This window comes from Prunus avium, chromosome 1 (genome assembly GCF_965620075.1).
Source record: "Prunus avium chromosome 1, drPruAviu1.hap1.1, whole genome shotgun sequence".
In the NCBI taxonomy this organism is placed as follows: Eukaryota; Viridiplantae; Streptophyta; class Magnoliopsida; order Rosales; family Rosaceae; genus Prunus; species Prunus avium.
Genome location: NC_142284.1, coordinates 36,460,691 through 36,529,686, shown reverse-complemented (window position 1 = coordinate 36,529,686; position 68,996 = coordinate 36,460,691). Strand labels below are relative to the sequence as shown.

The window sequence follows — 68,996 nt, the reverse complement described above, 5'->3', positions numbered from 1 at the left end:
AATTAAATAATACTAAAAAGATTTTTATTTTTAGATTTTTAGCTTGCTGGAGAGAAAGGCCTTAAAGAAAGGTTTCATAACAGAAAAAGCTCATGAAGTCTATTTTTTTGTTTGCGTTTAGTGGCCGTCAACTGGATAGAAACGCAATATCGTCCATGAAGTCAATGGGTCGGGTTGGTTTGGCTCTAATTTGCAATCCAAGCCCAACCTCTAATACGGCCCATGAGCTTTAATTATAAAGTTATAAATTGTTAGGCTGGTTTGTTACGCAGGATTTTCTTGGCATGGATTAGGCTTAGGAATTGTCTTAAATTGACTTGGCTTAGTCTAAACTAGATAACACTTGTCCTGTATTTGGTGTATGTTTGGACGAGACTGAGACTAGGTTATTATAATTTTAAAAAACAAGGCATATGGATTTATTTTTTCTTTTTCTCTTATCTGCATCTTCTTCCTTCTCTCTATGCAGGACTCTTTCCTTCTCTTCTTCCTCCAAGCCAACTTCTTTCTCTTCGCTTGGCTTGCTCAATCATTCAACCTCCTCAAGACCCGTGATTCAAAAGTTTCCAATTTTACCCTTCAATGGCAATACCTCGAGGAACATTTCCTCTCCATCGACAATTCCATCCAATACAAACTCCACCAACTCCAAACAAAAAAACTAAACAAATATTCAAATAGACCCGTCTCACTCCCACTCTGCAATCACAACCAAGTTTCAAAGAAACTGAATTGAATTTCTACGATAATTCTAAAGAAACCCAATTCAATCCCACTGACCCCCAAGATCTGTAGATCCATCAAACCAAAAACTATGGGTAAAAGGGTTTTTAGATAAGAGTCACTTTTGTTTATCTTGGGATTAAATTGCTCAAATTTTGTTTTGTTTTTTCAGAGTTTGAGTGTGGATGGTGCAAAAGGTTGAAGAAGATACAATGGTTGGGTGGTCGATGGTTGTGGCTAGTTGTAGGCGATTGGGTGGGCAGGTGAAAAGAAAAGGCACGCTCACCGCATACTTAGTACACTCTACTCTCAAACTATTTATTGAATTACTAATTTACCCTTGTTGAGGCCCAAAAAATCTAAGGTTGGGCCCGAATAAATTCATGGTCCAATACGACACCTTATTAAGAAAAGACCCGATTTGGAGCACACGCAAAGTTCGTCATGCACACTTGCACGAACCATAACCACGTGTCATGCCAAATAAATATGTCATCCAGTACACTAAGAATTAAAAGGGGCCTATAAAAGGCACCGGCTTTACAAGCCCATGCTAATTATCATGTCAAGCATCATATCCCTTTTTAAAGACGAGAAAATTCAAGCACACCAAGCGACATGCAATGCCTAGCAAAAATCATTATTATTACACCTAGCCACGCTACAAGCTTAAGTGGGCCCAAGCCACGCAAATGCCCGGGGCTTACTGTGTGGGTTGTGGTATGGATGGTAACGAGTTTTCATGAGGCCCATTGATGAGCCGAGAAATGGAAGTTTTGGGCTGCTTGGGAGCCCCAAAACTCAAGCCTATTTATTGAGCCCAAATATGTGGGTAAGCATAAAAAAGAGAAGAATTAGCCCAATACTCTAGAAAAATTGGCCCATCACCTTGATAAAATAGCCTATCACCTTAATAAGATAGCCCACAACTTTAGGAAATTAGCCCATTCTCTTAATGGGCTAACCCATCACCTTAGGAAAGCCCAAGCAACCAAGAGGAAAATATCTGCAATCTCCAACACATGACAAGAGACAAAAGCCTCGACAAAAGCCAAAGCTGCATATGTATGTAAGCTACTGGGAGGCTCCAGCACGTGGGCAAAAAACAAACCTCAAAGCAGATCGTTCAAAAAGCTAGAGGATATTGGCGCGCGCAGGAGAAAAGGCAGCCTTCAGACCAGCCAAAGTTACTTATCTCTTTCCTTTACCCGATCTTGCCATGAAATAGGGGAGGAAAAAAGGAAAGAAGATGGCTGAAAATGAGAGTCCACTACTGCAGCAGCTGCGAGAAAAGCCTAGAGCTCCCAAAAACCATGTTTTGTGCGATTGGGCAGAGAGATTTTACCAAAATAGGATGAGTCCAAGGGAGATAAGAGAAAGGCAATGGGAGACTTGGCAAAATTGGAGAAAAGCCATTGGGGTTTTTTGGGAAGGAGGAGCTTCCAGCGGCTATAAAAGGGGGTATCTCTTACCCATTGAAAAACAACTCAATCGAAGGCAAGCAAACTAGACCCAGAGAGCAAGCATCATCTCTCACCCCTGGAACCCTTCAATTCCGAGCCATATTCCTCCATCTCCTCCAATTTTCTCTTCTGGCAAGCTATTCCAGATCTTGACAGAGTTTTCGTCAAGCTGCCGGAAACTACTCAACACACCCATTATACCCTCCATCTCTCTCTCTCTCTCTCTCTTCAACAAACCTTCTTAGAATCCCTTCCCATTTTCCTTAGAACCCCTATTTCTCATAGGAATTCACAGCCCTCTCTCTCTTTAATGCTAAACTCATGATTGCTTTGCTCCCATGCCATAAGCTTCTCATGCCAAGCTAATTATTTATCTGTAAGCAATTATCATTTTTGTTAGTGAAGACAACCAGGGTGTTTCCTAAGGTTCCACTACCCTTTCGAAACATTCTTGGGGCCTGGTTCTTGAACTCAGACACAATGGGTACTTTCACACATTATGTTCTTTGCAACAGCCCAGCCTAATCTGCAGCTGCCGGGATGAAAAAGCCCCCACAACCCTAATATAAAATGATCAAAAAGGATATATTGAATTGTGAAACAAATGTAATTTTAATAAGTACACCCTGCTCACCATATTCAATCCTAATCAAACGTAAGGGTATTAGAGCGACAAAATCCATCAAAGAAGAGCATTCAAAAAAGTAAGTTTGTAGTCAAGTCTGTAGTCATGAACCCATCCTTCTATATTTGAATTTGAACTTTTGTACACAGATTAATGACTAGGATGACAAACAAGGAACCAGCGGAACCCCTCAAACTTTTGTTGACCTTTATTGGGGTAAAAATATTGCCATCGCCAAAGTTCCAAAGAACCAAAGAGGAACCGTCACAACATAATCAAGCCAACCATTGGGATTTAATTACCAATAAGCTAAAGAAGTGTGGAACACTTTCATTTTACCCAAAAACATAAAAGGAACCCATAAAACTTTCATAAGATGATAGAACAAAATTGGAGGGCAACAAGTTCAATCCAAAAATAAGAAATAAATAAAGAAAATCACAAGGATTTACAAGAATCAAGCTTTGAATTGAAAGAGCTAGCAAATCTACTCCCACATCAGCTTATGAAATTAAAGATTTTGATGCAAACCCAAAATCTAAAAGGAGGGCACGAATTCATGTAAAAAGAGAAACCTAGTTTAGGATTGGCATCAGCGGGTTGTGTGATAGGGTGTATTAGGGTATACCAAGGGTATTTTTGGTAGTTAAATATGGTGTACTTAGTTAATTTTACATTTTGATTTAAATATTAGGGTGTACTTAGATCATAGGGAGTACTCAGTTAATTTTAGGGTTCATTTAGCAACACTCTAAAAATTTATGTAAGGCCGTCCAAGTTTGTCTCGTGTAACAAATAGGCCCTTAGTCCCTTCATCAAAAATCTTTTTTTTTTTTTTTTGTTTATAAGAAGATTTCATTCATAAGCCAAAACTAGGGATGGCAAAAATCCACGCGAGGGCAAGTCCCCGACCCTAACAGGGGGAGATTTCGGAGCCAAACGGGTATCAGGCACGGGGATCCCCGAACTTGAAAAATCCCTGATTGGTATGGGTAAGACTGGGCATCTAAAGCCGAAATACCAAAACCGTACACAGACCGTACCGTACCAAACAATTGCGTCTCAATCGATGATGACCCCACCGTTGTGGAAGACTCGGGCGTCGGGGTCCATGGTGACGACGGTGGCATTGTGAAATAAAGGGGTCCATGGTGACGATGGTGGCATTGTGAAGTATAGTTACTGCAACTGATTTGGTCTGCTGCGCCTCCATCGCTTTCTCAATCTTATCCGCCCTCCTCCTTATACTTGTGGATTTCTTACGGCGCTTTTCGATTTGAAGTTGAAAGGCTTCGTCTATGAAGTCTGCGATTTTGTTGCAAATGTCAAAGTAGACTTCAATTGAAAAAGAAAGATCACATTCGCAGGCTCCATATTTTAAATTCGTTTAATCTCATCTGTTGTATAGGAAAGTTTGCACCTTTTTCTTCCCAATTGCTAAAAGCTGAAAGGGATTTATTGTATTATTATTATTAAACAAATTCCCAATATGAGCTCTTTCAATTTCAAATATTTTTTGTGTAAATCATTTTCATAATGACTTGAATGTTGCTGCTGGTTGCCCTATTTTTGGTTTGTTGCTGTTACTGTTTAGATTGGCTGCTGGCTTGCTGCACTTCCCGATAGCTTTCGCCCTTTTCTGGTTGGGTTGCTCGTCTATTTGGTCCCCTTTCTCTTGAAGATGTTTTATTCAAAACCAAAGAAAGTATGGCGTCTTTCTTTGGTCTTCTATGGATGAAAGTCTTGGCTGAATTACTTTCTCCTTCCATTTTTTTTCTTTGATCACTCAATAATTTCTTCATAATCTTGAAGATGTTTTATTCAAAACCAAAGAAAGTATGGCGTCTTTCTTTGGTCTTCTATGGATGAAAGTCTTGGCTGAATTACTTTCTCCTTCCATTTTTTTTCTTTGATCACTCAATAATTTATTCATAATCTATGTTCTAAGAATAATATTTGTCACTTATACCTACCCTTATACGTGTGTCAATATGCCTTTTATTTAATTATATATATCTTCATCTATAGAGAAGTTTGTTGTACATGTACTCTTTTGTCCTTTTTTGTTTTTTCACGAGTTGGCACTTTTAAATGAAATAGTTGTGTTTTGAATTTTTCAGATAAAATTGTTCAGAGTATAAACATATTAGACCAAGCACTCCATGCATCTTACCGCTTGAGAAATGTCTTCCAATGAAATTAAGCTGTTTCGGGACGTTTGCTTTTGGCAAGTAGTCAAGTTCCTATCCGTGGACTTCTACCCTACAAACAAATAAAAAATTTCGATAAGGAAACATATCCATATCAATTTAGTGAACGGATAGAGCAGTACCCGGTTGTGCAGGGCATCAAATGTCATTCTCTGAAAGCAAAGGAATACATAAAGCAAAACTTTAGGGGTCGTTTGATAACTATTTTAATTTTAGTTTTTAGTTTTCCTTTTTTTGTGCTAGAGAATAGAGGAAAAAGAGAGAGAATGGACGTGAGAATAAGAGTGAAGATTGAATTGAAAGGGAACATGAGATGGAAGAATGGGAGAGAGGAGTAACAAAAGTGAAAACATAAACTAAAAACTGAAATATATTTGAAAACGTTTGTTTTGACAAACTATAGAGTGAGTAAATTAAAAACGTTTGTTTTGACAAAAACAAAACAAAAAAGCAAAAGCATTATTGTTATTAAAGAAATGGGTTTACTAAGTCCACCAGGCTCTGAACCACGTATTCTAGCACAACCAAACAAAATGAGAAGAAGAATAAAAATAAAAATAAATAAAGAAAATCTAATGTCAACTTTGATGAATGGCATGCGTGGTGGTGACATAATGAATATGGGATTGTAGTACACGTATTATCAATGGTGTTTGAACTGTGAAGTGGGTTCATTAGCTAGAAATTATTGCTGATTAATTAAGAATTAAGACAAACTTTTCTCCAACTTAATCTATATATACAGAGAAAAAGGTAGAGAATAGTAAAATATTCAAAATGCCATAAAATGCCTTTGGTTAATGCAAATATTAAAAATTGAAATTATTAATTAAATGAGGATAATATAGTAAGTTCACATTTTTTCATATTAAAAAAATTATTATAAAAAAAAAATTAGATAATGGATCATATTTTTATGAAACACAACTACCCATTATCTTTTTTAATTCTAAAATAAATTTAAATTTTTTTAAAAAGAGCCTCTCACAGGCGCGGAAGCACGTGCAGAGAGGCTAATTAAAATTAAACACAAATATTCAACGAGATTGTTAATTAAAACACTTCCAATTTGCTGAGTTCATACCCAACCCAAGTTATATATAAGTTATAACGAAGTACCAGCTGTAAATGATTATCTATATATATAAAGCAAATGGCAGAGAATGATGAAACATTCAAAATACCAGAAAATGCCCTTGGTTAATGCAAACATTAAGAATTGAAATTATTAATTAAATGATGATAATATGGTAAATTCACATTTTTTCATATTTAAAAAAATTAAAATTAAAAGAAAAATCAGATAATGACATATTTTTATGGAACACAACTACACATTATCTTTTTTAATTTTAAAATAAATTTTAATTTTTTAAAAAAAAGCCTCTCGCAGGCGCGGAAGCGCGTGCGAAGAGGCTAGTATACAATTAAACAAACACATACGAAAACCAACAGAAATAATTACTATTAAATGATATTCCCATTTCTTCCATCCTCTCTCATTCATCACACCTTTCACTTACAAAAACTAATATTTAAATGAAAGTAAAAAAGAAGAAAAACTAGTGGCGTAACTATATTGATTAAAGTAGAAGAACGGCATGCAATCAACTAATATTATATTTTAGGTTATTAAAATATCAATCATGTCATTTATTTATATTATAACACGTAAATTAATAACACTACGTGACACTTTACACTAAACAAATTCAATTCTCCTCTTGCACACAACAAGCGGCGGGTCTCCGACCCACACCAGAACTTAATTTACCTGGTTCCTTCATAAACTGCTGAGCTTAGCAAAAGAAAGATAATGAAATATAACTATCAGCCAGGCCACCTATGTATTACCGACCTTAAATTAGTAAATTCAGAAAGACTATACTTACGGTGTAATTAGGTGGCTAATCAAATTACAAAAACAGTCTTTGTCTTGATAATATTAAGTTGTAATGAATCATTTGGACTGTAGCGAGGAGTCAATTAACGTAGGGTTCAGCCAGGTATAGCTTGGTACCTAAAATATTCGTGATCTTCTCTTTCCCCTTTTCATCAAATCATATCATGTATACAAGAAGATGACATACTTATTTTTAGCATATATTAGCCCCTTGTTTGCAAGTTGCTACCGACTTCCTCCTAATCTCTATTATTTATAACATTATCAAGAACCTCTGTCTAGCTATTATATATATAGTCTCTTCAATTTCTTAATTACCCCTAATTTGCATATGATAATTTATGCTTCATATTGCAAGCAGCATGATGATTGAGATGGAATCTGAAAGCTCAAAATACAAAAACAAAAATTTATACGAACCGCTATATTACAACAAGGTTCTTGACAGACTAAAGAAAACTTAAATCCCACAAAATTTTTATTTCAAACGCATATACATACAACCCAAGCAAGCTACACCAAGTCTTTGTAAATTAATACACATTATAATCAGAACTGATTTATAGCAACCATCCGAGACGGGCTAAGAAGATTGTAAGAGCTATAACGCTTAGCCAAGCCACACCCTTGAGGAACCTTTGGGTTACCACAATCGTCCATTTCCATAAGCACCTTGTAGAACACTTCAACGTTACAAGGCAGCACAAGAGGACCTTGGCTGTCGTACCCGAATTCCGACTCAGCTTCTTCAAGTAGCATCTTGAAGAGAGGATGGTTTGCATATTCCGTTTTCACCACGAACCTTTGCTTTTGGGGTCCCACGTAGACGGAGAAGCAGCCCTCGGGAGCCACTTGGCGCCTGCTGGCGCGCTTCTCTTCCCTTTCGGGGACACCGAGGTTGATATGCGGGCAGGACCTGCTCTTGATTGTCAGAGCAGGCACCATAGTAGTAGTAGTAGTCATCTTGCGGCCACGGCCTATTGATTTGCATCGCTCCCAGGTTTTGACTATCAAGCCCTTCTTACCCTGTTCCTTCATCATATCCAAAGATGACTGGAAATTACAATGAATACAGAAAGAGAAGATGTATATGGAATATGGATGTTGGGTTTAAAAACCACACACAACACCACCCTCTTCCATGAATTTAATTGCAAGGAGAAATCTAATTCTACTTTGTATTATGAACAAAATAATAAAGGGCACACAAAAAAGTTGTGAACGGGTCGGATCCAGTTTAACCCCGGTCGTAGACCAAATAAACCATGACCTTCACTCTTGGGATCATTGTGTTACTCATACTTTCTGAATGAACAAAAACAAATGGATCATGCAAAAGAGGGACTGCCTAGCCCCCAAAATAAGGAAAAATATGGATGAAGCCCGCCCCAAAAGAATCACAAGGATTTGATCAAGTTGTAGTGGTGGTTAAGGTGAGCATTAGAAAGAGGGAGTGTTTTGAAGAATGCCAGAAGGATAATGAAATTAAAGGGAGGATATAAAGGGGAAGAGGAAGGAAGCAGAGAAAAGCTTCACGAGATAAGCTTTGCGTCTTTGATGGGGCAATCTCAGCATGGAGAGGCGGTATATAAAGCCCACATGTATCATAGTTTATTCTTAATTATACCCCCTTGTCAACGCCACACAGGGCCTATTTTTCTCTCTGTTAAATAATTCTTTAATTTTATTCGATGTAATGACATTAATACAGAGAGCTTTAGTTGAGGGACAATTTTGTAGCATCCAATCCGCATTGTATTTTACTAATTCAAACAATTTATTTGATAGATATTCATTCAAAGATCATCTTTTCAAAAAAAAAAAAAAATCACTTGAATCCGAAATCATTTTGGCCAATCAATTAGATGGTTGTTATTATAGTGTTTTCTTGAAGCACAGTATTGGTCTATTTTGTTGGTCCTTAATTAGATGACTTAAGAATTTTCAATTTGTATGATTTTTTGTAAGGATGATGTATGAATGAAGATTTGAAAAAATAGACAGTTTGGAGAGTTGAAAAAAATATATATATATATATTCGTAGGAGACCTTAAATAAAATTATGAGCATGGGTTAGCTCCTTAAAGATTAAGGAGGAGCTCCTCCTAAAAACCAATGGGGTTTCGACACTTATCAAATTCTAGCAATATTGACGAAGTTTACAAAAAGAAAAAGAAAAATGACATTAAAATAATTTGACACATGTAAAAACCGCATTGGTTGTAAGAAGGAACTAAGCTTTTTCCTAAAAGTATTTAGGAATCCTCAATAGAAGGGAACTGAACATCAATATATCCGAAAAATATAAAATGAGTAATTTATCAAAAATAAATTACATTATTGAGCGGTACTATATGAACACATCAGGTGTGTACAAGTTACAGTCTACACCATTAACAGCAGTAAGAATTTATTTTATTGTCGACTTTTCTATTTTCATAATTGTAATTGAATTGACCTATTCAGTGTTCACTTATGGCAAAATTCCATTCGCTAGTACATGAATTAATACACTACTCATTATTGATTTGTTGACAGTTGATAGCATTTTCGTTAGTGCAGATATATATGAACCTGTGCTCAACCAGAAAAACCTCTAGTATTCGATGAACCTAAACCCAGTCTATATGTCACGTGAAAAATAAGTATACAAAACAAACCTACAGGCCACCAACTATATATGATGGTCCAGTGACCAATAAAGAGTACCTTGGCTTTCATGCGTATGCTTTCTTTTTATATGCATTCTTGTCAATTTTATTTCAACATAATAATAATGCTCGTATCTAGACTCGGCAATATCGTATACGACCCGTTAATACGACATAAATTCGTAAAAAAATTTCAGTATTCGGGTTTTAGTTATCGTGTCGTGTTGATATCGTGTTGACCCATTAAGCTAGCGAGTCGTTTCGGTGTTCATTCGCGAATGCACAAATCCATCCGTTAAGGGGGGTAATTTCGTAATTTACTATTCTAAAATCCCTACCTACCCCTCTTCATTTCGCGTCTCCAGCGCTTCAGCTTCTCTCTCAACCTCATCTGCTCTTCTTCTTGCAATCTCTGTGTCAAATGTTCTCTTCCCTTCTCAAAACCTCTCTCAAGGTACGATTGCTCTCACTCTTCTTCTTGCTCTCAAGTTGATGTCTTTCCTGATTTTCAGTTTAAATTGATTTATTTTGGATTTTTGTTGTCCTCTGTATTCGTGGCCTTTGCTTGGTTTGTCTTTAAATATAGATGGTGGGTTATCTTTGGTTGTGATTGAAAGGGCAAGGGAGGTGGCTGTGGAGTCTGCCTCAAGAGAGTGCAAAACAGAAATCAATGGCAAACCTTTTGTGGAAGAAGATGGAGGGCTAGGGCTGCCAACCAATGAATGAAATCGAGCACAAGCCTTGGAATCTATATCACTTTTTCATCATAACCCATTTTCTCATTTTCAATTTTTGATTTTTGTGTATGCATAATCTATTAATGTTGTTCTGAACCTTGGATCTAACCGATAATCCATTAATGTTGGTTGATTGAGGAGAGGGCGGCTGCGCAGTGGTTTTGGTTTCCTTTTTTTATTAAGTTTTTTTTTCTTAACGGGTGGAACGAATCGTGTCGTGTAATTCGCGAATTGTAATGGGTCGTGTTCGTGTTTGATATTTTCCATTTTCTTAACGGGTCATGTCGTGTCAACCCGTTAAGAAAAGCAGGTTGACACGAACACTGCAAACACGACACGAATGCCAGGTCTACTCATATCATACGTTTGCCAATTGTTCTATAAAAATAGGACTCATTATATGATTTTATTTTTATTTTTAATTATTTTTTAATATGAAAAAGTATGAATTTATCATATTATTCTCATTTAATTAATAATTTTAATTCTTATGTTTGCATTAACAAAGAATATTTTCCAGTATTTTAAATGTTTTATCATTCTCTACTTTTTGCTATATAGAGATGAATATTTATGCTTGCTTTATAGTTTTATAAATTAAATCTCAAATTTCCAAATATAATCGTACTTGTTTGTAGCATCAGTATTGATGATTAAAATGTTGGTTGGCTGCTGCTTACCTATCCCTCACATAAATCTATAATTTTATTCATTTTTAAAGAATTTGTTGTGACATTATATGGATGTTGTTGAATCACTAATCATTTTATTCCTTTTTATATATAATGTATTAATTTGTGGAACATAAATATATTTGGCTAACATGTAGTTAGATATTTCCATCCTCCATATCCCCAATTTCATTTCATTATAAAAATGAATTAATTTATTTTTAATTTCACTCATATCTTCTTTTTTTTTGTATGATGGTATATTCCCTCACCCTATCCCTTAACAAATCTTCCAATTTGAGATTCGGAGGATTATTATAAAATTGGTATTGTGGAAGTGGCCTTCTATATGTGTAAATTACAGAGACGGTTGAGAAGCAAGCTTGGTAATTTGAAATAGGTTGGTATTTCTCATAATCAAGTTGGGAATTTCTGATTATTCATTAGAAAAAAAAAAGGAAAAAGATTGAGAATGACGATGAAGGTGGTTATGAGGAGAAAACAATGAGTAACAAATGCCGTTATCATTAATAAGGCAAAAAAACATATTTAGCTGACTTGGCTTACTTTAAGTCGTTAGATGATTTGAATACTTTAGATTTTATGAAATGAGGATAAATATGTACTCTCTAAATAAAGAGGCTCGAAGTCCTTAGATTTGCAAGGGCGAAACATACCTCATATATTTAAACTTCAATCTTTCTCTTTAAGAAAATAAATAGAATTTTATTTACATCTAAGAAACTATAAAAATTTATCCCTTATAGATATGATGTGACAGAGTATGGTGGCACTAAGGATTAGTCTGGACTCGAGAGTTTCATGTCATTACGCCATTAAATTAACTTACAGTACCTGTAATTTCAACGCCAGCTATTCAACTAGTGAAAGTTGAAATCTCCACCAGCGACAAAATAAGTGGAAAATCCTTCTACCCTGTGACATCACTGAAAGCTTAATTTTGTATATATAATATACGATATTTGTCGGTCTGAAAACTGAATTTGTCAAATTGTCTATTAAAATAAGTTGAAGTGACAATTTAATAATTATATCTAATTAAGAGACGAAATGACGATTAAGAAAGTGACGACTCATGTTGATTTAGATATATGACGATTAAAACTCATCCATATATTAATTCTTGCTTTGGTGCTTCGACAAACTAAAATATAAGTCACACACTACTAATAGTAATAGTATCGATGCATTTTGAGATGCTACTACTAGTTACTAATTATGTTGGGGCTTGTAACATTGGTTCAAGCTCTCTTCTGGTTGCTGAAGTTTATGCTTTATTGAAAGATTTGCAATATCTAATTTCTAAAGGTTTCAAGTTTGCCAGAACATTTCCTTTGGGCAAAGATCAGTTTGAACACCTAAGCTTTCATCACATTTTGCGTTAAAGGAATTTCCTAGCTTATGCTCTTGCAAGACTAGGTCATCAATTTGAGCATTATCATGTGTGGGTGCACTCTCTTCCCCATCAAACTTCGGAGGCCTTAGCTTTGGATCTTTAGGGGTGCTGGTTTACTTAGGCCATCCCCAATGGGGGCTTTATTTGGGTCTCAACCACTATAAGACTCCCATAAATACAAACTCTCCTTAAAAAAGCATCCCTAATGTTGCAAATTCAAGTGGGTCCCACAAGGAGAAAAATTGCAGCCCACATTTTTTGGTCTCTCACTTGCCTTGCAATTATACAAAGCCATACTTGCCTTTTTTTTCTTTTGTCAATAGCATGTTTGCCACCATGTTGACCTGCTTTTTTCTTTCAAAAGCTGTGTTGATTTCCAAAGTTGAAATAAAATGTTGATTTCCAAATCTTGTTTAAATTTTGATTTTTTTTTTTTTGGTTGAAATGTTCACAAAAAAAAAAACTAAAATAACATGAACAAACATTAAAGTAAAATAGTTATAAAAAAAAAACCCACGTAAATCAAATTACATCATAAATAAATAAAAAACCGCCATGAATATAGGGCCTCCCATTGTAGGAAAGATGCCTTTAGAGCCCTAAAGATTCCATCGGAGCTCTAAGGCCCCGTTTGATTCACGGAACGGATTTGATGGGAAATCATTTCCCAAGTCATTTCCTAAGGGATGGGAAATGGTGATTCCTTTTTCATGTTTGATAATGCTGGGAAAGTAACCCGGAAATATCACTTTATTTCCTTTCCCATGTTTGTTTTGAGTAGGAATGGAAAACAAATTTTGTTTAGTTTCTCAATTGTACCCCTATTAAAAATATGAAAAATCTGTTAATTTTATTAAACTTTCCAATTTAATTATTAAACATTGCACCATTGTTCTATTGATAATCCGAATATGCAAAATTTCAGTTTCGGGCCTTTGGTGTTGGATTAGTTCTTTCTTGTCACTAGTCAGTTTTGTGCTTTAAAAAAAAAAAAAAAAAAAAAAAGCGTTGGACTTCTTCAGCTGATCAATACAATTTGCTGGAGTTGGGTGTTCATTTTTGTTGGAATTGGGGGTATTCTTATCAAAAAGTAGTCCATATGCAACTACAACACACTAGTAAAAAAACCCTTTGCGCGACCAAATTTTGCGTGACGAAACACAATTCGTCACTCAAACTGACTTTGCGCGACGAAAATTAAACTTCGTCGCTCAAAGTCTAAATTTTGCGCAACGAAACACAAATCGTCGCACAAAGTCACTTTGCGCGACGACAAAACATCGTCGCTCAAAGTAACTTTGCGCGACGAAACAATAAAATTCGGTGCACAAAGTCTTGCGCGACGAAGTGTGGTTCGTCTCGTAAAGTCTTTACAAAAATAAAGAAAATAAAAAAATTATTTGTAAAAATCTTTGCATGACTTTGCGCGACGAAACAATAAAATTCGGTGCACAAAGTCTTGCACGACGAAGTGTATTTCGTCTCGCAAAGTCTTTACAAAAATAAATAAAATAATTTTTTTAATAAAAATCTTTGCATGACTTTGCGCGACGAATTTATAAACTTCGTCTCGCAAAGTCTTTACAAAAATAAAAATAAATAAAATAAAAAAATTATTTTGTTAGAAAAATATTATATTTTAAATTGACGATCAAATTGGTTCATTGTATTCATATAGGGTCAAGGAGTGTAGCTGTAAAAAATCATCAAAATCGAAATTGAAATAACCGTTAAATCGTGATTTTTCATTTATAACCGTCGAAAATTTTGTCCTATTACTTGATCTCTGAATGTTTATTTTTTCTGATTTTTGGCGTATATGATCTCGAAGTATAAACAAACAAGTTTGACGGTTGGATCTTTGAAACTAGTTTCATAGAATGCGTATGCCATCAAAACAATATATTCACTAACAATTAAGAGTTTATTTATACTTTCATTAAATACAACATAAGATTTTGTGGTATCCACTAGTGTAAATATTTTAAATTGAAGATCAAATTGAGTCATTGTATTCATATAGGTTCAAGGAGTATAGCTGTAAAAAATCATCAAAATCGGAGTTAAAATAACCGTAAAATCGTGATTTTTGTTTATAACCATCGAAAAGTTTTGTCCCATTACGTGATCTTTGAATGTTTATTTTTTCTGATTTTTAGGGTATACGATCTCGAAGTATAAACAAACAAGTTTGACGGTTGGATTGTTGAAACTAGTTTCATAGAATACATATGCCATCAAAACAATATATTCACTAACAATTAAGAGTAAACTTTCATTAAATATAACATAAGATTTTGTGGTATCCACTAGTGTAAATATTTTAAATTGACGATCGAATGCAGTCATTGTATTCATATAGGGTCAAGGAGTGTAGCTGTAAAAAATCATCAAAATCAGAGTTGAAATAACCGTTAAATCTTGATTTTTCGTTTATAACCATCAAAATGTTTAGTCCCGTTACTTGATTTCTGAAGAAAAAAAAAATTCCCGATTTTTGGCGTATATGATCTCGATGTGTAAACAAATAAGTTTGATGGTTGGATCATTGAAACTAGTTTCATAGAATGTGTATGCCATCAAAACAATATATTCACTAACAATTAAGAGTTTATTTATACTTTCATTAAATATAACATAAGATTTTGTGGTATCCACTAGTGTCAATATTTTAAATTGACGATCGAATGCACTCATTGTATTCATATAGGGTCAAGGAGTATAGCTGTAAAAAATCATCAAAATCAGAGTTGAAATCACCGTTAAATCTTGATTTTTCTTTTATAACCGTCGAAATGTTTTGTCCCATTACTTGATCTCTTAATGTTTATTTTTTCCGAATTTTGGCGTATACAATCTCGAATTATAAACAAACATGTTTGACGGTTGGATCGTTGAGTAGCTTTAAATTTGTTTATTTTGTACGTATAACACTTAAGAAATTGAATAATATATATATTTATTAGTAGGTTTAAATTTTTTTTAAGACTTTGCGCGACCAATATAATAATTCGTCGCGCAAAGTATACTCTAAAAATTTGGGTGGGTACCAAAAATGAGAATTTTTTTTACGACTTTGCGAGACTAATATATAGTAGTTCGTCGCGCAAAGTATACGCTAAAAATTTGGCGAGTACCAAAAATGGGAATTTAAAAAAAAAAAAAATTACGACTTTGCGGGACGAATATATGATTCGTCGCGCAAATTTTTGCGGGACCAATATATAGTCGTTCGTCGCGCAAAGTATATCCGAAAAATTTGGGCGGGTACCAAAAATGCGAAATTTTTTCAACTTTGCGCGACCAATATATACTAGTTCGTCGTGCAAAGTATACTCTAAAAATTTGGGCGGTACCAAAAATGGGAATTTTAAAAAAAAATTTACAACTTTGCGGGACCAATATATAGTCGTTCGTCACGCAAAGTATACCCGAAAAATTTGGGCGGGTACCAAAAATGGGAAGCGGGAATATTGTGGTCGCGCAAAACTTTGAGCGACTAAAATTTCGTCGCACAAAACCCTAAAAATTTGGGCGCGCACCAAAAATGGGAATTTTTTTTAAAAAATTTTTTCGAGACTTTGCGCGACCAATATATTGTTTCGTCGCGCAAAGTGATACAGTTTTTAAAACCAAAATAACACCTCCACCATTTTCTCAATGTCTTCTACTCTTACCTCTCCTCTCTCTTTCCTTCTCCCCAAATCCTACCCTTTCTCTCACACTCACTCCTCTCACTTAGTCTCTCATCTCTCTCTTCACTATCTCTCACTCTCACTCACTCTCTTATCTCTCTTTTCATCATCTCTCACTCTCACTCACTCTTTCATCTCTCTCTCTCTCACTATCTTATCTATTCTCTCACACTCACTTCTCCCTCTCATTCTCACTCACTCAAAATCTTGCCAAAAGGTATATTCTCTCCAAAGTTTAATTTTTTTTTTCATTAATATGTGTTTTTGGAGTTAGTTTTGAGTTTATGCCAATTTTTTGTTATTTTGTTGTTATTTGACAATATTTGTTTTTTTTGTAGGGAATCATCGAGACTTTGACGGCTAAAGTGGAGGATTTGGACGCTATCGAAACATATCCTCCGCCACTACCACCACAATAGGCTTGTAGATTTTATTATTGTACTTTGTTAATTTATGTGTACATTTTGAATATTATATATATTGGATAATTTGACCACTATTTTTATATGTAATTTTATTTTGAATATGTCAATTTAAATTAAAGTAATTAAAAAAAATCATACAATTAAATTAAATTTAAAAAGTGTAATTAGCATACTTAAAAAAAGAAAAATAGAATTGACTTCAACATCTCAACATCTCAACAGTTGTTGGATAAAAAAAAAGAAAAAAAAAGAAAAATAGAACGTTGCTGGGATTTTAAGAAATATGAATAAATAAATAAAAAAAGAATACCAATAGTTGTTGGATAAAAACTGTAATTATGAAATGTTAGTAAGCAATAGTTGTTGGATAAAAACTGTAATTATGAATTGTTAGTAAGGACAAATTAGTCAGAAAAAAGTGTATTTAATGCTAGCCTTATTTTCCCATGGGAAGGGAAAGTAAAACCCAAGGATGAAGGAAGGCTTCATTTTCCCTCCTACTTTCCCATGTGCCAGACAACGATTTCCCATACCTGACTTACCAAACATGGGAAAACAATTGATTTCCCATCCCCAAGATTCCTTTCCCATGAACCAAACGGGGCATAAATGGGGCTCTATCAACCCCTTTTAGAGCCCCAACCATTGGGGATGGCCTTAGAGGTGACTCCATTGAGTCTTTGGAGAATTATCATCATATGTGACAATATTCAACGAATCTTTTGTCATAATGCAACAACATGGACCAAATTGATGTGTAGACTAAAAGATAAAGGATCACATTGATTTATTTGAGAGTTTAAGGACTAAAATATGAACTTTTAAAAAATTAAGAGATTGTTTGTGATAAAAACCTTTTTTTTTTAATCACAACACAAACATGCTTTACATAGTGGATAATGCTTCCCTTCTTGCCCATAAAGAGGAATTACTCCTTACCTACTAATGTGGCTCAGCCATAATCCGACACGTGTCTTAGCCATAATCCGACACGTGTCTCTCTTGTTAAGAATAATTAAAGTGAAAAATAAATGCACCTTTGAGAATATAAAAAAAAGGACAAATGTTAGTTTGTGGTTGAGCCACATTAGTATATAAGGAGTTCCTCCTTATGAGCAAGGAGGGAAGCATTATCCTTAGAAAGCCCATAAGACAACATGAACAAGAATGCCCAAAGAGTAGCAACATCTCACTCAAAAGCTGGGAAAAGCCCAGAAGCAACATAGACAATAATGCCTGAAGAATGACAACATCTCAAAAGTTGGCAAAACAAGCCCTAAAGAATGACAACATCTCAAAAGTTGACAAAACAAGCCCTAGTAGATAGTCCAAAAAGAGTTGTTTAAGCAAAGAGTGAGAAATTTGTAAGTTATAAAAGGAATTGTTATTATCATTCTTCTTTTTTTCACTAGGAAGAAGTGTGTCAAACAAAGTATATGGGAATTTTTCATAGTTATTTACATATTTCAGATTTTATTATTCTCCAATATGAAGGTATTCATAAAGAAGTACAAAGATGTATTAACCCTAAATACAATAGGAAATAAATCTAAATTACAATAAAGCTAAATAAATGGATAAGTAACCAAAATCCTAACTAAGTAAGGACTCGCCAACACTCCCTCTTAAGCTGGCGCAAAGATGTTTCATATGCCTAACTTAAAAAGCGAGTCATAAAACACCATTCTCGACATTGACCAATCGAACAACTGAAGAGAAGGTCTTGTTGTAAACCATGAGTGAAACAACTGACAAACCATGTGAACACAAGAGTAAACCCTAAAAAATAGGATGCACAATAGAACACAGAAACCCTGTGAACACGACAGAAGGTAAAGCAAAATCAAACCCTAAATATAGGGTAAGGCACAGTAAAGGCAAATGCAAAACCAAACCCTAAAAATAAGGTAAGGCACAACAAAAGCAAAGGCAAAACCAAACCCTAAAATAGGGTAAGGCAAGGCAAGACAAGGCAAAGCAAAGGCATTTAAAGGCAAAGCAAGACAAGGTCAATGATGACAACAACAACAGAAAACGACAATGACAAATTATTCCATATCAATTTTAGCTAATCATGCAGACACAACTTCTTTTCATTCCCCATGAAGAGAAGGGGTCGTCGGAGCCAAGAAATATGCAATATCTTCATGGGAAAGAAAAACATACCCTTTTTTTACTCCCCCCCCTCCCCTCTTCGAAGAGGACTTAAATTGCAAGGAGAGTGCAACCACATGTAACAAAAAAACCAGGCTCTGATACCATGTCAAACAAAGGGATCACGAGGCTCTGCCTTTAGAGTTCACACATTTCGCTTCATCTAGGCCGTTATAACAATCCAACGTTTTAATACATGACACATCAACTATAGAATAAAGTTTAGTTTTTCTTTTCTCTTTTCTTTTTCTAAATTGACGTTAGCGTTGCCGTTTTCTCCCCTCGCTCTCCTTGATTCTCTCTCTTGTATTTCCCAATTCCAACTTCCTCTCAACGTTAGTTCAAAACTGAAATAAAATGATATCTAAATAAATTCCAAGTGAAAAAGCATCAATGAAATTTTAGAAAACTCACTACTGCTCTGGTAAGAGATAAAAAAGACCCACACCCTAAATTAAATTTCTTATTTTTCCTGTAGAGCTTCAACGATTCACAGTATAGATGTTAGCCCTCCAAGTTCTCCTTGGAATTTCTCTGAGTTGTTGGCTCACTCAATGGGTTCTTGTATTCGTCAGTAATTGTGCCAATGAATTCAATTATGAAATGATTGAATCAAATTCCAATTGAAAAAAAGTACCCATGAATTTGAGATATACTGTGAATTTTTGGGATATTTTGATTTGAGTTTTAAACTAGTGTTGAGTAGTATAATCCTAGGAAGTGGGAATTGGGATAGTCGAAGAGGGGGAGGAGGGAGACAAAGAGATAGTGAGATAACAGGGATAACATCAATTTAGAAAATTAAAAAAATAATAATAATTTTGATGTGTTATATTTTAAGTTATTAGGACAAAGATATGTTAATTTTTCATATGTATTGTTTGTGCAAATATTCACACTAGAGAATATTCGCGAGAGATTCTTCCACAGCTTCCTTCTCTTTCTTCTTTATCGGTTTCTGTAAAATAGATTAGAGTCAACAAACCACACCCGGGGGTGTTTGTCAAAGGCCCCTCCGATGCCTAAGTTAGTTATATGATCTTTAGGAAGATACAAAAATAACGGAAAGGTCGGAATTTTCTCTCATTGGGAGAATCGGGTGGCGCTTGGCCATGTAAGAGAGAGAGAGAGAGAGAGAGGGAGAGAGAGAGAGAGAGAGAAGAATTTTGCTAGGGTTTTTAGAATTACCTCTTAGGGTTTTTAGGATAAATCAAAGAGATTTTCTAGAAATCAAATCCTTAATTTAGGGAGATATTCCTATCCTAAATTAAAGATAACTTCATAATTAATTAGGATTTAATTGGGTAATTAGTTGACTTAATGAATATTCATTTTTTCACGTGTCACCTTCTTATTGGTTGTCGAAAATATGTATTCCCACATATATTAAGATATTTCAAATTTTATTCTTCTTCAATATGAATGTATTTTTAAAGAAGTACAAAGATGTGTTAACCATAAGTACAATAGTAAATAAATCTAAATTACAATAGAAAATAAATCTCAATTACAATAAGACTAAATAAATGAATAAGAAACCAAAATCCTAACTAAATAAGAACTCGCAAACAAAGTGAATATGCTAACTATTTTGGAGTGCTAGTTTCCTTACAGAAATACATGGAAAACGACAAAAGCAAAACGATAAAACCAAAGTTAAGTAGATTTGAAGACCGGATGGTATGAAGATACAACCAAAACTTAATAAATTGGAAGGTCGTATGTCTAGGAATAAGAGATATGAAAATAAAAAAGAAGAAACGACCAAACGATACAAACAAAGTTTAAGTAAAGTGCTTTCCTCACAAATCAAATGTCGTTTTGAACATCTTGGCTATTTTTTTTATTTATAAAATCAGAGAAAAAAAACCTGGAGTGCCAATTGAGTGAGTAACCTCCGTACACGAACACGATGTGCATGCAAAAATAATATCCACGTGCTTCTCACGTGCAAAACTAGTTCTTTAGGCTTTATACTTCCTATTCTTACTCTATTTCCTATAACAGAGTCGCGCCACTTCGCAGCACAAACGTCTGCGAGCCAGAATATATCGCTTCATCTTCTTCTCTCTCTCTCTCTCTCTCTCTCTCTCTGTGTCGTTCTATTTATCCTTCGATTTCAAAATCCTTAAAATTTTCTCTCCCATTCTTAGCCCCCCAAGAAAACCCTAAACCACCCAAAACCATAATTCTCTGTCGCTGTAAATCTCTCATATTGTCCTTCAAACCATGGCCGCCGCTACCGTATCCGTCAAGCAAGAAATCACGGAGAAAACCAAACAAATTCCCAATCCTTCGCCTATTTACCTAAGCAGCGATAGTAGTAGCGCTAGTTCCGTTAACTCTTCGGACGTTGAAGACCTAGACAGCAGTTCCTTATTGGGTTCCGTAGCAAGCAAGTTGAAGAAAAATCGTGATTTGGCAGGAGGCGAAGGAGCTCCGGCAACGAAGAAGCTGAAACATAACGGAAACGCGGGTTTCACGTTCCCTCTAGGGTTTCTGCGTCCTCTAACGCCTTTGGAAATTTCCAAGGCGGTGCCTCTGGCTCAGGTTTCTGCAGAGAACGTTGCGAAGAGTGTTGGCGTAAATAGTAATAATAATAATGATAACCAAGTGGGTCCGGTTTTACGGAGTTGCAAGCAGTTTTGGAAAGCAGGGGATTATGAGGGTGGCAGTGAAGGCATTGCCAATTCTGGGTTCTCTTCTGGTACAAAAGTGCTGCACGCGTTGTTTTGTTTTCCAAGTATTTGATTGTTTGTTTTCTGCTCTGCAAGTTTTTGCATGTCTTTGTTTGACTGTTTTAGGCTTTTGGCTTGTGCTTTTGATGTTAATCTTCCTTTTGTGCTTTTGGATTTTGCAGTTGGAATGGACCATGTCAGGGTTCATCCCAAGTTTCTCCATTCAAATGCCACCAGTCATAAGTGGGCTCTGGGAGGTATATTATCACTAAAGTTGTGAAAGTTGAATTTATACTTATTGGTTCTTTATTGATTTTGCTTTTAAATGAATAGAAAGAATTCGACTGACTGCGATACTCTGTTTGCAGCTTTTGCAGAGCTTCTAGACAATGCTTTGGATGAGGTAATTGAACATCTTTTATCTTGCTTTCAGAAAATTGAAGGAATATTGATTTGTTTTTCAATCCTAATGTTTTTTTTTTTTGGCCAGATTTGCTATGGAGCCAGTTATGTTCACATTGACATGCTGAGAAATAAGAAGGATGGCAGTGAGATGTTGGTGGTTGAAGGTACATTACTCAATATGTTTTGTCATTCTTTCTTGATGAACTGGTGGCATCGATAGCGTGGATGTCTTTTCGTATTCACGCAGTCCCATCTGTGCTGTTTTTGCGTTCACAGTTGAATTTTACCATTCCCCAATTCTTTTGCTTTTACTTAGAACATGACCCAACTCTAATGCTTTGTTTTTATTTAACCCTTTGACTACAGATAATGGTGGTGGAATGGCTCCTGATAAAATGCGACAATGCATGTCTCTTGGGTATTCCGCAAAAAGCAAAATGGCAAATACTATTGGTCAATGTGAGCTGCAGCATAACTAATTACATGAGACTATAATTTGAATTTTTTTGAAGTAAAGGGGTAGTGAATAAGTATTATAACGGAAGATTGTTTCAATTATCATAGTCTAATTGTTTTAATGATTTCAATTTCAATTTTTCTTTTAGATGGCAATGGGTTCAAGACGAGTACTATGAGGCTTGGAGCAGATGTTATAGTGTTTTCTCGTTGTCCGGGGATTGATGGGGGAAGGTTTGGTTTTCATCAGTCTAAATTAAAATCTGGCTTTAAATTTTTTTATTGTTTTCGGTCTTAAAGTTTTGCATGAGACTTTTGTTACTTCCCTTTTTACGTTTGTCTGCTGATTCACATTTGTTTGATTGTCCAAATGAATATTAACTGACTTGTCTTCTTTTCTCTTAGCCCGACACAGACCATTGGAATGCTATCCTATTCATTTTTGAGGGATACTGGAAAGGAAGATATTGTGGTTCCCATGGTAAGAAAAGTTGTTCTTCTTTTTTGTTTTTTTCGGTAAATAATGGCAACAACAATTTCAACCATTCTTGACTTATGTTTTGTACTTATATTTTTGATACTTAAATTAAAAGAAATCAAACTAAAAGTAGCTTTAAATTTCTTACAGATTATTATTAAAGGACTCAAACTCTTTCCATCTCCTAAACTCTTTTCTCGTTTGTTTGAGTGTCGTGAACTCGAGAATTTGATTGTTAGCATAAGCTGTGATGTTTTTTCAGAAGAAGATTAACAAAAGACGTTGTAGTTAATTGAGGATGAATATTTTATAGGAGAAGCTTGTCACTAGGAAAATTGGAGAAATTATGTAAATTGATCAGTTGCCACCACAAAACATTTATTTTGCATGAATTCCTTTGAATTATTCTCTTAACTATGATTCAATTTTACGGTAAGGTTGACTACGAGAAAAGAGGTCAAGGATGGAACAGGATGGTGCGGGGTTCTCTAGATGATTGGGAGAGAAACCTAGCGACCATAGTGCAGTGGTCTCCATATTTAAGTGAAGAAGTTCTTCTTCAGCAGGCGAGTCTTCCTTTTTATTTTCAAAATTATATTTTTGAACATTGCATTTCTCATCTGGTCTAATTCCTTTTTTTGCTTTTTCATATTTGTGGCATAATCTTACCATGCGAGAGAGAGAGAGATCCAGTTCAGTGTTTTGTTGCTTCTGTTGATGTAGTATATTTTACTCGTACGATTTGATCTGTAATCCTTTATTTATTCTAATTTCTTATCATAGTTCTAGTTCTTCAAGCTTTTTCTTGAAACACCAAATCTTTTGCACAACTGTCACTAGTATTGTTCCTTTTACTTTCAACTGGGCCATAAAATAGCCTATATTTCTTGTTTTGATAAACCACATTTTCATTTCATAGCTATGCTTCAGGTGACCAAAGAAAAAAGTGTTATTTATCTCTTTCTTTGTTGTGCTCTGTAGTTTATCCTCTTTAAAGAGCATGGTACGCGTATCGTAATCTACAACCTTTGGGAAGATGATGAAGGACAACTGGAACTTGATTTCGATACTGATCCCCATGTGAGATTTTTACTCTAAATTCATATAAACTTAAAAGGGTACCTGCACTGTCAGATTTGGGTTCTTATCTTTCATGTTTGAAATGACAGGACATTCAAATTAGAGGAGTCAATAGGGATGAGAAGAAGATTCATATGGCAAAACAATATCCCAACTCTAGACACTTCTTAACTTATAGACATTCATTACGGGTATGTTTGAAGAGATCATTCAACATGAATGAATGTTGGCATTCATTGTGATAGAACTGCAATTCTTGAAGAGATTTTAACATATGATCTTACATCAGTAACCATACCATCTTTTTCATTTTTGCCAGAGTTATGCATCAATTCTCTATCTCAAGCTTCCATATAACTTCAGAATTATTCTCCGTGGGAAAGATGTTGAACATCACAATATAGTGAATGACATGATGTTAACTAAGGAGGTAACATACAGACCTCTGCATCTTCCGGAGGGAATCCCAAAAGATGTAAATGTAATGCTTTCAAAACTTAATCTTGGAATTAGCATTATTTTCTGTTTTCAAGTTTACATATACGCTGATTCTTCTTTTATTTTTACAGATGATTGCCAATGTCACTCTTGGTTTTGTAAAGGATGCGCGATTTCATATTGATGTCCAAGGGTTCAATGTTTATCATAAAAATCGACTGATTAAGGTTTGCTGTCTGTGTCTTCTTTATCAATTTGTAGCATTTATTCCATGGTCGAGATATTATCAATTTGTAGCATAATAAAGCCTTCAATTTGCCCCATATCATCGTTGGTTTTGGTAGAATAATGCACAGGAAGGACTTCGTTCTTGTTTTTCCTAAACTAAAAAAAAAATCTTATTTTTCAGCCGTTTTGGAGGGTTTGGAATGCTGCTGGCAGTGATGGTCGTGGAGTTATAGGTACTTTGTAAAACAGTTCTTGTGTTTTCTTTTGATGTTGCAGTGACTAATCATAATATGGATAAGTTATGTTACCCCACTCTTGTCATATCTCTCTGTAATAGGTGTGCTGGAAGCTAATTTTGTTGAACCAGCTCACGACAAACAGGGCTTTGAGCGGACAATTGTTCTTTCAAGACTTGAGGCACGACTGGTAGCAATGCAGAAAGATTTCTGGTTTGTTCTTTTCCTTCATGCCACTTAAGTAACTTGATGTTACATGTATTTAAGTTACTGTGATCCATTTTTCCTAGGTCTAAAAATTGCCAGATTGTTGGGTATGCTCCAAGAAGACGTTCAAGTGATTTTTCAGAAAGAGAACCTTTAGCATCTAATCAAGAGAAATCCTCAGGCACAAAGCAGAATTGCCATGGTTCTAGTACTGGGGCAGTTATGAAAAAGTCCAGTAAGAAACTTGAAAAAGGATCATCACCTATGGATGCTTCAAGTGAAGATGAGGCATCATACGCTTCTATTGAACCTCAGCAAGACCCTGCTTCAGACGCAAGGGGCCATCAAATGCTTAGGCATTCACACTCCAAGGCATTTTTTCCCCTTTACTTCTCACTCTGTGGTAGGCTGGGCTCAAATGAAAAAATAAATGTTGTGGATATATTGGCACTCCAAAAAAGTCACCCTATACTCCTCCATATGCAATTTCTCCATGATGTTCTTATAAAGGAGAAGTGCATGTTAACTTTTTTGGAGTGCCAATAACAGCTCCCTATATAAATGGTTAAGTCTATCTGGTATTAGACAGTTAATAGATTGTTGTGTTCACTAATATTTGCTAAGCACTACCTCAAGCTGCTCATATGCCTAATTGTCTTGCTAATTATTTCTCAACCATAGTTTGTCTGTATATGATGTTAAATTTCTTGGTACCAAAGAAAGAGTCAATAGCCACTCCATACTCCATCCGTCTCAATAACCAAAGAACTGATTTGTGCTTGTACCTAAAAAACAACTGACTTGTGCAGTATTTTTTTGTTTTCCAAATACTCTTTCTTTGTCTTTTTATTTTTTCTACCTGTATTGCTTATATTCTCTCCCATTAACAGACACCCGCTACAAAAGGAGCGGAGCAAGTTTCTACTGATGGCAATGTTGACTGTTCGACTAAGTCGAAAAAAGATTCTCATGAAGCGATCGAAAGGTGGTGTCAACAGTTCTATGAAATTAAGCTTCCATGTTGTTTGCCTGTGCCAGTAGTCTTTTTATCCAAAATTAACCATTTGGCTGTTTCCTTTTCTTTTTGCAGATTGAAGGAGACTGGTAGTCCGACAATGCTTAAATTGCTAAAGGACCTCAGTTCTGAGAAAGCTAGGTGTAAATCACTTGAAAATGAAGTAAGTGCACGACGGGTGCTTTAAATATTTATCTTAAATTTGTATTTGCATTTAATTTATTGTATATTTATGATATACTGTTGATGAACGTTAAAAGAGTACCAAGATCATTCCACTGCATGGCTTGCTGAATTTCTTTGCATATTTTGTACAAGCTATTGATATACTATTGATTGGCACAAATTGGATGCCTTGAAATAAAATTTAGATCACTAGGACTTATGAAGAAATGAAACTTGATATTCAGTAGAAGGGAATGCTGCATCATTTATTATATGTTGCTTTCTGGTTGTAGATTATATTATGACTTACTGAATTTTGATACTTATGCTTTTGCCTTGTCTTCTAAATCAGCTTCAGCAGGAAAAACAAAAAACAGAAGAGATGGAGAAAGAGCAATCAGCTTTAATTGAAATATTAGTGGCAGAAAAGGCTGAGCGAGAAAAGGAGGAGGAAAGACTGAGGAAAAGCCTAACAGTGAGGATTTCTCGCCAACCATTTTAGCACCTTCACTTGTCTATTCTCTGAGATAATTTTATTTATTTGTTGTTTTCTGTCTGCAGGATGCGTCTAACACCATCGATCAGCTGCTTGAGAAGGTGAGAAAGATAGAAGGAAGGAAGCTATTAAAGTGCAAAGTTGAAAGCGAATGAAACGCTAGCAGCGTGAGCGTCCGGTCTCAATTTTACATGTACATATATTTATAGTCAGATCAGAAGCAGTAAATTCCAATGAATTGAAGGCTAGAGTGTACTTTACCTGGAAACAATTGCAGGATTTGTGCAGTTAGAATCTTAGAATTGGAAAGGAAAAACAAAAGTTGAAGCTGACAACTGAATGAACTCAAGCCCTGTATATGGCATGTGGCATGGTAGGACTATGATCAGCAACTTTTCTATGACCCAGAGCTTAGTTTTAGTCTTTGTTTCCTCCCTTTGCGTACAAGTTTTTCATTGCAGCATTTAACGAGGAGCTTCTCCTCAAAACAAATGGAGTTTTAACACGTGCTCCTACTCAATTTTAAGGAGTAAAGCCATGCTTTTAACATATCTCTAATATTCATTTCAACGTCTAAAGGGATTTTTTAAATTGTCGCACTCTGGAAATTCGGAAGGAATTATTATTATTTATTTTTCGGGATAGTAGAAGACACATTTTTGGACTTGGGTTTTGTCCTTTCACGGCTTAATTTAATTTTAATATGGCCTTATCACCTTTAAACAATCATTCTAATTTGCTAGTGGTGGAGGGGGGCTCACAAGTCACAAGCTAACATAATTAAACAGATGTTTCTGCCTTTCTGGGCAGGGGATTTATGTAAAATATTGCTATATTCAAATGTTTTCGATCTCATACATAAAACAGAAGCTATTCTTCACCATGGCAAATAAGCTTTTTTGACCATGATAAGCAATAATATATGGAACATAGTATTATTGTAGATATGTGAAATAAAACAAATAGTGAGACTAAAACTATGGTTTCTGGTTTTGAGGGCTACCAGGAGGGGATGGAGGAATATATGGTGGTATCCAAGTTCTGGGGTCTCTAAGATTGAATGCAGGTGGTGGAGGAGGAGCAAAGACTTTAGGGATATAAGGTATCCAAGTTCTTGGGTCGCCTAAGTTAAATGCAGGTGGAGAGTTTGGGGCCAAAGGATTTGGGGATGGAGTAAAAGGAGGGAATTGTGGGAATGGGAATGGCAAAGATGGTGGGAATGGGAAAGGCAAAGATGTTAGAGGTGGCAAAGGAGGAAAGGGAAGTGATGACAATGGTGGTAGTGGAGGGAATGGAAATTGAGGCCAAGGGAAGAAGCCATATGGTGGGAAGTAAGGGAGAAAGAACTTGGAAGAGTTGAAGGAACTTGCCAATTCCTCTTTCTTATCTCCACATAAGCTCACATTCTTCTTAGATGGCCTGAAACTCAAGGCATTCATGCTGTATATACACAGATTGTCTTGCTTTGACTTCACTGATATCTCATCTGCTGTTGTTTTTAGACCAGGAACATTGCAGGCTGAGGATGAGCTTCCTATCAAGTTTGCCTGGCACATGGACTTCATTGCAAAGCCATCTATGCAGTTAACTCCATCAACAACAGGTATTTCCAACTTGTACACTCCATACTTATCTGTGGTTCTGTTGACCTCAAAATTGATATCTTCTGCTGTTTTGGGTGAGTTTCCTCTGAATTTGCATTTTATAAGAACATCCACTCCTGATCAGTTAAACACAAGCAATTAAAACACTAATATCAGACAATTAATTACTTTTTTTTATTTTATATACAAGCGATATTGGGGGAGGGAGAACCAAATCTAGGACCTGATGTGTGCAGAAGTAAATGCTCTTAACCTCCTGAGCTACAAGCCTCTTACGACAATTAATTACTTAAAAGACTGCTAGCTAGTAACTTTGAATGAAACTATGCTCTGTTTTGGGCCCTTGAAGATCTTTAATTTTACCTGGCAGAAAGTAGCTGCTTCTGGAGAATGTGTTGGTTGAACAGGTATCACAATAAACTGCTCCTACAACCGTGATCCGGGCATTTGGTGTTCTTGATTGAGCTGCAAGAGCAAGTGACTGTGTAGCAAGATATGTTAGAAGAAGAAGGAAAATAATTGAATGATCCATCGAAGAAAACATGCGAGAGGAAGAAGGAAGCTTCCAGTAAAAGCATGTATTGCCTATGGACTATACTAGTTTGTACTTAACCCAGTGCATCTAAAGCAAATATTATATAGCTGGTGGCTCAAGCTCTGTGTGCATATAATGTGCCCGTGAGTATTTGGTGTTAGGACCAACTGTAATCAGAGAGATGAAATGCAAAGACATGTGAAGAACCCTTTTGGCAGATTGTCAGGTAAGAGGGATAGAGTGGGCTTTTAATTCTGTTGCAGATTTAACAGCTAGTGGAAATTGAACTAGGGCTTACACGATTTTCTCGATGGCAAAAAAGTCCTAAGGTTTTTAAATGACTCAATTGCTGGTTGTGGGGGCACGGGGCTTAGTCTCTCTTTTTTGACAATTTTGCGTTGGACACTACTTCCTTCCTTCTCTATAAGATACTTTCTTACTCCCTGTACATCACGGTTTGACACATGTAAAAATATTTCATCAAAAACACAAAAAGAAAAACCTCAGCACTGTGATTGGCAAGAAAGTGGCAGTTCATACTTCTAAAGAAGGAGACAAGTATTATCCATTTGCTTTTCGGGGTTGAAGGCCACTAGATGGCTGACAATTTGAAGGAAAATTCTGTCATGCACAACTCTGCATAACTAGCCGTAGCTCACATCACATTATATGGTTCCTCTCAAACAAACTCTCAAGGGTTCAAAATTGTTTGGGTTTCATAGTTTTGTCTCTCTAGCAAATCAGATGCTTATTAATGCTTACGTAATACACATGGACCATGGTTAAGGACAAGTTCTACTATTCTTGTTGTTATACGTTTAGCATTCTCGTTGGCTTAATCATCGCTGGAATAGTCAAACAATATGGTAGAATATTTTCAGATCTATTTCATTCTCCGAAAGGAGGTATTTATAATACAGGTTACAAACCCTAGTAGGGTTTAATTAGGAAATAAGTGGAATCCTAATTACATAATATCTACACAAAGGAAAAATAAATAAAACCCAAATAGAATAGGACTCGCCAACACTCCCCCTCAAGTTGGAGCAAAGACGTCACGCATGCCCAACTTGTCAAGCGAGTTGAGAAAGATAATTGTAGAAACAGCTTTCGTAAGAACATCAGCTAACTGATACTCTGAACGGATGAAGGGGAAGGACACAATCTCCGCATCCAATTTTTCCTTAATGAAATTTCGATCAACCTCCACATGCTTTGTACGGTCATGTTGTACAGGATTATGAGCAATTGCAATCGCAGCCGTATTGTCACAATATAACTCCATGGGTTTATTAGGCCCAAACCCAAGGTCTTTCAACAATCTTCTCAACCATAGTAACTCAGATACACCATGGGCCATTCCCCGATACTCGGCCTCAGCACTAGATCTAGACACCACCTTTTGTTTCTTGCTCCTCCACGTAACAAGATTGCCACCCACAAACATAAAATACCCAGATGTCGAACGCCTATCTGTGGCTGAACCTGCCCAATCAGCATCTGTATACCCTTCTACATTTGTATGGCCATACTTGGAGAAAATTAACCCCTTGTCAGGAGTTACTTTCAGATACCTTAAAATACGAGTCACAGCCCCCATATGATCTACACTAGGAGAGTGCATAAACTGACTCACTATATTTACAGCATACGCAATATCTGGACGAGTATGAGCCAAATAAATCAACTTCCCCACAAGTCGTTGATAACATTCTTTATCAGTTGGAACTTGATCGGGATATATCCCCAACTTATGATTCTGCTCACTAGGGGTATCAATCGGTTTACAATCCAACATTCCAGTTTCTGCAAGTAAATCCAAAACATACTTTCTTTGGGATAGAAAAATACCATGTTTAGATCTGGCAACTTCAATCCCAAGAAAATACTTTAAATAACCCAATGATTTCATCTCGAACTCAGAAGCCAGATACTTCTGAAGACTCTGTATCTCTACATGATCATCTCCAGTCACAATCATATCATCAACATAAATAATTAAAGCCGTCAATTTACCTTTATGACGCTTCAGAAACAAAGTATGATCAGAGTTACTTTGCACATATCCAAACTTCTTCATAGATGCAGCAAATCTTCCAAACCACGCTCTTGGAGACTGCTTTAATCCATACAAGGATTTCCGTAGCTTGCACACCACACCCTTCCTAGAAGTCACAGGGATACCTGGCGGAGGATCCATATATATTTCTTCCTTGAGATCACCATGGAGGAATGCATTTCTGACATCAAATTGTAGCAGCGGCCAGTCACGGTTAGCAGCTAAGGATAAGAGTACGCGTACAGTGTTGAACTTAGCTACCGGAGCAAAAGTCTCTGTGTAATCCACTCCATATGTCTGAGTATACCCTTTTGCTACCAATCTTGCCTTGTAACGGTCAATGGAACCATCAGCCTTGTGCTTCAAAGTAAACACTCATCTGCACCCAACTGCCTTTTTTCCTTTTGGTAAAGGAACTAACTCCCAAGTAGCATTCTTGTTCAAGGCTTCCATCTCAACATGCATTGCATCTACCCAGTTTTGATCAGATAGAGCATCCTGCAACTTAGTTGGCACACATACACTAGATAATTGACACAAATATGATGCATATGACTTAGATAAACGATGAGTTGACATATAATGGTTAATGGGATATTTAGACTTGGCATGTATATCAGGAGAATATTGTACTTTAGGTTTCCCACGGGTAGTACGTGGGGGCAAAGAATAGGTAGGCATATCACTAGAAAGTACCTCATTATCACAACTTGATTGAGGCAATGGTAGGGCAGAGGGGGGTATATTATCAATTTCATCTGTACGAGAGTCGCCAATATCACTGTTATGTCCTTCTGAGAGAGGCTCGAAAAAACCACAATTTTGGTCTGGCGACCGGTCGTGGCTTTCCTCGCGACCGGTCGCTTCCCTCGTATCGTTACTGTTATCGCTCGTCGACGCGGGCGACCGGTCGCTTCCTATGTGCGACCGGTCGTTTCCAAGCAGATTCATTAGAGATCGGTCGCACACTTCTACACGACCGGTCGTATCTACACACATTCGTTCGCGACCGGTCGTTTCCTCACTGCGACCGGTCGCTTCCCTCGTATCATTACTGTAGTCCCAGCTCGACGCGAGCGACCGGTCGTGTCATATGAGCGACCGGTCGTTTTCATCATGTTCTGGAAACATTTCCTTATTTTTCACTCCGAAACTCTTCAATTCACTCCCCCTCTCCCCCTGAGTTGAAGAGGAGGGAGACACATAATAGGGTACTTCTTCATGAAATGTGACATCCAAAGTGACATGTACCTTCTGAGTAGGCGGGTGATAACACTTATAACCTTTCTGAGTCGTAGAATAACCAATGAAGACACAGTGGAGAGCACAAGGATCAAGTTTACTCCTTTGATGAGAGTAAACATGAACATACGCAACACACCCAAATACCTTCGGAGGTAACTTAGAGACCGAAACCGGAGGAGTAAGAGCACATAACACATCAAGTGGAGTCTTGAAATCAAGAACCCGACTAGGAGTACGATTAATCAAGTAGGCGGCAGTTAAGACACCATGTCCCCAAAGGTGATGGGGAACAGACATATCCAACATCAGAGAGCGAGCAACTTCAAGTAACTGGCGATTCTTCCTTTCAGACACACCATTCTGTTGAGGTGTAAAAGGAGTGGTAGTTTGGTGAATGATACCGTGATCACGAAAGAATTGGGCCAAGGTATGATTCACATATTCACCGCCATTATCAGTGCGAAATACTTTAACACGAGCATGGAACTGAGTAGACACCATGGCACAAAAGTCAGGAAGAATAGAGACAACATCATGTTTAGTCTTCATCAAATACACCCATGTTAAACGAGTGCAGTCATCAATAAAAATCACAAACCAACGGAAACCATGAGAAGTCACACGAGTAGGACCCCAGACATCAGAATGTACTAACTCAAAAGGCAAAGCAGCTTTATTATTACTTAAGGGGAAAACAGTACGATGGCTCTTGGCCATTACACAAGTCTCACATTTGAAACTAGACTCATCACATGAACTAAATAATGAAGGAAACAAATGTCTAAGATAACCAAATGACGGATGTCCTAAGCGACGATGCCATAACCAAAGTTGGTGCTTGTCCTTGACACTGCCACTCAGAGCTTTATTAGCGACACAATCACGAACTGCTGCAGCCGGCAACTGTAAGTAATATAACCCTCCTATCCATTTACCATGCCCAATCTTCTCGTGAGTCCTGAGATCCTGGAAAAAACAATGGGTAGAATAGAAGGTAGCAGAAGCGTTAAGTGTATCAAGTAAACGCCCAACAGATAATAAATTGCAATGAATATTGGGAACCAAGAGTGCATGAGATAGGGGTAAAGAAGGAGTAAGATGGATGGTACCTTCACCGGTAACTAGGGAAGGTAAACCATTAGCACTAGTAATATATGGGTCACGAGGGTTATGCAATAACTCATCAAACATTTTATCATTATAAGTCATATGATCAGAAGCACCAGTGTCAATTATCCAAGTAGTAGAACCCATACCTGGCATAGTATCAGAAGCACACAGATTTGCAGATGGAGTTGGAGGACGGGCCTCATCAGGAGTCACAGTGTAAGTGGCCTTGGGACCATACATACGAGCTTTGTAGTCAGCAAACCAATCGGGGTAACCATGCTCCTTAAAACACTTTTCAGAGTAATGATCCCCATTACAATGGCGGCACTTAGGCGGACCTTCAAGAGAGGTGGAGGCAGAAGGACGAAACCCAGCAGAAGATCCAAACTTTTTTTGCGGCGGGCGACCGGTCGCTACTTGCGGGGCGACCGGTCGGTGACGTGCTGGATCCACCTTAAGAGCCAGCGATCCTCCTCCAAGCATAGCGGACTGACGGGTATCTTCCTCCATGACCATGGCATAGGCTTCGAGAGGGGGTGGAACAGGACTAAGAGCAAGAATACGGCTACGAACACCATCATACGGTGGATCTAGCCCACCAAGAAAATCATAAACTCGATCGGCTTCAATTTCTTTCAGACGACGAGCCCCATCAGTAGAACAATTAAACTCATGCGGACGCAGACAATCAATCTCTTGCCAGATAGCATGAAGTTTTTCATAGAACACTTTCACAGATTCACCATTCTGACCTATAAGTATGGATTGCCGTCGGAGTTGAAACAAACGAGAACTATTCTGAGTCACAGTATAGGTCTTCCGAGCAGCCTCCCATATATCAAAAGCAATATCACCATGTTCGAACAAGGCACGAACTGGTTTAGTCATGGAATTTAGAAGCCATGACTGCACCAGACAATTATCTTCTTCCCATTCGGTATAGTCAGCGGAGTCTTGAGACGGAGCAGGCTTCTTCCCATTGATCTAACTTGCCATACGACGACTAGTAATCGTAATACGCGCACCACGAGACCAAGAGGCATAATTGGAGCCATCCAATTTGTCAGATGTAATCAGGGTAGAGTAATCACGCGAGGGACGTGCCTCCTTCGGTGTAGATGCACTAGTACCAGTCACAACTATGGAATCATCACCCATGATAGATAGCAGCGGAAACAAACACAACACAAAGCAGATATGATAAACACAGCACAGGCACGGGCACAAGAACCCTAAAAAGAAATTAGGGCACAGAGTAGAACACGGCACAAGAACCCTAAAAAGAAATTAGGGCACAGAGTAGAACACGGTTGGGCACAACACACACAGGTCACCAGAAAGTCAGCTCTGATACCAAGTCAAACAATATGGTAGAATATTTTCAGATCTATTTCATTCTCCGAAAGGAGGTATTTATAATACAGGTTACAAACCCTAGTAGGGTTTAATTAGGAAATAAGTGGAATCCTAATTACATAATATCTACACAAAGGAAAAATAAATAAAACTCAAATAGAATAGGACTCGCCAACAGGAATTAGATTTTGTGCATATTATTTTAGATCTTGAAATCGTCCCTGAATCTGTGCGGGTGTATGTTTTTTTATCTGCCATGGTGTCCTCTTTCATATATTTTCTTATTAAATTCCAATTTTGGTTTTATGTTTTGTTTTTATTTCTGTAAATAACATCGGTTTCATGTTATCTTGGTAATAACAACAGTTCTCAGTAGCTTCGCCAGTGGAAACCTTAAAAACAAAATGAAAATTGATTTGCCAATGTTGGGCAATGCTTAGGTGTTTTGGGTTCATTTAAGAAAAGAATTAGAAACCTCACACACTCGATGCATGCCAATATTCCATGCCTCGTTTCAAAATGTCAAAATCTAAATACCTCAAAATGCAATTATATTCAAGAGCCGTAAAACCCTACACAATACAATTTAGTGTAAATTCAGTCCAATTCAATGTGTGTTGCCAAACTAGGTTTAAATTGTGGCAAAAACTAAATTTTGGACTTGGTAAGACTTACACCGGAAATGCTATAATGAGGGGGTTATGTGGTTGTTGAAGGGGTTCAATTCTATCATATCCAATAAGAGAGAAAATATTAGACTTAAACTTTTTTTAGAGCATCTCCAGCGCAAGAGGCCAGCCCATGCAGGAGGGGGCCCTAGGCTAGGGAAGTAGCTCCAGCGCGCCAAGTTTAGCCCGGGCAAGGGGTGGGTCCCACGAGCCCAGGTAAGCCCACGGGCAGATCTAGCCCGTTCTCTTGCCTTCGGGCTGCTGACATCAGCGCAAGAAAGTCTTTTTTAAAAAAAAAAAAATAATGTTGGCGTGGAATGCACGTGCCAACAGTAAAAAAATTTGAATTTCTTGCGCTGACCCACAGCTACCAGAAACCAACAGCAACAAGTCACGTGGCTTCTCTTGGAGCCTCCGATCCAAAAATCTTATCCACTCCAACGGCTGTTCATTTTTTGGCTAAAATAATTTGTAAAAAGTATATAAAAAAAATTATGGAATTTTTTTTCTATAAATACCTACCAATATTATTCACTTTTCACACCAAATCTTCATACAAATTCATCTCCTTCTAATATTTTTCACTTTCCACCCCAAATTTTCTACTACAAAATTCCATTTGTGTAAAAATACAAATGGCCTCTTCCATCGAAGCTGGAGGGTCTTGGACAAATGTTCGAAGCGGTCAAAATCTTTGTGACGAGGTAAAAAAAAAAAAGAATTACCGTTTTATTCAATTTAATGTCTTTATATATATATATATATAAATGAAATTGGAAATGCAAGAAATATATATATATTTCTTGCATTTCCGATTTCATTTTTTTTAATAGATTATAGGCAAAATAAAAAAGAGGAAAACCATTACACATGGCTTCTGAAGTGAACAATGCCCACAGTCGGTTCCAGTTGTGCGTTCCGTGTCGGAAATAATGGCACTACTATGTACTTCAAAGGAAAATACTCTCCCACATCGTGATTCAATGGAGCCGCCTCTGCAAATGATTGAGTCGTTCTTGTACTCGATTATGTCGGACTATGAGGACTAGGAATATTTCAATTTGTATCATTAGTGAGTAGGTATTTCAATTGTATGATGAGAGAGATGTGAATTTTATAATAAATATGGACACTGGCAACCAAAAATTTTATTTAAAATTTGAGATGTGAATTTTATAATAAATATGGATATGTGGTAACCGAAAATCTTATTCGAAAATTTAATCCTAAAATTTTATTCAAAAATCTTATCCGAAAATTTTATCTAAAATTTGAGATGAGAATTTTATAATAAATAGTGAGACGTGGCAACTGAAAATATTATCAAAATTAATGGTTTAAGTATAAAAAATAGAAAATAAATTTAAGTGAATAATGACAGCCATTGCCTTGTTCTTGTCCTTGCCCTTGCCCTTGCCCTTGCCCTTGCCCATAGGGGTGGAAACAGAAAAGGTAAAGGCTGCCACTATTCATATAAATAGTGACAGCCTTGCCTTGTATTTGCCCTTGCCCTTCGAGGTGGAAGTGCTCTAAATGATTGAACTTACACTGCATGCAGGCCACAGCGGTAAATCAAAGCCTCTGTTAGTTGCTTGGGCTTTGTTCCCAAAAGAAGAATTGGGCCCGATTGTAGACGTTTGTTCAAAAAGCCCAAAAGCAAAATCTCTTTTTGGAGGTCGTTTTGCAAGTTACAATTGATTACGAAACAGGGTTTGGAAGTGTTGATGACGTAGCAATCAGTGATAGTTGTTGTAGGTCAGGATTTGGCCATGGCCCGCCATGGGACATACTGTAGCCGACATCATCACTGTGCGCAGTGCAGCAGCAGGAATGTAGGTGGCCGATCAAGAAAACATTATAATTGTAAGTATTTAAGTTTGAAGAGCCACTTTACCTGATCGATAAAAAACGAAAATAATTCCTGATAGAAAATTATTCACAACGGCCAAAACTACAGATACCAAACAAAATGCCAAAATCATGTTGATTACAGGCTTGATTATCCTCAACTAATGGCTGAGAATTTCCATATAGAAGACCTCAAAATCTGAACTTCTTTTTATATATATGGGAGAATTTCCATTGGAGTAGAAAATGCAAGTGAAATTAACATAAAGCATTCCAATGTATTTCAACTGGACATCATCATGAAAATCACTTCTGAAGCTCACTCTTTCTTCTCTTCTTTTTTTTGGTCTTTCTTTCTTGTGACATGTCAACTAGAGATGCTCATCAGATCAGAGCCAGAGGGCTCCAGCCTCCTTGAGAAGTGGGACCAGGGAGCCATTGATATGGGAAGCCATGACTCTATCCATGGTGCCGATGAGCTTTCCGCCAATAAAAACCACCGGAACAGCCGGCGAGTTGCCGAGCAACCTCATGAGAGCCCTCTCGATCTCCTTCCCTCTGGGGTCCTGGTCGAGCTCATACACCGTCGGATTGACCCCCATCCCGCAGAAGAGCCTCTTGACAGCATGGCACATGCAGCAGCTGCTCACACTGAATATTACCACCGCACTCTTCGCCGCCAGCCTCGCCACCCGCTCCAGTGGGTCCCCCATGCTCATCCTCACCGGCACATAGTAACCCCACGACGCCTCTGGCTGCTGATAATGCATCATTATAATAATATTGCACTACTCTTACTCTCTCTCCTCTCAATTAACAAAACCCACAAACCAAACGTGAGGATTATTGAAAAATGCTCTCAAAACCCACAAACCAAACTTGGGGATTGTTGAAAAATGCAGAAGACAAGAGAAGAAGAGACCAGAGAAGTTGTTGTTTGAGAGCAAAAGAGTGTGAGAAGGTGTTGCACAACTTAGACAAGTGAAGAGTGGGATGGGGATTTTATAGGGAAGGTGGTGAGGGGTAATATGGTAATTGTGAAGGGAGGGGCGGTGTTTAAAAGGATTAATTGGTTTGTCTGTTTGTTGTCGCAGGGCGTGCTAAGGGGATCTCGTGGATTTTGCTTTAAAAGGATTGTTGTCTGTACAACAACGTACAAGGACGAGGAGCGTAGACGTGGACAATGTAGAAATACGTCGTAGGGGATGGTAGTAGAAGCGGCGGTGTCAGGGGAGGAAGGCGGCGTATGGGGTATTTTTGTCTACGGTAGGGCGTAGGGGAGGGCAATTGGCAGCTCCATTTTAAGCTAAAATTAAGCGCTTTTTCAGGTTTTGTTGGAAACACAGGCTTTTTAGTAGCAAAGGCACACACAGAGCACAGAGATATTAGACGGCTGCGTTGGTCCTTGTTGTCGGGTGTTGTTTATGTAAGACCAAAACTGCTTTTACAATTCTGACGTGACCCTTACGCGCATGTCTGCCTCTTTTTTCTTTCTTTTCATTTGGAATTTTGGATTTTGGATTTTGGATTTGGATTCGAAGAAGAACAGAGAACATGATGATGATGATGAACGGTTCTTGGGTTTGTGAATTTTGACCTCTTCCAGCAACAGTGCAACAGTGCAAATCCCATCCCATGAAAAAGTAGTGCTGCAACATCTAGCATGCCATGCATTATGCCAGTGTGTGTGTGTCAATTATTTTTTTCCTTCTTTTTTTGTGGAATTGTGTCTGCTTAATGAATTAATTATAGTTAATGGCTTTTACTTTAGTTTTGATGAGGTTCTGGTAACGCATGCAATTGCAATACCCCAAATCACTTCAACCCTCCTGCATGCGTTATTTTTTGATACTAGTGTACATATATATATATATATATACACTTGATTACTATTACTTTCTTCCACTAAGCCCTATAACTTTTAGTTTTAATGTTCATTTTTACCTTTTAAATACGTTGCATATATTAAGATAAGTTTGATTAGGGTCAATTTGGGATTGAAATATTAAAATATATGTAAATGTAAAAACATCAAGAACAACACCAACAACAAAACCTGGGATTTAGTAGTGTGTAGTAAGGCAATGACAAAGCAACAGTTGACTTGGATATCGATTTTAGAGAAAGAGCAGAAACAAAACAAAAAAAGAATAGAGAGCAAGGCGTGGCCTGCTGCAGAGCAGACTCACAGTCGGGCGGCGGGTACAGTTTGCATGCAGCGGGATGTGGGCGTCTTTTTACTCTCTCTCTCTCTCTCGATCTATTGTTCTATAGATTTTGGGTTTAATTTAGTTGGGGGTTGGGTTGGGGTCTTTAGGTCCCGACCACAAACTTTACTTTAAAGTCTGTGCTTCTCTCTTCTCTCACGCTGTTTTAAATTGCAACAACAGTGGTAACTGGTTAAGCCTTAAGAAAGAATGCAGAGGCAGCAGAACGTTCCCTTGGCTTTGGCTCCTCAGTTTACTCGAAAACTCATTACTTTTTACAAGTCAATAAGTAAGTAAAGGATTTCGCATTGTTCTCAGTCCTAACATTGATTTGGATGTAGAATAATAATCTTAGATAAAGGAACTATTCAGAGCATGTTTTATCTTTTGCTGTCCAAAGATAATACATATTTTAAACTTTTTAAATTACAAAAACAATTACGAATAAGCAAATATGGAAGAAGTTGGAAGGGAATTGTGAAACAAGGGACGGGATGAAAAGAGAAGTTCATAACTGTCTACGTTGCTAATGATACCTTCATTTGCACCTTGCCCCATGGACTGCATCTGATTTTTTAATTTTTTGTTGTTGTCAATGGGCTGCATCTGAATCTAATCTGTACTATTAATTGATAAGATATAGTTTGTCAACTATTTTTATTCAAAGTTTCCATATGCTTGTATTTTCATTTTCTTTTAGCAATGGTGATATTCTAAAACTATTCTAATGTATAGGAAGAGGGTTCGAACTTGCGTGGAAAAAATTGAGTTTGACACATTACTTTGGCAAATTGAAGAAATGAAACACATTTCCATCATGCCCTTCTTTTCCTTGACATTGAAGAAAAAGAGACACATTTCCTTTTCTTAGTCTCAGAGAGAGAGAGAGAGAGAGTACCTTAATGACTACGGTGGGCTGAAGCCTAGGGAGAGTTTTGGGGATTAAAAAAATCAAACCTATATAATTAACTTTTTTAAACATAGCCCAATATGTATGAACCTATTACTAGTCCGTAAAAGTTCAATTCTTCATGAGTTTAGTTGCAAGACATCAATAAAAATACACATTTAAATAAGTACAATTTCAATTATGTTGTCGAACATATTTTTTATTTTATAATATGTTCTTTTTGGTCCTAGGTCCGATTCCCCCCCTCCACAAACATCGCTTGTATAAAAGAAAAAAAGTGTCTCGAAATTTAGTCAATTAAATTATGAACTACTGTGATTTATATGATTTAATGTATATTTTTATTTTTATTAAGACTACCGAAAATGTATATATATATATATATATATATATATATATCATTAGATTTTAAGGTAATAACTTTAGCTAGCCCGCCCGTTAAAAAATTCATGTTCCATCATTGAGAGAGAGAGAGAGAGAGAGAGAGAGAGAGAGAGAGAGAGAGAGGAGACCACTACAATGAGGTTTAAATAGTAATTAACAATCATTTAAATAAACAAACTAAAGTAAAATACTCCCTTGTTTTCCTATCACAATATATTAATTGTTATTCCAGATTTGTGGAATTTCTGATATACATTAATGTCTAACATTTTAAAACAAAAAATATCGTATCTATGATTGGCATATGAATGCAATCTTCCCCTTACATCACCAAATTTCTTAAGAACATTGACATTGAATTATAGGAAAACATATTAGAAACCAACCTATTACAATAGAAAGGCTCAATGGACTAACATAAGACACAAAGTTCAAAATCACAATCCACTTTTACCAAGTCAGAACAATCATTCTATAGTGAGGGCCTTATATAAGCCAAGCCAACCCTAACACAAAACAGCAAAGCCCAACATATGTGTACAAGCCCAAATCAAATCAAATCAACAGTTCCTAGCCTAAAGAAGACAAAAACTTAGCAGATTGAGGGAATTAAAATGTAAAAGATAAGATTTTGAAGGAAAGGAGAAAGATTTGAAGAAATGATGATGTGAAATTTTAATTAAGATCAAATCCCTTATTGGGTTTTTGAAATTTGGCGCGCTCCTTTCCTTGCAAACCTATTAGTTCTCTACTACTTCATCAAAACTTGGTGTGAGATTTCTACATGATCAAAACCCAAATAAGTCCAACATATAGTTTACAAGATACATAAATCCCAATCTGCCATAACTTAACAGAAAGGAACACAAAGAAAACAGAAAATTTGCTCAAAATTAATCCATCTCTATAAAAAAAAAACATTTCCACCACCTGCCATGAATTAATCGATCAAAACATTTGGAATTCGTTGTTCAAAACTATCACGTCCTCCTCCTCATCATTGAAGAATTGCCCCCATCAAACAAGTCATCAATCAAATTCTCAATATCCTCCGGTTGGTACTTTATATACTTCTCCGCCTGCTTCGTCCCCTCCAAGTACTGCTTGAACCTCCCCCAGAAGGACCGGTACGCCGGGATCACCACCGCCGAAACCGAAACCCTAAGCTCCGACTGCAGCTGCTCGTCGCTCACCACCCACGTGCTCTGCGTCTTGTGTATCTCGTCGAACAGCGTGTTGAAGCACTTAAACCTCTCCTTTATCACCGTCTTCGACACCTTCCCGCTCACCTGCAAACCCTCATGGTTCACGCACTGCAACACCTTCCCCCACGTCTCCCTCTGGTAGTTCTTGTGGTAACCCCTTAGGTCTGTTGACCGCTTCCGGCACCATGTGTCGCCCATCAGTTGGTGGATCTCAGTGGACCCCTTCACCTTCTGCATGATGTACCGCCCGTTGTTCATCAAGAAAATGAAGCGCAGCGCCGGGTCCCTGTACAGCCTGGACTTCATGTCCAGGTTGCTGTCCAGCATGTCCATAACCGTAAGTAACTGCATTTGGAACGGGGACGACGTCGTTCCAGGGGTCCCGTGCGTCTTTTCGAATTCCACGAACACTTGCTCCAGCGAGTCCTTGTACTCACAGGTGTATTCTAGATAGTTCATGACGTAGCGCGTCAAGGGGTGCACTGAGCCACTCGGCACCGGAGTTTTTCCGTTGTCGCTCTTGATCGAGTTTTCGAGATCGCATAAGATACTCACGGCTACCTCGCCGAGGCGGTTCCTGGCTGCCTCGGCCTCCGAGATCAGCTCTCTCCCGATATCCTCCGGGTACGAGTCTCGGATCGCAGGGACCAGATCCCGGAGCGTCTCGTACATGTCGAGCATCGTGAAGAGCTTCTCCGGCGACCGCTTCGTCAGGACGACGGCATCAGCGAAGTTGAAGAGCTGGATCGCGACGGCGCGGGCGAGGTTGCAGAATAGGGACTCGGATAGGGATTTGTGGCCGGAGAACACGGCGTCGCAGAGCTTCCGCTCACCGGAGAAGAGGACGGAGGAGCAGAGCTTGACGACGCTGATCCACGTGCCGATCTCTCCCTGGAGGGACTCCCACGGCATTCTCTGGACCTCGTCGATGCTGATGCTCTCGTAGCCAATATTGTTGAGCGCCGATTTGAACGCGTTGCGCCGCGAGATGCTGTAGACCATGCAGCACTCGTTCTCGTAGCCGGCGGCGATCATGGTGGTGGCGATTTTGTTCATGGTGGAGATGCTCTCCTCCGAGAAGGAAGGAAACTCAACAAGGCGGTCTGGTTCGGGTTGTGGTTGCTGTCCCCGAACCGAGCCATGATTGGAGCCGCTGCTGTTGCTGTTGAAGGAGGAGAGCTTGGAGGTGATCTTGCTGGAGAAGCTCTGCTCTGGATTATAATCTGATTTGGCACCATTCGCATCTTGCTGATCGAGGAGGAGGAGGTTACGAAACTCCTCGTCCAATTGGGCCATGGCACGTTGTAGGACTGTGCTGGTCCGGTTCAAGGCCGTACCGGTTTTGGAACTGGATGAGAAATCGTCCAACATTGTTGAAATTCTGGAAATGCGGATCACGGCGTCGATGAACGATTCGTCTTCGTCTTCGTTCTCGCCGAACCTGGCCAGGCTGCGGCCGTATTTGTTTATCATGGACTCGACCGTTTTGGATAGCGACTCAACGGAGTCAGGGACCTCCAGCGCCTCCGTCGGGTCGCTATTGCCATTTTCTTTGGCTTCGGAGAAAGAGTCGAGGAAGCGATCGACTTCTTCTAGAACCTCGGAAAGGTTCAATTCGGTGGCTGTTTGATTGGAGGAGTTGGGGTCTTGATCTGGGTCTTGGGATTCGGATGGAGCATCTTCATCAATGGTTTCGTAGCGTCTTGGTGTGATTGGACTCGAAAAGAGGATGTTTTTCTTGCTCGAAAGTCTTGGAAAACTGACGGACTTTTCAGGCGCCGCTGCGTTTTTCTCCATCAAGTCCGTTCCCACCAAGCACTGCCTTAAATCAATTCTCCAGACAGATAAATTGCGTTGCAATGCAATTAGGCAAGGTTTTCTTCTTCCTTTAGTTTTTATTTTTTTAAAAAAAATAAAATAAATTTTCTGTTAATTTTGATAGTTGCCCTGCAAGAAGGAAAATGGAATTTTGGAAAAGTGGGAAAATTAGGATCCACAACAAGAGCAAACCAAAATTAGTGAAGGAGAGATATGCGGAGATAGGAATGGATTTTGATTTTTTTTGGGAGGTGGAAGTTGGTCTGTTGACCGTTAACCTGCACTTTGTCATTTGTGCTTCCCACGACTATTCCACTCTTTTTGCATCAATCACTCTTGTTTATGATTAAATATTATCCCAGGGAATCCAATCGTGCACTGCATCCTCATGTTGAATTAGTTGCACAAAAATAATTATATCCTGTGCAAAATAAAATAGAAAATTCAGGTTTGGACTTGGGAGGAGTGGTCACGTTCTCTACTTTACTAATTTTCAATGTTTGTTGTCACATGGGAGCTTTTAATGTTTCTTTTTAATGTAAAGAGAGCCCAAATTATAATTGAAGGCTTGGGCTAATACAGGTCAGACTATAATGAGTGGAAAGTTATAAGTGGTAAGTTATAAGGGGTTCACTTTATAGCCATCAGATCAATCCAAAGGCTAGGGAGAATTGAGATAAAGTTTTGCAATCGGGTCGGTGAGGAACCCAAACCCGAATTTAATATCCAACATTGAAGTTGGTCCCAAAAAAAAAAAAAAGAGGCAAGTTCGAAGTTTGAACAGAAAAAATCAGTTCGAAGTTTGAACAGAAAAAACCCATCACTCTAAAACCCATAGCTCTGAGAAACTGCTAAGCTCTGAGAAAAGGTTGAAGGCAACGGTTAACGACGGTTGAAGGCAACGGTTGAACGCAACGCAACTCCCTTCTCTAAACCCTGAAAAAGTATTTATTTTGAGTGGAAGGGACAAAGGCGTGGATTCCGAAACAGTGAAGTGGCGAAACAGTGGAAGGGGAAGGAGAGAAGCCGTATTTGTTGGAAGTGAAAGGTTCCATTTGTGGAGCAAAGCCGCACAAAGACCCCGCACAGACACCTTGCGATTGTTCAATAACCAGCATTTGGTGAGTAATTTATGGAATTTGAGTTTAGGGTTAGAGTAAAGGTTTTCCCCAATTTGTACCATCAATGATGTTGGATTTGGCATCTCTTCCTTGTGCTTCACTTGCATGTTAATTTTTGCTTGTGTATATGTTAAAAAATGAATGAAAATCAAGTCAACAACATGTACATAACATGTCAATAACATATCAATAATTATATGAATAAGATAATGGTGTTGAATTGGAGGAGACCCTCAAGTCAATAACATGTCAATAACATATCTCTGGCGCTAGAATATATATATATTTTGAAATAAATATTATTTCCCTTGTTGCTAAATTTGCCTGTGAAAAATGAGTAGATATAATAATAAAGTCATGAATAAAAGTGCAAAGCATTTGAAATGAAAGTTGATCCATGATCATAGTGGTTGACTGAAGAAAAAGCTAGAAAGAAAGAAGGATGTGGCAATGGCTTAGCAAGCAGATGCTTTGCTTTGCTTCCTTCCACTATCTTTCTTATTTATTTATTTATTTTGTGTTGTGTATGAGATGACAATAATTGTCATGTGTGTGAAGTGCAGAACTTGCCTAGATTGCACTCACACTCACTCATGCATCAACCATTGATTGGAGTTTGTATCCAAAAATAAAACACATGCTATTGGTTGTAATTCACAGAATCATTGCATTAACAGGTATTTGCACAAAATTTGTCATATTGCTTTGATGATGTTAAAGGCTGTGATCAGTAATCCCTATGCGCATGTACTTCATAAAATTTGTAATGTGCCTGGTTGACTAGTTATGTAAATACTAAATACCAATATGATTGTGCAAATACGTGGTGGTAGTATATGTGTTAACGTTATTTCATCTTGTATTTTAGGAAATGGGATCCAACGTGCAGCTGGTATGGCCAGAGTCAGAGGCATATGCGTCACGGGTGAACAACTGCTCACATGCAAATTCAACCCTAGCTGCAATTCGAGCGAAGTTGAGTGCGGAACAATTAGAACAATTCAAGACATCATGCTTTGGCCATCTTCTGAATATAGACAAGATTCAGTTTAGCGGGCAGATTGTGCATGGAGTTGTGTTGCGTCGAGTCGCGGGGCAGGGTGTGTAAGACTTGGATGGACTGAGTTTCTTAATAGGGTGCGACGTTGCTCAGTTTACTCGTCAGGATTTCTGTTTGATCTCGGGGCTTCGTTTTGGGGAAGTGCCTGAAGTTTCCAGTGGAGAAAGTGCTGAAATTAGACTTCAGAAAAGATATTTTATAGACGAAGGAATTACATGCAATGCTTTAGAAGAAGCATTTATGAGGTGCAAAGAGAGAGATGACGTCTACAAGCTAGCTCTTGTTTACTTTGCTAAGTTAGTGGTTTTGGGAAGGGACAAGCATTTGAACATCAATGTAAATTACCTGACCCTTGTAGAGGACTTGGATGCGTTCAACAGGTATCCGTGGGGTTCGGTGTCGTTTGACAAAACCCAAGACAGTCTATTTTCTGCACCAACAAAGTATACGAAAAGCTTTGAAAATGAAGAGGGAAGAGTGTTGCATTCCTAAAAGGACACAATTTAATGTGCAAACAACCAATTAAAAATACCCGCAAGTGCACGAATCTATCGAAGTATAGATTATGTAAGTACGGGGTCGATCCCACGAAGAACTTGTCGGTTGCCTATAAGTTCTAATTCGAGTACAAAGAGAACACTCAACTAACACACCACAATGCAAAAAATGCAAATTTAAAACTAAAAAGAAAGTAAAGAAATGTAAAAGAAACAAACAAAACACAAAAAAAAAAAGGAAATGTGCTGTGAACAGTGACCAGCGACCGGTCGTGAGGTAAGAGCGACCGGTCGTTTTTGGTCTGTCGACCGGTCGTTAGGTAAAAGCGACCGGTCGTTTTTGGGCAGAGTCGAAACTCAAATTTTGACGTGAAAAGCGACCGGTCGTCAGGTAAAAGCGACCGGTCGTTTTTGGGTAGAGTCGAAATTCTATGTTTTGACGTACCGGTCGTCAGGTAAAAGCGACCGGTCTTTTTTGGGCAGAGTCGAATTCTCTGTTTTTCAGTTTCGACCTCTGTCCAATGGTTTGCCTATAACTTTCCAACCGTACGTCCAAAATTCACGTTCTTTATACGGTTGGATTCAGCACAGAAAATGCAAGAACACAACGCGGACCAAAAGTCCAAAACAATTACGGAAATAGATAAAATTTAGTAACAAAGACACATAACGTGTCAAACACGCAACTCACACACACATTTGGGGGGGGGGGGGGGGGGTTTGATTTGTTTGAAGTGACCTATTTCTATTGCATGAAAGTAAATGGACTTTAAAATTGAATAAGAAAGGCAGAGATGAATTATCAAATAGTGGAATCAAGATGTAACAAACACTAGGGTTTCGGAATCCACCCTAAACAATTCTACCAATGTTCATGAATACTCAAGTGATGAACTCTAAACGTGTTGATGAAGATGTTCGCAATCAAGACCAGTACGAGTGGCTCAAGACGCATTGATTCTCTCTAATGTACGTAAAGTGCAGTACGAGTGCTACAATACTTGTGCCTTCCCTATAATCGAATCTAGGTGTGCTTAGTACTTTGATTCAATTACAAGAAAAACCCATTAAGTTCAAAGAGAATATGAACATCACAAGAACCCTAATAGCATGGTGTTTACATTAGGTATTCAAGAAACCAATTCACATGGATGATTCTTACTTCATCCATTTATTGCTTAGGATAACATGAAGATACACATAAACCCAACAATCTCAAGAAGCATGCTTTCAAAGATGGCCAACCAAGGAAAAACACACATCAAGGATAGATTAATTTGGTGAATTGGAATTCATCAACAATATCTAGAAATTCATACACTCAAGCATCAAAACAATAAGGTAATCATGTTTAGGGCTTCAACCTAAGCCCTAGCTATGGAGTTTAGTTGCTCATACTCATTCCAAATACAAATTCAAAATAAAATTAGAAAGAGTTTACAGATTTTGAGAAGATGATGAAAGCTTCAAGGTCATCAATGGTGGAAGCTTTCTTCTCCACTTAGCTTGGCTGCACCTTGGCTTTCTCCAAGCTCCAAGCTCTCCAAAATCTGCTCTCCTCTGTGTAATCTCTTCAATGACTTCCTTTCCCACGTTCAAAAGGCTCCCCCAACTTCAGATTGCAATTCCTTTCCTTCCCTCTCTCCTCCTTTCCAGCTTTTACCTTTTAATATTAAACTACCACCTTTGATAAAGCCTTAGCCCATTGTCCCCTTGCCATGATGAAGCTTTGTCCTCAATAAGATGCCAATTGCTTCAGAAAATATCTCAAAGCTAAGGTAACTTCTTGTTACCAAGAGTTATGGTAACAAGAAATTAAGATGACACAAAGGAGGTAAAAGCTGGCCAAATCCGGATTTCCAGAGCTGTGGTAACATGCTGGATTGGTTGGATAGGCAATACTTGTCCAATGGAGCTCAAATTTGGATATGTTGTAGTTAACATTCATTGGAACAAGTCTCATGAAGATCACGACCTCATCCGAGCACCAGAGCATGTTGATCCCAGGCCAAGAAGTTGACCTACGAAAATGAACAAAAACAGAATTTATAACTAATAATGCACTTTTAGCTCATTTTCATCCCAACCAAGGTAAAATCTAAGAAAACACAAAAAGGAAGTAAAAAGCTATAGAATGTCAAGAACTAACTCAAAATAGTGGGTGAATAACATGAAAAATCATGTGTAAAAATGAACCGAACAAACTTCCCAAACTTATCTTTTGCTAGTCCTCGAGCAAAACAGAAATTAAAACAAGACTCGAAACAAAACTTTCCGAACACTTTCTAAGGAGAGAGCGACTCATGCAAACGACTCAAAAGTTTTCACAAGAAAAACTCAGTTTACACATTATTCACAAGGCGGCAAAATTCATAACACAACATGCTCAAGTGTAGTAGTGTGATGGCCAAATGGAACTCATTCTCCAATTTCAGTTTTTACACAACTTCAAAAATCATTCCAAGCACAAATGTAACTTCAAATCTCACCAAAGTTGTCCTCTCACAAATGAATCACTCGGAAGAGGGGTACAATGCAACACTCAATAGTAAGTATGAGAATAGAGTTAAACCATAAGGGACTTAACTCACAATTAGCAAGATGAAAAACATGCATGAATATGATCTCAAGAAGGATGCTAAACACTTAAAAGCTGAAAAATGTGTGCAAATCAACCACATGACATTTAGGATCAATTTAGGTCTTTATTATAGGTTGTAATGGGGCTAAGGGTGTAAGGTGAGTAAGAAATGAAGGATATGGATACAACAAAGTCCAAGGAACTCACAATGTAAGAGCATATAATCGTTGACTAAAAGACTTTGAAACATCACGCTTGAGATTTTCACTCATTTTTTTTTTTTAAATTTTTTTTTATGTGATCAATTAGACCACAAAGCCTTATACCTCCACTAATTATGATTCACACTCCTTCCTTCCATTCGAACAACCAAGAAACATGGAATTGAATTTGAAACCATTGCCACATAACCACAACTTTTCTCTTTTCTTTCACCCTTTGAGTGAGGTACTCTTCTTTTTTTTTTTTTTTTTTTTTCGAAATGTAATAACAAACTTCCCAAACTTAGCATGAAAAACACATCTAAATTAAAGCTCACGAGTTCCTTAGAAAGGTAAATTCTTGTTTTTCAGGCTAAGGCTAGAAGTAATAATTGGTTACTTGAAAGAAAAGGCATACATATAGGCTCAAGGTGGTTAACAATGGAAAATCATGCTTAAGCATGCATAGGGTTTGCTTGAAAGGCACAAACGGTCCAAAGAGGGCCTTAATATCATTTCTCAAATGTCATGTAATCAAATTGCACAAGAATGAGTGACTTTTAAGTGCTCAACCAAATCAATGAAAAATGAGATCAAACAACAACTCAGATGACAAGAAAAGTAAGAATATGTGTATAACACTCATGAATTGAAGCACAAGGTTCAAAGCTCACATTATATGGTTATACAAGTCTAATTCATGCTTGAAACAATTCTTTGGATCATGCAAGTCCCTCAACTAGAGAATTATGAAACAAATGGCAAGTGCGTAGAGGGTTTCAAACATATCATGCTAGAACGATGCCATTTAGTGAATAACAAATTATATTTTTTTTTTAGCATTTTCAATCAAGTCATTTAAACATTCATCACAATCTCATCATATATGTCCGGAAAGTGACTTGAAAACAAAAAGACTCAAAACTGAAAAGAAAACAGAACAAATTAAAGCAAGAATTTAAGTGAAACGAAAAAGACTTGCTATCCCTTCCCAAACTTAGAAACAAACATTGTCCTCAATGTTAAAGAATTTAGGCATCAACAACGTTATAACAAGAATTAAAGGGAATAAAGCAAGTAAATACAAGAACAAACACGAAAAACAACTACAACACGGTTGCAGAAACAAAAACAAAAACGAAACCAAACAGAAACAAATAAAACAGTAAGCCCTAACAACAGTCTCAGACATGCAGAAATCCAACCCAAAGAAACGCACAAACCAAAATGAAAGCCCAACCCAAACGAAAGCCCAAAAGTGAAGAAAGTAAATAAAACAGAGAAACCAAGTCAGAAGCACAAAGAGCGAGGACTCAGTAAAATAGAAAAAAGTGGGCCCTGAAGTCTCGGCACCTGTGAGTCACGGGATACAAAGTGAGAGACGTGTCGACAAGCAGCGGTCTCTCTCTCGGTCCCAAGCCAGAATTATTGGCTTCATAGGAAGGTGTGACGACTTTCGTTTCTCAAAAGTGCTGAAAGGCGGAACTGTAATTAAAGGGGTTGGGGACCAGGTGAGGTGACCTAAGGGGATAGGCCGTAAGGGCCGCGCAAAACGCAGAAGCGCCGTGTCTAGGGTTACGTAGAAACTAACTCTATAAAAGAAGAAGAGAAAGAGTTGGGGAAAAACACACAAACGCAGAAACACACAACAGAGAAAAGAAAGAACAAAAAGAAAAGAAAGTTCAAATGGCTTCTTCCTACCCATTCTCGCTGGATCTCAACCTAGCTCCACCGACTCAGACTCGGGGCCAAGCAGTGGCACCAGCGTGGATGCCCTACTTTGTCTCTGCACGGGGGCACGTGACAGTGAATGACTCGATACTGCTGGACAACGATGTTGCCCTTGGAGTTGCTAGAAATCTAGTAACTCCCAAGGATATACGGGTGCTGGGATCAAGGGATGACAACTGTTGTTAATATTATGTTAACTCGCAATTGTACGGGGCAATTAGTAGTATAGCAAGACAAGTACGAGGTCGTACCCACGAAGACTGAGAAGTTAAAACTAGTTATGTACTTAGATTACCAAATTCAAGAAAGTAGGAGGTTATGTCTAAAACAGAATTTAAAACAAGAGTGGTTGTGATTGTTGAACAAAAGAAGCAAAATGAAATTGCAAACAAAAACAAGTAAACAAATGTAACAAAGAGTGGTTTTAAGAGTTGGAAAACAGATTTTGAGACTAGGGCATTCGAATCACCATAACAATTCAATTCTGGGTTATAAAGATTCAAGTAACAAGTCTAATTCAGATTCAAAGATTGATTCTAGCTAAAGTATGATTAGGCCATGGTGTTTGGTCCTAACCTTGTGTTCCTAATTCCCTAATTTGATCATTTGTTGTCTAACCTAAAATTAAGCATTAGGAACCCATTAAGCATAGAAGAACATTTTAAACAACCAAGTATGTATCTAATCCCTGTTGTCGAATGTCCATACATACTCTTCCTATTCATAGTTCAATTTGAATTAAAGCATGGTGTATACTCTTAATTCAAACCAAGATAGTTAACAAACAAGTTCTAATGGTGATCAATCATTCAAACAAGCATGTTAACTTATAAGCATAATGAATAAGAACATGAATCATGAATCAAACTTGAAACTCCAAACTTATAAACCCAGAATATTCATGTTAGGTTACATCGAAGCCCTAGTTATGGATTTAGCTACTCATAATGGAAAAGAGACTTGAACAGAAATGAGAAAACATAATGAATGCAATAAGAGTAGAAAAACCCTTTTTCTGAAGTTCTTGTGGTGTCCAAGGCTTCTCCAAGTGCTTCTCCACTTCTAATGCTTCTCCAAGAGCTTCCCCACTTCTAGAAAGATGTATGAAGGATATGGAGGTGATTTGGGATGAGTTTGAGTGAGTGGTGATGGCTAAGGAAGATGAAATTCGTAGGGAAATGGAAGAGAAGAAAGCTGGAGTTGTTTTGGTGATTGTTGGAGTGTTTGGGATTGTGAGAGTGTTTGAGGATGGTTGGAGTGAATTGTGGGGGTTGTGAATCTCAGGATTTGTTGTGTCTTGAATGTGGAATGGATGTGGTATTTATAGGGAGAGGGGAGTGATAAATCTGAATTCAATATGGCTAATGCATACAACACTTGCATTATAAAAGATGAATTGGTTGATGCACTTCACTAATGCATACAACACTTGCATTATAAAATCTGAATTGGTTGATGCACTTCTCCAATAAATCCCACCAGCAGCCCTAGCTCATCTTCATGTCACCATGACCAAGCTTCCAACCAGCTACAATAGCTCATGCCTAGCTCACCATGACCAAGCTTCCAACCAGCTCATCCTGAGGTCAGCATGACCAGCAACTTCAAGGGCTTACAACTTGGGCTAGGCTGAATCAAATGAAGACTTTAAGATGTCCATTGTAAAGTTCAGAATGTGTATGATCCAACCACACAAGTATTGGCCCAATCCAAGCTCGGAGGAGGAAGTTAAGGCCAAAACAAATTGCTAACTCATTTTGCGCGCTGATAAAATCCATCCTGAGCATGGCTCTGTGTTTGCTAGGTAACAGACTCCATATTTATCCAATGGGGCTGAATTTTGGATATGTTATAGTACACACCCATTGGAACAACTTTCATGAAGAATGCTGCCTCATCCGAGCTGTGTAGGTTGCTGAAACAAAGCTTGAAATATGACCTACGGAACTGGACTGGCAGGGGGCTGTAGCCAAAATGAGTTTGTCTTTTAAGCTCTTCATCCATTCATCCAAATTAGGCCTTAACATGCTTGAATTGCATGAATTATGCTCTCTTGCTCTATTGGCCTACAAAACACACAAATAGAGGCAAATAACTCAGAATTATAGGAAACTAAGCAAAAGAAGTAAGTAAATTGGGCATGTATATGTATGAAATTATGAGCTTTAACACACCCCCAAACCTAGATTTTGCTAGTCCTCGAGCAAAACAAAAGAAAAACAAAGGTAAAAACAAAACAAGAAGTTAACTAGACCACTTTCGTAGGTAACTCGATTGCATTGAGCGTATGCAACAAGCCTTTAAACCTCTAGGCATCCCTAGTAGGAGGAGTTGTGTCTCCTGAGGGTTTAACAGATACGATACCCACAAACGTTTTTCTAACTCTACAAAACAAAATGGTTAGAAAAACAACTTTGAAATCAACTAATGAAAATGAAAGAAAGTTTTAGTCATACCTCCAACACCATAGAGTTGCCAAGATAGGTCATCAATCAGTGTGTACAAGTGGAAACTATAGCTCAAAGGCACACAGTTTCAAAGCAAGCACACTCAAACCTTGAATAGAGAACATGCTTCGACTCTAATTCTCACAGATAACACTCAATCACTCAGAACCTATGTTTAATTCTCTCAAGAAAGCATAAGTGAGTGTATGAAATAGAAGCACAAATTTGGTTAGATCTCATGAAAGGAATTAAATACTATGAATAGAGATACACACATACTTACCAGCACCCATGAATACATCCTCAAAGATCAGCTAGGTCTTTCACAAGGTTATAATGAAAGGCTAAGGTTAGGGGAAATGGAAAAATTGGAAGAAAAAAACAAATAACTTAAGAACATACCAAGGTTGCATGCTTCATTAATCTGCAAGGCATCATTGATTTAGATTGGCATGGCAGCAAACTTCATGGTATCACCTGGCATAGACTTTATTTCTCACACTTAGATCATATTGAAACACTTTCATCTTTGTTGATTTGATATGCATCTTCTTTACTTTATTGCACAGATTCACACAAAATTCTTATTTAGGTACATGGCTGCAACTTCCTTGCTTCAAACTTTATGTTGGCAAACCTTGGTATATTTCTAAGTTACTAGGGTATGGCTACAATAGGTTAAGTATCTCAGATTGAGATACAAAGGTAGGGAAATGATGAGGGTGATAGAAGAAAAAGGCTTTAAGTGTTTGGCTTCAAGAGGGCTAATGGAACACACATATGGGTAGGGTGAAAAGAAAGCACATAGAATAGTTATACACACATAGCCTAGCATCACTTCAATGAGTTCATTCATGAATGAGAGCAAGCACATGATATCTGCAAAAGAGAATCATCCTTAGTATTCAATCAAAATGAAATGATGAGATCAATTAGAGTGAATTGAAGAAAATAAGTATGGATGAGAAATAGAACACTTTAAACCCTCTCAAGAAAGCAATTAGGCTCGATATAGCTCACTAGGGTAGTCTCCACTATTTTCCTTCAAGAATTTGAGCATGGTACTTTAGCCACCAGAATTCTAAGAGCAAAAGCTTTGTGAAGTGCGAAATTCTGATATGAAAACCTCAAATAGCAGCTCCATAGCATTGATTGTATGACATTCTTTAAAAAAAATAAAAAATAAAAAAAAGTGACAAGAGAACGAAAATTGAAAACACAAATGGATAAGAAAATTGAAATTGAAAACCTTCCCCCCAGACCTGAATTGAACATTGTCCTCAATGTGAAAGCATACAAAAGATGATTGAGAACAAACAAATGATAAAGGGAAAAGTTTAGAAGAAGGTTTAGGAAAAATAAAAAATAAAAAATAAAAAAAAAGAATATATAAGCAACTCACGGATGACCAGTTAAGGGCCTCAGGAAACACAGCCAGGGGATCCGGGAAGGTTGGAGGGGTCACAATGGTCCCGCTTAAAACCCAAACTTCTTAGACACCGAAGGTGTCGCCTAAAGAACTCCTAGACACTGTATTGACGGAGGTGCTCACTGGGGTTACCAAAAGTTAGCTTATATGAAATTTTTTTTTATTTTATTTAAATTTATTTATTTATAAAAAGGAACAGAAACTTAAAATGACTAAAATAAAAACAAAACAAGTAAAGAGAAAGGATTGAAATGCTTCCCCTTGATGCAATTAGGTCAATTGCTACCAAGCACCTTCTTCTTGAACACATGGGTTGCCTCCCAAGAAGCGCCTTAGTTACTGTCTTGGCAAGACATTGTGCAATCAGCTAAGTTGATGGTACGAAGGGAAGTTGATCTACCACATGGCCAGTTTGGATGCCAGTTGAAACTCCCTCATAGAATGGCTTTAAACGTTGTCCATTTACTTTGAAAGTCGAGCCATCTTTAGGGTTTTGAATCTCCACAGCTCCATAGGGAGAAACATTGACCACGGTGAATGGGCCTTGCCATCTAGACTTCAATTTTCCTGGAAAGAGACGCAAACGTGAGTTAAACAAAAGAACTGACATACCTTTGGAGAACTCTTTCCGTTGAATGTTTCTGTCATGGTAACTCTTGGTTTGTTCTTTGTAAAGCTTTGCATTCTCATAAGACTCATGTCTAATTTCTTCCAATTCATTGAGCTGAAACTTTCTTGCATGGCCTGCCTTGTCTAGATCAAAATTCAACTTCTTGATGGCCCAAAAAGCATTGTGTTCAAGCTCCATTGGCAGGTGACAAGCTTTCCCAAACACAAGACGATAAGGGCTCATTCCAATGGGAGTCTTATATGCAGTCCTATAAGCCCATAATGCATCATTGAGCTTGGCTGCCCAATCTTTCCTTGTATTGTTCACCACCTTCTCCAGGATGTGCTTAATTTCTCTATTGCTTATTTCCACTTGACCAGAAGTTTGCGGATGATATGGTGTAGAGACTCGATGGGTGATGTTGTACTTTTTCATGAGTGCTTCGAATGGCTTGTTACAGAAGTGGCTGCCTCCATCACTAATGACAGCCCTTGGAGTACCAAACCTTGTGAAAATATTATCCTTCAAGAACTTCAGCACCACCTTATAATCATTGGTTTTGGTGGCTATGGCTTCCACCCATTTAGACACATAATCAACAGCAACAAGTATGTAAGTATAACCAAAGGAAGATGGGAATGGTCCCATGAAATCAATACCCCACACATCGAAGAGCTCCACAACAAGTATGTTATTCAATGGCATTTCATTCCTGCGACTTATGTTCCCCATCCTTTGGCACCTATCACACTTAACACAAAAATTAAACGCATCTTTGAATAGAGTGGGCCAAAAGAAACCAGATTGCAGAATTTTAAGTGCTGTTTTCTTAGCTCCAAAGTGACCTCCACAAGCCAATTCGTGGCTATGCCTAAGTATGCTTTCTTGCTCTTCTTCTGGAACACATCTTCTGATGAGTTGATCTGGGCAATGCTTGAATAAGAAAGGTTCATCCCAGACATAATGTTTCACCATGGAAAAGAACTTCTTCTTATCCTGAGAAGTTAGATCATTTCTAAGAACACCACAAGCAAGATAATTAACAAAATCAGCATACCATGGCTCTTTGACTTGGGCAGCATATAGTTGTTCATCAGGGAAAGTCTCATTCAAGGGTAGCATAGCTGCTCCTTTTTCTTCAACCACAATTCTGCTCAAATGATCAGCTACCACATTCTCACATCCCTTCTTATCTCGAATCTCCAAATCGAATTCTTGCAGCAAGAGAATCCATCTAATCAAGCGTGGTTTGGCATCCTTCTTAGTGAGCAAGTATCTAAGAGCTGCATGGTCAGAATAAACAATTACTTTAGAACCAACAAGGTAAGAACGAAATTTTTCTAAAGCAAAAACCACAGCAAGCAACTCCTTCTCTGTTGTGGAGTAGTTGATTTGAGCATCATTCAAGGTCCGGCTAGCATAATGAATCACATGGGGCAGCTTGTTCTTCTTTTGACCTAAAACTGCACCAATAGCAAAGTCAGAGGCATCACACATTATTTCAAATGGTAAAGACCAATCCGGAGCTATGATAATAGGGGCTGAAGTTAGCTCCCTCTTCAAGGTAGTAAAAGCTTCCATGCAAGCTTCATTAAACTTAAAAACAGCATCCTTAGCAAGGAGATTACACAATGGCCTTGTAATGCTTGAGAAATTTTTGATGAACCTTCTATAGAATCCAGCATGACCTAGAAAGCTTCTAATTCCTTTAACAGAGGTAGGGGGTGGAAGATTTGAGATGAGGTCGATCTTGGCTTTATCCACTTCGATTCCCTTGCTTGAAATCACATGGCCTAGTACAATGCCTTGTCTCACCATGAAGTGACACTTCTCCCAATTCAAAATCAGATTTGTTTCCTGGCATCTTTTAAGCACTAGAGACAAGTGGTGAAGACAATTATCAAAAGAGGAACCAAAAACTGAAAAATCATCCATAAATACCTCAATGAATCGTTCCACCATATCTGAAAAGATTGACATCATGCATCTTTGGAAAGTTGCTGGGGCATTGCACAAACCGAATGGCATCCTTCTATAAGCAAACGTACCAAATGGGCATGTGAATGTGGTTTTCTCTTGGTCTTCCGGAGCAATGGGAATTTGATTATAACCTGAAAAACCATCAAGAAAACAATAGTAAGCATGGCCAGATAAACGTTCAAGCATTTGATCAATAAAAGGCAAGGGGAAATGATCTTTTCTAGTGGATGTGTTCAACTTCCTGTAATCAATGCAAACTCTCCAACCAGTGACAGTTCGTGTAGGAACTAGCTCATTCTTCTCATTCTTCACAACGGTGATTCCGGACTTCTTTGGAACAACTTGCACAGGGCTCACCCACTTAGAATCTGAAATTGGGTAGATGATTCCTACATCGAGTAGCTTTAAAACTTCAGCTCTAACCACCTCTTTCATGTTGGGATTTAGCCTCCTTTGGGCATCACGGGAGGGTTTGCTGTCTTCTTCCATTAAAATCCGGTGCATGCACATGCTTGGACTAATTCCTTTGATGTCTGCTATGGTCCACCCAATGGCTGTTTTATGCTCTTTTAGAACTTTAATTAAGCTCTCTTCTTCATGTGAGGAGAGACCTGCAGCAATTATAACAGGGAGAGTTTCATTAGCACCCAAATATGTATATTTAAGATTATTGGGAAGAGGTTTAAGTTCTAGCTTTGGTGGGATGACAATGGATGGCTCCAATTTCGTGGATGATGGTCCAAGAGGCTCAATTGGTGGCCTAAAGGATGGTGGGTATGGCGGAAACACTTCTAAGGCAGCCACCACTTCTTGGAACTCCGGTTCACAAAGATCTTCCTCTTCTTGTGTTAAGACAGCTTCTAGAGCATCATTAGACTTTCTCTGCAAAATTATGGAAGAAACCTCATGATCCACAACATCAATTGAAAAGCAAGAATCAAGAGAGATAGAAGGTTGAGATAGAGCATTAAGCATTTTAAATTCAACAGTTTCACCCAAAACAGTCATGGAGAGGGTGCTATCTTTCACTTTGATGATTGTGTCTGCAGTGGCCATGAATGGCCTGCCTAGGAGAATGGGATCAACACGATCTCCATTTGGATTGTCTTCCATGTCCATCACTACAAAATCAGCAGGGAGAATTAGTGTATTAACTTGAACTAGAATATCTTCTACAATACCTTTTGGATATTTTATAGAATGATCAGCTAGTTCAAGTCGCATTGAAGTCTTCTTCATCCCTTCTAAGCCAAGCTCTTGATAAACTGAATATGGCAAAACATTGATGCTTGCTCCCAAGTCCAACATGGCTCTTCCAACCTTCTTGCCTCCAATGTTAATGGGAATGTCAAAGCTGCCAGGATCATCTAGTTTTGGTGGAAGCTTCCTTTGCAACACAGCACTTACATTCTGGTCGAGCTTTACTCCTTCATTTGGAGCGAAATTGAGCTTGTGAGTTTTCAAGTCCTTGATGAATTTTCCATATGCAGGAATCTGTTCAATAAGATCAAGCAAAGGCAAATTGATATTAACTTTACTCAAAATATCATAAATCTCTTTAAAAGCCTTATCTTGCTTTGCTTTCTTAAGACGGCCTGGAAATGGAATCTGTGGAACATATGGAGCGGGTGGCACGTATCTATCTTCTTGAAGATGTGGTGGCACAAATTTGTCATCTCTTTTATGCAATTGGAATTGATCGGATTTCTGAGAATCTGATTTGGCCTTAGGAGCAGATTGAGAAGTTTTGAGTTGTTCTCCTTCCGTGGCCATGGTCTCCTCCTCTTCATCTTCTACAATCACAACATCATTTGAAAGATTAGAATCATCTTTATTATCAATGATCTTACCTGATCTGAGCACATGAATGGCCTTGGCTTCTGGGTTCTTTGGATTGATCTCAGTTTGGCTTGGCCATTTCCCAGGCACTCTTTGAGTTATTTCAGCAGCTATTTGGCCTAATTGGACTTCCAATTTGGAGATGGCAGCTTGTGTAGTTTGCTGAAAATTGGATTGGTTGATTGCCATCTGCTTCACTATATCTTCCAATGATGATGATGATTGTTGTGGCCTTTGGAATGAAGGGGGATTTGCTTGATTCTGGGTATTTCTCCATGAAAAGTTTGGATGATTCCTCCAACCTGGATTATAACTTTGAGAGTATGGATCATTTCTTGGACCTTGGTTGTAGGAATTTACCAACTTAGCTTGTTCTTGCACAAATTCTGGATATCCAGCCCCAAGTGGACAAGCTGTGGTAGCATGGTCATGAGATTCACAAATGCTACACACTTCCTTCGGAGGGCTTCTTGAGTTTAATGCAAGAAGAGCATCTAGCTTTTGTTCCAGTTTTGAAATCTGCATACTAGAAGCATCATTAGAACCACTAATAACACGTTTACCTCTTGTATCCGTATGTTGGGTCTCCATTGCTATCTCCTCAAAGAGTTCGTACGTTTCTTCTGGAGTTTTGGTTTTAAAAGAACCACCTGCAAAATTGGTGACTATATTATGACTAGAAGGAGTTAGTCATTTATAAAACATACGCATTTGAAGCTTCAATGGAATCCCATGATGAGGACATTGGTTGAGCAGCCCATTGAATCTCTCCCATGCTTCACAAAACGATTCATCATCTTGCTGTGCAAATAACAAGATCTTGTCCCTAAGCATGTCGGTCTTTTGCGTGGAGAAGTATTTTTCCAGGAACTTCTTTTGAATGGCAGACCATGTAGTGAGTGAACCAGGCTTCAAAGAATTCAACCAATACTTCGCCTTATCCTTTAAAGTGTATGGAAACACTCTCATTCGAAGTTGATCTTCTGTCACACCTGTCAAGGGAAAAGAACTCACAACATTAAAAATATCCTTTATATGAGTTAATGGATCTTCATTAGGTAAACCATAAAAGGAAGGCAACATATTAAGATGAGAAGATTTAAGCTCATAGTTTCGAGCTACAGTGGGCAGCGAAATGCTTGAAGGAGATGCTGGAATTGTTGGGATATCAAGTTCTCCCATGAACTCAATGGCAGCCATCATTTCTTCTTCTTCTTGGTCTGAACTTGCTTCCGAATTTGAAGGTGAAGAACCAGGAAGTTCAGTGTGGAGAGCAAGACTTGTAAATGTAGCAAGAGCTTGCTCTTTTGCAGTTGACAACTCCCTTTCTAGACGATTCTGAATTTCAGAGGTCACTCGTCTGGGTTGCAATGATGGTCCTGCGTTCAAAGATCTAGAACGTTGGAACGAAGACCTCACTTGTTCAAGTAATGGCTTTTTAGACATAAACTACCTGAAACAGAAAATTAGATTAATTAGAAACACTAAAAAGAATAGGGTAACCTTGGGCACATAACCAGGGAAGAACTTTCGTTCAGTCCCCGGCAACGGCGCCAAAATTTGTTGTTAATATTATGTTAACTCGCAATTGTACGGGGCAATTAGTAGTATAGCAAGACAAGTACGAGGTCGTACCCACGAAGACTGAGAAGTTAAAACTAGTTATGTACTTAGATTACCAAATTCAAGAAAGTAGGAGGTTATGTCTAAAACAGAATTTAAAACAAGAGTGGTTGTGATTGTTGAACAAAAGAAGCAAAATGAAATTGCAAACAAAAACAAGTAAACAAATGTAACAAAGAGTGGTTTTAAGAGTTGGAAAACAGATTTTGAGACTAGGGCATTCGAATCACCATAACAATTCAATTCTGGGTTATAAAGATTCAAGTAACAAGTCTAATTCAGATTCAAAGATTGATTCTAGCTAAAGTATGATTAGGCCATGGTGTTTGGTCCTAACCTTGTGTTCCTAATTCCCTAATTTGATCATTTGTTGTCTAACCTAAAATTAAGCATTAGGAACCCATTAAGCATAGAAGAACATTTTAAACAACCAAGTATGTATCTAATCCCTGTTGTCGAATGTCCATACATACTCTTCCTATTCATAGTTCAATTTGAATTAAAGCATGGTGTATACTCTTAATTCAAACCAAGATAGTTAACAAACAAGTTCTAATGGTGATCAATCATTCAAACAAGCATGTTAACTTATAAGCATAATGAATAAGAACATGAATCATGAATCAAACTTGAAACTCCAAACTTATAAACCCAGAATATTCATGTTAGGTTACATCGAAGCCCTAGTTATGGATTTAGCTACTCATAATGGAAAAGAGACTTGAACAGAAATGAGAAAACATAATGAATGCAATAAGAGTAGAAAAACCCTTTTTCTGAAGTTCTTGTGGTGTCCAAGGCTTCTCCAAGTGCTTCTCCACTTCTAATGCTTCTCCAAGAGCTTCCCCACTTCTAGAAAGATGTATGAAGGATATGGAGGTGATTTGGGATGAGTTTGAGTGAGTGGTGATGGCTAAGGAAGATGAAATTCGTAGGGAAATGGAAGAGAAGAAAGCTGGAGTTGTTTTGGTGATTGTTGGAGTGTTTGGGATTGTGAGAGTGTTTGAGGATGGTTGGAGTGAATTGTGGGGGTTGTGAATCTCAGGATTTGTTGTGTCTTGAATGTGGAATGGATGTGGTATTTATAGGGAGAGGGGAGTGATAAATCTGAATTCAATATGGCTAATGCATACAACACTTGCATTATAAAAGATGAATTGGTTGATGCACTTCACTAATGCATACAACACTTGCATTATAAAATCTGAATTGGTTGATGCACTTCTCCAATAAATCCCACCAGCAGCCCTAGCTCATCTTCATGTCACCATGACCAAGCTTCCAACCAGCTACAATAGCTCATGCCTAGCTCACCATGACCAAGCTTCCAACCAGCTCATCCTGAGGTCAGCATGACCAGCAACTTCAAGGGCTTACAAATTGGGCTAGGCTGAATCAAATGAAGACTTTAAGATGTCCATTGTAAAGTTCAGAATGTGTATGATCCAATCACACAAGTATTGGCCCAATCCAAGCTCGGAGGAGGAAGTTAAGGCCAAAACAAATTGCTAACTCATTTTGCGCGCTGATAAAATCCATCCTGAGCATGGCTCTGTGTTTGCTAGGTAACAGACTCCATATTTATCCAATGGGGCTGAATTTTGGATATGTTATAGTACACACCCATTGGAACAACTTTCATGAAGAATGCTGCCTCATCCGAGCTGTGTAGGTTGCTGAAACAAAGCTTGAAATATGACCTACGGAACTGGACTGGCAGGGGGCTGTAGCCAAAATGAGTTTGTCTTTTAAGCTCTTCATCCATTCATCCAAATTAGGCCTTAACATGCTTGAATTGCATGAATTATGCTCTCTTGCTCTATTGGCCTACAAAACACACAAATAGAGGCAAATAACTCAGAATTATAGGAAACTAAGCAAAAGAAGTAAGTAAATTGGGCATGTATATGTATGAAATTATGAGCTTTAACAACAGTCGCAAGTGTGGGTCATCGCCTACTTGCGAAGTCCCATGAGGTGGAGGTGCTAAGAGGTCAGTTGGCGGCGGAGCGAAGTATGGTGGAAGAGTGCCAGAGTATTATTAAAAGTTTAAAAAGGGAAAGGGCAAGGATAGTGGAGGTGAATCGACACCAGCTAGAGGCGTTGCGGGAAGAGAACCAAAATCTCTCAAAGATGGTAAGTGTTTACGCCCATGACATGAGAAAGCAGCTGGAGGACCTGGACCAACCGGGTAAACGCAAGAAAACAGATCGCGAAAGTAGGTATGCTCAAGCTAAGAGTGCGATCTTTGGGAGCTCGAGTGATGAGCCCCAAGAGGCTGTGCGAGAAGCCCCGGAAGAGGATAGCCATAGGGCTAAACTCAAAGGTCCAATGGCCGAGACACCGAGCACTGTGAAAGAATAATTTCTAATGTATTAGTGGTGTGCCTGGTTGTCTTTGCCCTTTCCGTGTATTTTAATTTTTTAAATTTTTTTAAATTTTTTTTTTTTTTTTGAATTGAAAGAAATGAAGTTGCAGAAGAAAAAGAAGCACACTTCCCAAACAAAACAAAGACGACAGCCAAAAGGGAAAACACACTTCCCAAAATTAAAATAAAACAAAACAAAACACAAAGCACCAAAAAAAATATAAAACACCAGAAAACACGGAGGTAAAAAGAAAATTAAAGTGAAAGTAGAAATGCTCCCTTCTAAATGCATGCGACCGCAAAATCCTCGTGAAGCGTAGGTATCGAGAGAAAATGGCAAACAGCTGGACCACAAATCTCTCATCAGCAAACGTCTATTTAAACCATGCCTCTGCAAGCGGAAGAGTACCCTGCATTTCTTTCTGCAAATTCAAGGAAAACCATCAAAAACATCAAAAAACAAAACAATGGCATCCTCATGCACTCACCTTGATGATCTCAACCTTGAGCTGTCACTAGCACCACCAAATTCCCAGATAAGGGCTCATCCAACCCCTATCTTCTAAAACTCCTCATACCATCATGGCTCGGCCTCAAACTTCTCTGAGGTGGTGCCGCGAAGGGTAGTAATGCCGGAGGGCATGACTGTCAGCAGACTGACAGTTGCAGATCACCTGCATGTGGCGCAGAGGTCTGACCAGATGGCAGTGGACGAGTCCCACAATCTAACCGTGCTCAACGCGGTCTCGGCCACAAATTTGGGCATGCGCCTACTGGCGAGAACACGAGAGTGCGGGGCACTGAGTGAGGAGGTGGCGGCCCTGAAAGCTCTGATGGCGGACCTGCAGAAGCGGCTCTACAGCGCCAACCAGCATGTAGAGATGCTGCAGAAAAGGAACGAAGATCATGTAGAGCTGCTGCAGATTCTACAAGCAAGAACAGACAGAGGCAATTAGCAGAAGCCTCAGCTAGCTCAAAATGCAAAAGAAACAAGTGATTCAGAAATTTATTGTTTTTTTTTTTTTTTTTTTTTTTTTTTTAGATTATGTGTAGAATCACATGTTTTGGAATGAAATAAGCATTTGAGCCAAAATTCTGAGTGCATAATCATAAAGCAACCTACTTCCCAAACTTATATGAAACAATGTTTATAAATGATGGAGAATTAATACTAAACAATGCCATATAGAAAAAATGGGATGGATAATCACAAAATAAAAGAAGTAGTAAACAAATAAAAGTTGAACTAACAGTAAAAGTTGAAACAAACTAACTAATACCCGTCTCAAAATATAACCCAAAAACAAAATAAATTAAAAGTTCAAAAGGGTACAAAGCTCAAAGAACTACTGATCATCATCAGTCTCATCATCATCATCACCATCAACATCATCACCATCAACATGTGCAGAGGTCCCGGGATGACCTGGCATCTGGAGGTGCGTCCAAATGGTGTCAATGGAAGTGCTCATATGCTGCATCTGCTGATACTGGAGCTGCATCTGCTGTTATTGCATCATTTGCATGTCCCAGATGGCTTGATGACTGGGGTCCCAAGCAGAAGTGTCGATACTGGGAGCAGGTGGGAATGGCGGTGGTGGTGCCGGCCTGTGTGGCGGTGGTGGTGGCATATGGGGTGGCACCGGAGCAGGTACAGGTGCAGGTGCATGGCGCCTCTGAGAAATGCTCTTGGACACAGAAGTGTCCGAAATGGGACCCATGGGCTCAACAAATATATCATTAGGGCGAGCCCTAACCCCGGAGCGTTCACATAACATGCTAACAAGGCAAGGATAATAGATTATGCTCTTTTTACGTGCACAAGCCTTCAAGCGTTCAAAAATAATGTCACAAATAGGTAGGGAAAAATATCCCTCATGCAAACATTTCAGGATCCTGACCCCCATTGTGGGAATTTCCGACCGTTGGCCGGAAGGGTAGATGTTGTGGCGCACAAAGCTCCACAAGATGGCAAAGTAGGGTGTCAATTTACCCTGAATGAGGACATTCTTTTTGGTTTGAGATGCAAACGCAGTAGGATCAGCATATAAAAGTGTTTCAGCTGCGCTTTGCATGTCAAAATGGCATAACAGAGAAGGGTTCCAAGCAGAAGTGTCATGCACAGGTATGTGAAGGATTTCAGAAATAATAGAGGGGGATAGCACAACATTTTTGCCCCGAACCTTGATGGGCACATTTTCATTAGCTCTAACCTCCTCACTAGGGAAAGCAGCATAGAATTCTCGCACAACAGACTCATTGTATTTTTTATAGATGCGAGCTAGAGGTAATATGTTACGGTCCCTAAGAAGGTACTGGACTTGAAGAAGTCCAGCGGTTTGGATGGAGGGACTAAGATCGAGGTTACGCTCAGTAACCACAGTGGCTGTGAGCATGGCCTCTTCCGACTGAGGTGCACTTCCTGAAGAAGATGCACCCTTTTTCTTACCGGTTCTAGCTCTAGACATCTAAAGAAAATAAACCAATATGCACAAAGCAAGAAAACAACAAAATTCATGCCACAATTCCCAAACATGCAACATGCCAACAATTTAACCACAATGCCAGAATTGCATTTACAAAGCCAAAATTTCAACCACAATTATGCATAAATTCAACAATTCCACAAAATTAATCACAATGCACAATTATGCCAAAATTCCAAAATGTAAACCACAATCCCAACATTCAACCACAAATGTAATGAGACAATAATAAACACAAATAACAACAATAATAATCAAATAAGAGATTGAGAGTGAGAAAAACATACCCAATTGAGCAAAATCACACCAACACAACCACAAACCACAATCAACAACAAAAACAAAGAAAAACAAGTTAGAATCACGAACAAACAATAAGAAAAGCAATTAGATTAAGAAAATCAAAGGAAAACTCAAAGAAAAATTCGAAATTTACCTTGGGTGAACAGTAACCCTAACTGAAAATCCTCCAAAATTGATGAAAACACTTGAAATTTCAAGGAATAGAAGCCAAAAACGGATTCTACTCGAAAAATTAAGTGAGAAAAGTGTGATTTGGGTTAGGATTAGGGTGGGTTGTGAGGGAGGTAGAGGGAGGGAGAAGAGAGAAAACGAAGAGGGAGAGGGTTCTGTCGCTGGGAAGAAGAAGAAGTGAGGAGAGAGAAGAGAGAAAAGAAAAGAAAAGGAACCGGTTTTAAAAAAAAAATCGCGATGAGCGACCGGTCGCGAGTGAAAAGCGACCGGTCGCTTTGAAACAGATTCAAAAACAAAGAAATTCGCGAAGCGCGACCGGTCGCAAGGCAAAAGCGACCGGTCTCTTTTAAACAGATTCAATTTTCTCAGAAAACCAAAATAGCGACCGGTCGCTTGGCAAAAGAGACCGGTCGTTTTTAGGCAGAGTCTAATTCTTCCAAAATACCAACGAGCGACCGGTCGCAAGGCAAAAGAGACCGGTCGTTTTTACACAGATTGAAATTTTTATTTTGCGCGACTCGCGACCGGTCGCAAGTGAAAAGCGACCGGTCGTTTTCTGGGTGTTTTTTTTTTTTTTAAATATATATTTTTTAGATTAATTTGGGACTTACCTTCCCAACTCAGTTTTGCACCATAGCAGGTACATCAATGAAGTGGAGCACTTCATCTTCTTGATGCAAAACATTTTCGTGGTAGACTTTCAACCTATGCCCATTAACCTTCGATTCATTTCCCGTGCTAATATGTCGGATATCAACTGCACCATAAGGGTAGACATTAGTAATAATGTACGGGCCCGTCCAACGGGATCGAAGCTTACCTGGAAAAAGCTTGAACTTAGAGGTAAAGAGTAATACTCTTTGCCCTATTTCAAACGACTTCCTAATGATATGCCTATCATGAAACGCCTTTGTTTTTTCCTTGTAAATTTTTGCGTTCTCATAAGCATCATTGCGAAGCTCGTCCAGTTCGCTCAGTTGTAACCTTCTGATATTTCCTGCTTCCTTCATGTCGAAGTTGTACTTCTTAATTGCCCAAAGGGCCCTGTGTTCAAGCTCGACAGGTAAATGACAAGGTTTACCAAAGATTAAGCGAAATGGAGACATACCGATTGGAGTTTTGTAAGCAGTTCGGTAGGCCCAGAGAGCATCGTTAAGGCGCAAAGACCAATCCTTTCGAGTAGGACCAACAGTCTTCTCTAATATATGCTTCACCTCTCTGTTAGAAATCTCCACTTGTCCACTAGTTTGAGGGTGATAGGGGGTGGACACCTTGTGAGTTATGCCATACTTCTTGAGTAGGGTCTCAAATGATCGGTTGCAAAAATGGGATCCCCCATCACTAATGATAGCCCTTGGTGTTCCAAACCTACAAAAGATATTGGCTCGAAGAAAGCTAAGAACAACTTTTGCATCATTAGTCTTGGTTGGAATTGCTTCCACCCATTTTGAAACATAATCAACCGCAAGTAGAATAAATAGATTTCCAAAAGATGAAGGAAATGGACCCATGAAATCTATTCCCCATACATCAAATATTTCAACAATTAGAATTGGATTTAAAGGCATTTGATTTCGAGATGAAATGTTACCCATCCGTTGACATCTATCACAAGATAGACAGAATTGTGAGGCATCTTTGAACAAGCTTGGCCAATAGAATCCACTTTGCAAAACTTTTAATGCTGTCTTCTTGGCTCCAAAGTGGCCACCACATGCGTTCGAGTGACAGAATGTGAGTATGGACTGAGATTCGGTCTCGGGAACACATCGCCTAATCACGGAGTCCGAACAATACTTCCACAAATATGGGTCATCCCACACATAGGACTTGGTGGTTTTCAGCAATTTGTCCTTTTGACCTCTTGACAAGTCCCTTGGTATATTTCCTGTAGCAAGAAAATTGATAATGTCAGCATACCATGGGTCAGAAACTTGTAATGCAAAAAGTTGCTCATCAGGAAAGGATTCACGAAGAGGAAGAGTGTCTTCTTCGGTATTGGAGTTAGTGATCAATCGGCTAAGGTGGTCAGCTACCACATTTTCCGATCCCTTCTTATCTCTGATTTCTATATCAAACTCTTGGAGCAATAAAACCCATCGTATCAATCTTGGTTTTGCTTCCTTCTTTGCCAAGAGATATTTCAAAGCTGCATGATCAGTAAAAACAATTACTTTAGAGCCTATCAAATACGAACGAAATTTCTCTAAAGCAAAAATTACAGCTAAAAGCTCTTTCTCAGTAGTTGAATAGTTCAACTGAGCATCATTAAGGGTACGGCTTGCATAATATATGGCATGCAATCTCTTCTCAACTCTTTGTCCCAATACAGCTCCAACTGCAAAATCAGATGCATCACACATTAATTCAAAAGGTAAATTCCAATTTGGAGGCATAATGATCGGTGCAGTTGTGAGAAGAGTTTTGAGCTTTTGAAAAGCTGCCAAACATTCATCATTAAAATCAAAATTTGCATCTTTGGCAAGCAAGCTACACAATGGTCGAGAGATCTTAGAAAAATCTTTTATGAATCTTCTATAGAACCCGGCATGTCCTAAGAAGGATCGGATCTCTTTCACTGATGTGGGAGGTGGCAAACCGCTTATCACATCTACTTTGGCTCTGTCAACCTCAATGCCTTGACTGGAAATCACATGACCTAAAACAATTCCCTGTTGTACCATGAAATGACACTTTTCCCAATTGAGAATTAAGTTGCATTCCCGGCATCTTTGCAAAACTAAAGACAAGTTGTTAAGGCATGATTCAAATGAATGACCAAACACACTAAAATCATCCATGAATACTTCAATAAATTTTTCTACCATATCGGAGAAAATACTCATCATGCATCGTTGGAAGGTGGCCGGGGCATTACACAATCCAAATGGCATACGCCGGTAGGCGAAGGTACCATAAGGACATGTGAATGTCGTCTTGTGTTGGTCTTCAGGAGCGATGGCAATTTGGTTGTATCCTGAATAGCCATCCAAGAAGCAGTAGTAACTGTGACCTGCAAGACGTTCAAGCATTTGGTCAATAAAT

The 68,996-nt window shown here is 38.2% G+C and overlaps 6 protein-coding genes, 1 long non-coding RNA gene and 1 other non-coding gene across 8 annotated transcripts; 3 read left to right on the top strand and 5 right to left on the bottom strand.

Annotated features, from left to right (window-relative positions):
• Window positions 1-7,319: 7,319 nt before the first annotated feature.
• On the bottom strand, window positions 7,320-8,498 carry LOC110756774 (uncharacterized). Its single transcript, XM_021958231.2, has one exon. It carries the CDS (start codon window positions 7,963-7,965, stop codon window positions 7,474-7,476), a length of 492 nt encoding a protein of 163 aa, XP_021813923.1. The 5' UTR covers window positions 7,966-8,498; the 3' UTR covers window positions 7,320-7,473.
• Window positions 8,499-9,663: 1,165 nt separating this feature from the next.
• LOC110756787 (uncharacterized) lies at window positions 9,664-10,452 on the top strand. The gene is made up of 2 exons (XR_002526719.2): window positions 9,664-10,029; window positions 10,162-10,452. It is a non-coding gene; the product is annotated as an uncharacterized LOC110756787 (long non-coding RNA).
• A 10,272-nt stretch (window positions 10,453-20,724) lies between these two features.
• LOC110756791 (protein MICRORCHIDIA 7) lies at window positions 20,725-27,023 on the top strand. Its single transcript, XM_088247229.1, has 19 exons — window positions 20,725-21,381; window positions 21,535-21,609; window positions 21,721-21,755; window positions 21,843-21,921; window positions 22,124-22,216; window positions 22,363-22,447; window positions 22,619-22,694; window positions 23,129-23,257; window positions 23,673-23,771; window positions 23,861-23,962; window positions 24,091-24,252; window positions 24,341-24,436; window positions 24,619-24,670; window positions 24,775-24,886; window positions 24,964-25,252; window positions 25,771-25,865; window positions 25,971-26,058; window positions 26,413-26,535; window positions 26,622-27,023. Exons 1-19 carry the CDS (start codon window positions 20,904-20,906, stop codon window positions 26,709-26,711), a joined length of 2,358 nt encoding a protein of 785 aa, XP_088103355.1. The 5' UTR covers window positions 20,725-20,903; the 3' UTR covers window positions 26,712-27,023.
• A 310-nt stretch (window positions 27,024-27,333) lies between these two features.
• On the bottom strand, window positions 27,334-28,862 carry LOC110756770 (Pollen Ole e 1 allergen and extensin family protein). The gene is made up of 2 exons (XM_021958226.2): window positions 28,524-28,862; window positions 27,334-28,276 (listed from the first exon to the last, which is right to left on the bottom strand). Exons 1-2 carry the CDS (start codon window positions 28,702-28,704, stop codon window positions 27,534-27,536), a joined length of 924 nt encoding a protein of 307 aa, XP_021813918.1. The 5' UTR covers window positions 28,705-28,862; the 3' UTR covers window positions 27,334-27,533.
• Window positions 28,863-37,085: 8,223 nt separating this feature from the next.
• On the bottom strand, window positions 37,086-37,939 carry LOC110756790 (glutaredoxin-C1-like). Its single transcript, XM_021958249.2, has one exon. It carries the CDS (start codon window positions 37,752-37,754, stop codon window positions 37,371-37,373), a length of 384 nt encoding a protein of 127 aa, XP_021813941.1. The 5' UTR covers window positions 37,755-37,939; the 3' UTR covers window positions 37,086-37,370.
• Window positions 37,940-41,208: 3,269 nt separating this feature from the next.
• Window positions 41,209-43,608, bottom strand: EXO70C1 (exocyst subunit exo70 family protein C1). Its single transcript, XM_021958247.2, has one exon. It carries the CDS (start codon window positions 43,482-43,484, stop codon window positions 41,463-41,465), a length of 2,022 nt encoding a protein of 673 aa, XP_021813939.1. The 5' UTR covers window positions 43,485-43,608; the 3' UTR covers window positions 41,209-41,462.
• A 16,119-nt stretch (window positions 43,609-59,727) lies between these two features.
• LOC148297752 (small nucleolar RNA R71) lies at window positions 59,728-59,834 on the top strand. The gene has a single exon (XR_015833222.1). It is a non-coding gene; the product is annotated as a small nucleolar RNA R71 (small nucleolar RNA).
• A 4,673-nt stretch (window positions 59,835-64,507) lies between these two features.
• On the bottom strand, window positions 64,508-65,459 carry LOC148297751 (uncharacterized). The gene is made up of 2 exons (XM_088248112.1): window positions 64,709-65,459; window positions 64,508-64,677 (listed from the first exon to the last, which is right to left on the bottom strand). The coding sequence occupies exons 1-2, from the start codon at window positions 65,457-65,459 to the stop codon at window positions 64,508-64,510; spliced, it is 921 nt and encodes a 306-aa protein (XP_088104238.1).
• Between the last annotated feature and the right edge of the window lie 3,537 nt (window positions 65,460-68,996).

Bases quoted from the DNA above. Each gene is read 5' to 3' on its own strand.
- EXO70C1 (XM_021958247.2), bottom strand. From the start codon at position 43,484: ATGGAGAAAAACGCAGCGGCGCCTGAAAAGTCCGTCAGTTTTCCAAGA.
- LOC110756790 (XM_021958249.2), bottom strand. From the start codon at position 37,754: ATGATGCATTATCAGCAGCCAGAGGCGTCGTGGGGTTACTATGTGCCG.
- LOC148297751 (XM_088248112.1), bottom strand. From the start codon at position 65,459: ATGTCTAGAGCTAGAACCGGTAAGAAAAAGGGTGCATCTTCTTCAGGA. The intron at 64,678-64,708 runs GTCCCATTTCGG...TGTGTCCAAGAG, and splicing joins TATATTTGTTGAGCCCATGG to CATTTCTCAGAGGCGCCATG.
- LOC110756791 (XM_088247229.1), top strand. From the start codon at position 20,904: ATGGCCGCCGCTACCGTATCCGTCAAGCAAGAAATCACGGAGAAAACC. The intron at 22,217-22,362 runs GTGAGCTGCAGC...TTTTTCTTTTAG, and splicing joins GGCAAATACTATTGGTCAAT to ATGGCAATGGGTTCAAGACG. The intron at 23,258-23,672 runs GCGAGTCTTCCT...TGTGCTCTGTAG, and splicing joins AAGAAGTTCTTCTTCAGCAG to TTTATCCTCTTTAAAGAGCA.
- LOC110756774 (XM_021958231.2), bottom strand. From the start codon at position 7,965: ATGATGAAGGAACAGGGTAAGAAGGGCTTGATAGTCAAAACCTGGGAG.
- LOC110756770 (XM_021958226.2), bottom strand. From the start codon at position 28,704: ATGTTTTCTTCGATGGATCATTCAATTATTTTCCTTCTTCTTCTAACA. The intron at 28,277-28,523 runs GTAAAATTAAAG...TTAACTGATCAG, and splicing joins AAGCAGCTACTTTCTGCCAG to GAGTGGATGTTCTTATAAAA.